Source organism: Caloenas nicobarica, chromosome Z, assembly GCF_036013445.1.
Source record: "Caloenas nicobarica isolate bCalNic1 chromosome Z, bCalNic1.hap1, whole genome shotgun sequence".
Taxonomy (NCBI): domain Eukaryota; kingdom Metazoa; phylum Chordata; class Aves; order Columbiformes; family Columbidae; genus Caloenas; species Caloenas nicobarica.
In genome coordinates, this window is record NC_088284.1 from 50,275,218 (window position 1) to 50,347,306 (window position 72,089).

The 72,089-nt window shown below is 39.0% G+C and overlaps 1 protein-coding gene across 7 annotated transcripts; it reads right to left on the reverse strand.

Moving 5' to 3' along the window:
* Nucleotides 1–2,701: 2,701 nt before the first annotated feature.
* Nucleotides 2,702–55,762, reverse strand: SPIN1 (spindlin 1). Of its 7 annotated transcripts, XM_065657228.1 has the most exons (7): nt 55,676–55,722; nt 31,549–31,610; nt 26,679–26,904; nt 15,624–15,672; nt 9,953–10,206; nt 8,957–9,190; nt 2,702–6,372 (listed from the first exon to the last, which is right to left on the reverse strand). In XM_065657228.1, exons 3-7 carry the CDS (start codon nt 26,728–26,730, stop codon nt 6,173–6,175), a joined length of 789 nt encoding a protein of 262 aa, XP_065513300.1. In that variant the 5' UTR covers nt 26,731–26,904; nt 31,549–31,610; nt 55,676–55,722; the 3' UTR covers nt 2,702–6,172. The 7 variants fall into 7 exon arrangements, with proteins under 7 accessions (XP_065513300.1, XP_065513297.1, XP_065513296.1 ...); XM_065657225.1 differs by lacking the exon at nt 31,549–31,610 and having other exon boundaries at nt 55,676–55,762; XM_065657224.1 differs by lacking the exons at nt 31,549–31,610; nt 55,676–55,722 and adding an exon at nt 55,184–55,481.
* Between the last annotated feature and the right edge of the window lie 16,327 nt (nt 55,763–72,089).

A 72,089-nucleotide genomic window follows, 5' to 3' on the forward strand; every position in this document is an offset into this window, starting at 1 on the left:
CAATACACTGAGCCTCACTAACAATAGAAGGTAATTTTGTGTCAGGCAGAATGAATATCCTTTTAAGGCAGAAAACTAAGAATGAGTGAACAAAGCCCAAGATTAATGAAGATTCCCAGCAAGACAGTTTCAACTTTAATGAAATGTGCAATTATGTATCAAAGATCTTTGACACTTTTGAGCACAACCTTTGAATCACTTAAGATTTCTTCTCTAATGCTTCTCTTACTAGCATTTATTTTGTTCTTACAGCCTAAAAGGTTAATTTGTTTTTTAATCCATTAAACTGAGGAAAGTTTAAGTTAGACATCTCCTTCTGTAAGTTAAAAGTGGCTAGGAGTTAGCAGACAGTGTTGTAACTTCAAATTAATTAGAATTTTATGGAAAGTGTAACAACCACTGTTCCCAGTGCACGACTCCAGTGATAAAAGAAGTCTTCCCACAGCCCAGTTCAAGGGTGAGTATACACCATGTGTAGCCAAGTTAGTGCAGCAGGACTAACAATCATCAGACCGAAATCTAGTTAAGCGAAATGTGAAAGGATCTTACCTTTCTCATATTTAAAAGACTGGCTGCCCTGTCACTGAGCAATCTTCCATACAAACCTAAGAAAAACCCAACAACCCAGCCCTCTGCCCTCCCAAAATAGTGGCTGTTTACATGAAATCACTTCAATTTAACTTGAATGTGCATTTAAAGTGGTATAAAGTTATGTTGGTTATTTTAAGATATTAACAAGATTACACCCCTCAAATGTCAGGTCTGCATGGAACATTCTTAAGCATTAACAAAAGAAGTTTGTGCAAATCGAAGTAAATGTGCAGATGTCCATGTTCATTACCAAAAGCTAGCTTTGAACAGGTCAGTCTAGTGCAGAGACCTGAGGAACACTATGGCACCAAAATGCATCAAATTTTTCAAAAACGACTTGGAAAAGTCAGATTCCATTGAACACAAGTAAATTTAAGGACTAATTGCAAAGAGGTGAGGTGGGTGGAACCAGTGCCAAAGCATGGAGGTTTTTTAACTGTCAGGCAACAAAATCATTTACACAAATTGTGCACAGGTTATGCAAATAAATGATTTCAGAGAAATAATGTGCAGAAATCTGTAATTAACATCTAAGCAAAACAGGTTAGTGTTAAGTAGACACCTCTCTATTTACACTGCTGAGATCCCCACTGCTTTCCATTGTGCATACACCGATTGTATTGTGCATATGCAGCTCTGCACTCTGAATTTTGAAAAGGAATCAAGCAATTCACAGGGCAGTAATCTACTAAAAAGAGGAAGAGCAAAGCCTGGGAAAAAAAAAAAAAAAAAAAAGGTTAGTAGCCTCATAACTTTGCCAGGCTGTCAATGCTGAAATGAATTAAAGTGGTAAGGTATTAATATCGGTAAAGAGTTAAGTGGTGTAACACGCCAAGAAAATACTTGTTGTTTCTTTGACCTGTTCTTACTTTTAGACTTTAATGATGTTAAATTGCAGCAGCTCAACCTCCTCCAAAATACCTTTACTAAAGCTCACCCTTCCTGAAAAATAGTGGAGTCCACTGAAATCATCAGCAGCTCAACTGCTTACAGCATGAATATTTTGAAAGAAAAAACTCACAGAGCAGAGAGAGCAAACCTGTTAAGGAACCTGACAGATGTGAAATCAGAGTACAGTAGTATTAAAGCTGTAGCTCTGGGTAGGACTCCTACCCCCACCCTCCTAGACCTGTAGGACATAATTGTCTTCAAAGCATGGGCATTTGAGATGTTTGTAAATGGGCTCCTTAAATAAGCAGCTTTCAGGGGCAGTTTCATTACTGCAGTAATAGAGAACAAAAATATCTTTGTTTTTACAAGGCTCCTTCCTCTATGAAAAAGAGATACTACAAAACTGAGGTTGTTTTATCAGCTGTAATACAGAATAGGTTTGGGCATTAGTCATAAAATGTTAGTGTTATCTATTTTTAACTATAATTCAATGTAGCCAGCTCATATAGATTAACGTCTGCTGTTTGGATGTGATGCTCTTGCTAAAGCAAAGTCTTAGACTTTCCCTAATCAGCAGATGTACACGAGATAAATCTTCACTGGGACCAGTCTCTCAGGCAACCAGATACAATAAACAGGATACTGAACTAAGGGAACTGAAGAGGCTTGGGTATTCATCCCAACTGCATGCTGGCATGCTCCAAGATCTTCAGTACACATCTAACGAGCTTGGTGCCAAAAACCATATTTTGGGGTATCCATACAATACTTTCCCCTTTACTGTGAGAAAAGAGGTAGGAATAAAAAACTGGTCAATACTGGAAGCCCGCCACAGTTATTTAACAACATAAAATAATTAAGCCTTCATGCATTAATCAGAACAACTTAGATAACTTAAAAAGCTCTGCAGCATGGTGATGTTGTCTTCTCTGCTCACCGTCTCTCGTTTGGATCGGCTTTGCTTTTTATCATCAGTAAAATGTGCTTGACTGAATTTTTAGTTCTATTCATTCAAAGCAGACAAATGTTATCACCTGAACATTGCCAAATGCTTCTACTGTTCACCACTGCTGAAACTGGTTCTTCACAATCTGAAATCACATCTCCACATTTTGCTCATGAGAACAAAGTTTACAGTCGTAAGTTGCACATAAAGGGTTTATTTTAAATGTTTTAAGGATAGAGTTACATCATAATTATAAAAATTACTTACAGAATTAAGTAACAGATTTAAAGTGTTTATACTTCTAAATGCAGAGAACAGGGAACTGTCTACATTGTTCAAAATAAAATAAAAATAATGAAATCAAGCTCTAAAGATGAAGTCATTACCTAATTTTAAAATGTGAACACGAAGACCTTTGAACTATACACATACCAAGAACCATCCAAATTGCACTAATGATGTAAAATACAAAAGCACAGCATTTTCAAGGAACCAGAAACTGTTTTTACCATAATTCTTTTCCCTGAAGCAACGTCAATTCTATCTGAAGATAAAGCCTGTTTTTAAATGATTCATTTAAAGAAGGCTTCTACCTGTTGCAGTAAAAAAAAAAAAAAAAAAAAGGCTTTCCCCATAGTCTTCGCCAACATAGTTTAGGGTTTGGCACTCAAAAAGAAAGAATAAAAAGGTAGTGTTTTGCTAATCAACTGTGGTTTTTATTTTTCTATTTAACAGAACACATGGTCCCTTCAAATGCTGTATGACACATACAACTGGAAAATTACCTTCCGTTGGCACTAAGCTCGTCTCACCGGTGCATTTATTCCTACTAACAACCATTAAAACAGCACAATAAGCAAATTCACAAAAAACTGAACACAAAATAAAACCAGAACAAAACAAAAACCTAAACATTTTAACATGCAACTTTAGTTTGTTACATTGAACGTTCTAACTCTCTAAGCATGCAAAAAAGGATGGTCTGCATTTAAGGGTTTTTTTTTTCCTTTTCAAGTTTTACATGGCAGCCTGACATCACACACACGCACACACACAATATACAACAACACTACAGCAGGTAAATGTGAAAGGCGAGTAACTTTTATACAAAGATCCATGGCTTGTGCCATCACAAGTCCTATGTGATTTTGGAAAGTAATGTTGAACCCCTATAACAAGGAACCAACATTTAGTTACCAGGGTAACGCAAGCACTGCATGCAGATCTGAAACATGAGCCTAAAACAAAGCCCAAAGCAGATGGGCAGGGAGTGGAATTAGTCTCAAGCCTCAAAAAGGTGGTTTAAGCTATTAAAAAAAAATAAAAGGAAAGAGGAAGAAAAGATGAAAGAAATATCCACACAAGAGACAATGGGGACATCTAAAAACAACCATAAAATTTACAGTTTATAGATTATACTCTAATTGGCAGAATATGTGGTGTATTCAAGAGGCTTGCAGAAAACCCACAAATGCAAGCCTAATGCTAAAAATGTTCCAGTAGACCTAAACCTCAGATATTTCAAAACAAATGCTGTATTCCTCAGATATATAGCCCAAAGTTCAGTGTACTAGGTTATTCACGTATCCTGTGTATAATCAATACACTCACTCATTCTTGTGCCACAAATATCAACTTGGGCTCATGGAGCCAGGCTCAGCTTTGAGATTTACATGCAGGACTCTTAAGAGTCAATAGAAAACACATAACAGATCTGCAGGATGAAAACACTGTGTTGCAAATCTGCTCACTTCGTTCAAAACACAAGGAACATTTACGACTCGGGTACTTAGTGCTTAAGGACTGCATTGAGAAGCTATTCACTGAAAGACAATAGCCTGCCTTTGGTTGCCCATGATGAAATACTGGACATAATGCAATATAGTAGCAAAGACAAAGAATTAAGGTATCATATTTATATGGAGAGTATTTATTACCATTCAACAGCATAATGAGGCACAAGCCTTAAGGCTAAAATATGAAATCAGGCAAAAAAAATGGACAGAAAGGGGCTTAAACCACTGAGTCTTCAATATCAAGAATACCCACAATAGAGGTCATCCTGATCTCTGATTAACAGCACCTCTCCTGCATCCTTCCACTAATGGCATATGGCTGGATATCAGAGTATTTGTTCCTTCCATCAACAGTGTTGACTGTCTTCACATCCTGTGTTTCTGTGAAGCAGTTCTTTGACACTTGCAGAGCTCTGCCTTCATGTAACATGACAATTTTGTCGCTGTGCTGATTGTTGTTGCAATTCTGACACTTTTTAAAGCTGCCACACTTAAAAAATCCTAATCTTCATTTACAGCTATCTTGCAAGATTAAAACCGTGAAAGAATTTTGCTGTTGTGGGCTGCTATTTACATCCACAATCTAATGCAGATGACTGAACCACTGAGACTGCCTATAGCTTCCATTAGATAGTACATCACTGGCATGCAGAACTCTAGTGTTCATATAATGAAATTCACATTAACAGCATACCTCAAAGCAAGTACAATGTACACCACAAAAGGCAACAACAGGTTTAAGCTGCAGATTTGTCTGGACACTCCTTATGTGGAAAAGCCAGAAAAAAGAAGAAGTGAGAAAGATGCCTTCTTGAACCAAAATGGTTAAAAACAAAACAAACATACAAAGAAAGAAATGCAACAGATTGAGCAGAAGGCAACAAATGCTGCTCCTTCTCTAAAGTAACTCTTCCATGTAAAAGGATCCCCAACCCCCACCCCCCTGGTATGATATTGTATTTACCATGTAAAATATTAACTACTGTTAGGCTTCTAAGTCCATACATGAACATTCAAGTCGCTAGGTTTTGATATTATATGAGAGACTACTGATTGCCAATGCGTAGTCTGAAGTCTTCTGAAGTAGCATATATACTCTTAAAATTTGTGGCACCAAGCACTTGGGTTTTGCTAAGAAGTGTGAATAACAAAAAACAAAGAAAGAAGTACATTTAGGGTCGAAGGCAGCCTTGTTGCATGTATTTTACTGGTTCCTACAACTTGTGAATATGGGCCATTAACTTGCATTTTCTAATTAAATGGTTATACAGATTAAATATATTTTTATAGCTTAAAACCTTTTCACTGAAAGATGTGTAAATCAAACATTTGATATCGTACTGCCCTGTGACTACTAAAAATGCACAAGCGTTTCCATGTACTGCAAGTTCTTAAGCTAAATTTGAAATAAAGTGTAGAAACACAGCAGATTGATGTTACTTGGGTTAGGCACTCCCATTTGCTGCACAAGCGGTTTAAACCTTTCAGAAAAGTCACCTCTGTCCCAACCCTGAAAACAAGGACTGCCAGTAGCCAAGAAATTAAATTTAATGTTACAAAAGAAGGCATATCAAAATATCAAACTACACTTGCATGTGGCAGTTGAACAGGTGAGTGCAAGGTTGAAGAAAAAGTTAAAATCTATGAAAAAATTTAGATTAATGATTACAATACTAGATCAACTTTACACAGCTTGAATTTGCAGCTGTTCTTTGCTTTTAACTCCCTCCTGCCCAAATATATTGACTTCCTTCAAGAAAAGGAGTTCTCTTACACAAAACGTGTCACATTTGTTTATATTATTTGGAACAAAACAGTTTTGCTGGCAGAGATTGTGGGTTCGCAGGGACATTTAAGCTTTCATTTAACTGGAAAGCAGTCAAGTCTTTGTGTCTACAAATTTTACATTTAATAGTTCCACAAATTTGGCAAAAGTTCACAATGATGTCTAGGATGTCTTCACCAAATCGTAGACATAAATATGGAAATCATCATCAAACTTGATGAAATAGACAGATGGTTTGGCTTCGACTTGATGAATGACCATGCCAGTCCTTTTTGAGCCATCTTCTTTGGCATATTCCACTTGTTTGCCTACCAGGCTGTCCACAACTTCACCTGGTTCCCGTTCTGCAGGAGGTGAATCATCTGTAACACAGAAACAGTGTACTTTGGTAGCCATTAACAGAATTTTTCAATATGGAAGACAACTGCAGAGTCTTCTTTAAAACTCAAATGAAACAACTACAAGTCTTAAATACAAAGTATGTAGAAAACTAGTTTTGTTCAGACAAGCACTCAACACTTCCAGAAAAAGTTTCAAGTTATACTGTCTTCAGTTTCATTAATACAAAAATAGTACTTTGATTGGTAAGAAGTTTTACAGAAAATTTCTGGGGATAATTGAAGTCACCAGCAGAAAAAGGCAATAGCTTTCCTCAGCAAAAAGGCAGCAAACTAAATCTCCCTCTCCTACGCATATTATTTAGTGTATACATGCCACTGCAACAAAACCATCTCTTCTAAGATGATAGTAGTGTAAAATACTACTGAAAATGGGGGTTTGGCTCCATATTGGAATAATAGTGTTGGTAAAGTCTAACCATATTATTTGCTTATCTACCAAAACCTAGCCAGAAGCATCCTTGTATTTCAGATGATGCCTATGATCATTTCCGATACAAAAAGGTGTGATTCGTAACAAGCCAATTGCCAAGGGGTTGGTTACAAGTCAATCACAAAACAAATGTGATAGAGGGTAAAAGCACTGTAGTGGAGCACTGGAAGCTAACCACACCTTTCTCAGCTTGACTTCTTTTATACTAGTTTTAGATAAACTTTTGTTTCATATTCTAGTGAGGAATTTCCTTTGTAATGGTCACGTCTGATGTGGCTTTTATTCTAGAAAGGCTAAGCTTTCAAATTCATGTCTTTGTTTCAAGTTTGTGTTAAGAACCTCTTACACATTTCACCTATCTTCAGTTCTGCGAGTTATGAAAGAACTGCCAAAAGAGAAAAAATCCAACAGGGAGTTAATAGATTGGCTCATACTTACACTTAACACTCTTCCACAAACTTAAAACGTTTGGCTTTCAATTTTTGTTTCAGCTCCTCTATAAATACATTGTCATGCATAGCTATTATCCTCTAATATAAGTTATGTAAAGAGCCTCCCTTGGCCAAGATACAAATTAAACACATTCTCACATAGAAGCCATTATGTAGTGTTGAAAAAGTTTTAGTATCAGATCCAGCAATACACTTTCCCCTCACCAAAAAAGCATAAAAGAAATTATCTAAATTTGGTTTCCTCACATATGTGAAATCTGTCTTTGAAAAAAGAGAGTTCCCTAGAAATTTTACTTTATTTTCATAAAATACTACTTCTAACATCCAATCATTGACTTAAGGACATAATTAAAAAGATCTGGAAAGCATTCAGATTCAGGGAAGGCAGCAAATAATTCAAAGTGTTTTGGAAAGAGGTAAGCAGTAAGATAGTCTCATGGTGAGCACTGAGGGAAAAAAAAGTGCATTAAAACAAACTAATTCTTAAATGGAAAGGATATAAGCTCTCTCCCTACTGCCACTCCCAAGGTGGAAGAAAGCAAAGCAGACTCATAATACATTCCAAGTCCTTTTTAATAGTTAAGACAATGAACACATTATTTGAAGGTTCAAATCTGGAAGAGCTTGCTTTATTCCCTCAGGAAGAGGAAGGTCACTTTTTTCCATTAACATTTGTGGCTCACTCTTTACAAGCAGCAGCTTTTTGTTAGACTTGTGAGGAAGGGGGAAATATCTCACAGATGATTACTAAAGACATTATGCAAATAAGTGCCATTTGTTTATTTAGCCAGCAGTCTGTTATCAGTGCTATATCTGAAGGAACAGTCTCAAACTCAACAAATTAGTTGTAACTAATACTTATGTAAGGCATGATGTAGCCAATCACTAGAGTTATCTAGTATTCATTTTCTTTCAAGGCCTGATTTCCTCTGTCAGAGAAATGTGTTTCAGGTACACAGGAGAAATAAAAACAAAGTATTCTTTACAAGCTTTTTCTCCTCTTTTTTTTGTACTGGCTATCCAAATCTCTTGACCAATATTGATTCAGTGAAAATCCTTCTACATTAACAGGAAATGCCCCAATGACTTTTACATCTGGAAGGGAGGGAAAAAATATCCCTCCTAATCTACTAGAACATTTTCTTGCTAGTGTGTTGAAATATGTGAGAGAAAATGAATTTTCAAAAGATTAGGATTTCTTTCCTCCAAGAATCTACTCAACAGTTTTTCACACTGAAGATATATACCCCAACAAAATTAATCTGACTATATTAGTAAGCCTCAAAACATTATTCCCACAAGACTGCTTCAGAAACACAAATCGTGAGCCACCTCAATGAGCTGTAATACTTCTCTAAGAAAACAACAGTGGAAAACTTCTTTATTGTCAGTTTCCATTAAAAAAATCCAAGCATAAACTCTTCCACAGTAGTATATACACATTTTCAGCAGAATTAGGAATAATTATGGAAAATACTTTTACTGCACATGTCACTGCTAATAAAAGTAAAATATTTCAGCAGTTAAAGCAGATGTTCTTTGTTGTGCTATAACCTTTGTTACTTGTGATACTTAAAAAAACACCCAAGGAAGTAACAAAGATGATCTTTGTTTGTCAACCCTCCTGTCCATAAACAGTTAATATAAAAAGCTGCCTACTTACTCGAATCAGGCATAATGCGAAGGTCACCTTCTTTATAATCGTCTAAGAGTTGGTACATGTACAAGACAGGGTCTTTCTCATACGTAATATAAAACCATGTGTTCATAATAGGAGCTCGAGCCAAAACCATCCCCCTCCATTCATCTTTTGAGCCATCTTCTGTCTCAAACATGTGTTCCACAGCTTTACCAATCATTGTGTCTGCCAGGTGGGCATCACTAATTCGAGATGAAGCTGAAATGACAGCATTTCATAGGTTCATTCAAAAGCATAGATACATGTCTCAGTAAAAAGTAATCTTTACCCTGATTCATAGACAAATTTTATTGGATGTTAGCGAATTCATATACAAAACAAACACTGTCCATTCCAGAGAGTCCAATACTGAAAAACTGCAGAACTTTAAAGAAGCAATAGCTTATTCTGTTTATAAACAAGTAATTACTTGGGTAAATATTGACCTTTACAGTTTGAAAAACCTGCAGCTTAACAATCCAGTGCTAATTCTGAAAAATCAAAAAGCCTTGTTACTAAACAAGCTATTTCACTTAGAAAACATATTTTGCCCCCATTATTAAGAGTATTTAGACAAAGTACATCAGGAAAAATGTATTGTTATTACTGTCAGACACACACAACAGAACAACACAGCCAAGATGGCTTACAGTTTAAATTTTAACAGAAATATCAATGTTAACATCACACATGTTTTCTGGGATAAGACTCTGAACAAGAACTACTGAATGTACTGCATATTAATTAAAAGACAGAAGACAGCACTGCATGTGCTGGTATCATCAAATCTTTGTGGAATCAAGAAAATTTAAATAGAGCATTTAGATTACCTGCCATGTGACAAAAATGAATATGGCTAATAACATTTAAATGTTTAGATGTTATCTTGGAAGAAGTCTGGAGAGATTAGTGGAGAACATTTAATAGTATATGTCAACTTATATGTATGTTAAGTTAGGAGAAAAAGCCCCAAACACTTACCAACTCTGTCTGGAAGAACTTCAAGTGCTGAAACTCTTTCATCTTTGTGCAGTTCTAGTCCATACACACAGTCAAATCCATCATACTTTATAAGATAGAGAGAGGGGTTTACAGGAACTTGATCAAGAACTGTGCCCTTCCATTGTGTTACAGGTCCACTCCCTTCTTTCCATCCATGCTGTATTCTGCAGCCTACAATATTTCTTCGTGGCTGAGAAATAGGTTTGCTTGGTCCCACATTGTTTCTATGCTTTCTGCACACAGATACAAACATAATATTAAACAAGTATATATATATATTCAAAATTCTACTCGAGACAAGAACTGTATGCTTCAGGATGGCAACATATTTTATAGCTTAGCGCACCTTATTCAAATCAGGGTATAAAGCACATTACACTGTATTGGAAAAAAGAAAAACACACTGAAGAGTGGTGAAACATTTTTCATGTGCTTTATAAGGTTAGTTTTCTTAATAGTCATTTCTAAAACTAGCTTGCTTAAGCCAAAAGAACTATTTTAGCCCTTGCTACACTGAATGTCGAAAGTAAAACTCACCTGATCAGGTCTCAGAGCACAAGGTTACCTAGCAGTATTATAACTTCACTACCTTGTTGCTCTCTGCAGAACAAATAAAATCCTGTCCCAGGAGGAAGAAGTCAGTGGAAACAGTGGCAGACTAAAAATCTTACAAGGTATTTGTTTTCCCTAACCTGTGTTTTCACCTGAAGAAAATTTAGCTTCCTTCTGCATTTAAAGATATTTTTGACTCCAAATATTTTTGAAGACACATGGTAGCAACAACACTTCTCTAGCATTCCTTTTTAATATAGTAAAAGAAAAATTATATGCAATGGTAATGGTAATAGAAGGCATACTCCTTAACGGGGAAAATACACTACATATACTTTATTGTCCTTCCTCTGTTTTCATGGATGTTGCATGGAAATTCCCTCTGCTGAATAACAGTTGTTTGTATCAACAGCCATGTTAGCTATTTGACAGTTTCAAATCATTGAAACAAGTTTGTTCTAACTAGTTCATAAAAACACTAATTGACAATTTTGAATACAAATGGAAGAAACTAACACTATCAAGACAGCATATTGGTGATAATAAATGTGTATTATATCTATTACAGCATGTTACAATGCACTTACTAATTCCTGAAAAAGATTATATAGAGGGGCATCTGATTAAAATTCTCATGAATGTCAACTAGTTGTAAAAAAAATTTTTGGGTTACTACTTGTAGCACACTTCATTTAAATGGCAATAAAATATGCACACCACTAGGATGCTTAAAAGCAACATCTAACAGAGAAAATTGCAGAAAATAATTTCTTCCTTAGATTAGAGATAGCGACCTTAGAGAAATATCTCTAGGAACGATGAATGCTCTCAGACAAGTCCCTATATGATCCAAAAAAGACTAATAACAATCATAACACTGAAATCCTGGAAGTAGTCTTGCAGATAATGTACTAACTACATGACACTGGAATGTGTAAGGCTGGAGTTGTAATCATAACTATTAAAAACAAGATATATGATTCCTTCAGCAGCTTGTCCCACCTACAGACTTTCATTCACCATAAAGATCTCAGCAGGGGGTTTTGTTAAATTTCACTTTTGTTATCATTTGACCTTTTCAGCAAGATCAAACTACAATTTTTGTATTCCTAACTTTGATAGCACAGATTATTGTAGGAACTCCAACCTCTTCTGGTTAAGAGCCATTCTGCCACAAAGTTGGTTTTGCATAATTTTATGCAGAAACAAGAACACACTTCCAAATTCTAGTTCTTGCTGAAGTGTATGTATTTATATATATTTAATTATAATAGTCTCAGTAACAGGTTACTATTACAAAATGAGATCAGAGATCTGGTTCTTGGCACAGTAAGTTTATTTTGCATGCAATTCATTTATTCAGTTCTAATGAATCGTAGTTCCATTCTAAAGTAGAATAAAACCAACTGAAGATAAAAAAGTTAAAATGGATAAAACAGTGTCAGTTTTAAACAGTTTGTCTACGCTTCTGATGATCTCATCATTGAAAAAGGTAAAAATAAAACTTTTCATGTTGAACCTCACAATTTTACTTTCTGCCTATAAAGCATAATCTACTTTAGTGTTTAAATAGGAATAATTAAGTGAAAAGCTTCACACATTTCAAAAACTGTGACGGAAAAATACTAAAAAACTTAGTTCAAACTGGTAACTACCTCTAAAATGACTCAGAGAGCAAAAAGCATTACAAATTTCATTACAAGTCAAGTACCAGCCAGGTGTACTTGCAGTTCAAATTTTTGTTTGAAGGTTGTACTACTGAACAGCCTTTCACTCTCATTTGCAGTGATTCACACTGTAAGAAATGAGATTTTAAAACCAGTAAATTACCAAGGAAAACCCAATTGTTCATGCATCTGAACATATCATTAAGAAAGCAAGCACAGATCTCAATAACGGCACAGATCAATAAATACTAGCTATGAATATATTTTCATGTAAGACAACCAAGTAACCAAATCAAACCTCTTGTCTCCTCAACAGTGTGTTATTTCCATGATACACCAAGTAATACAAATGTACATTAGCTTCTACAATCCTGTATTCAGATGGCCCAACACAATTTCTTCCTTCTGTTTCATTAGAACTATCTTTAAAACTCCACAAAGATTTGCTCTTGAAGACTGGATAATAATTTTCCTAGACATGTAAAACCTGGAGCCAGGAATACCAGAAAACAGCAAGTGCTGGAAATAGCTCTTGACACATCAGACACATCCTCGTTGTTAATAAATGCCTTTCAGTCCCCCAAAGTTTCAGATTTTCTTCCTTGTCTTGAAGGCAGAAGCTGGTAACTAAAACCTAGTTATGTGAAAAAGTTCCATAATCACAACGAGATACTTCAGAAACTTTCTAGAGATTACATAGGCAGAAGGAAAACTTCCCAGATTTTAAAGCTGTATTTCTATGGTCCTCACACACACCTTTGTTTGGCAGCTGCTACCAGGGAAAGCAATCTAGTGTAGAACAGAACTGGTCAGCAGAAAAACCAACCGCTACTTCATGTGGCTGTGCTTAAAAGACAAATTATAATTTACTGAAAAAAATAGCCTACTGAGTAAAGTTATCCATTTAAGTGTGTGTGTGTGTTGTGGGTTATTTTTGTTGTGGTGGTTTTTTTTTCCCCCACCTAATCTCAGAAAAACACCACAGAGTAGAACTACGGAAAAACCAAACCAAACCAAAAAAATCTGAAAAGAAAACCATACCCCTCACATGTGCAAAAAGGGCACAACTGTGAAAAACAGGAAGGAAAACTATAAAAGAGTACAAATGCAGTACAGCAGCAATGATCAGAACATTTTCATGTCTTTCATGGTGCCAAAAAGAAAAGTTATGGAAAATAGGACCCAAAACCTATTACAATTCTAATCTTATTACAGTCAACCATTATGAGCAGAATAGTGATGAGAGAACTGTTATTAACTATTTTTCACAACATTCAGGTTATGATGCACACTAGTTCAGCTATAAGTTTTTAAAAGTTCTTTCTGCAGTCCCTCAAAACCCATCTTACAGTTGTGAATTTCACCTTCAGATGCTGCAGGAACCAAGATAGCAAGTTAGCTTAAAGTGGGATCAGAAGTTCAAACTGGTTAGGTTCACTTGTAGTTGAACTGCAGGTATAACCTGCACCTCAAAGTCCTTGAATTGCCAGCTAAAAGAAATCTAGAGGGCACATGAAGAAAGCATTGTTTTATGCTTACACTATTTTCTTGTACTCTTTCCTTATGCATCATGGGTGGAAAGAATGAGATCTGGGAGATTACTGACTGATCTGATGCCAGTGAGGTCAGCTTCATATTGGTAGAGATTTACCAGAACTCACTGACAGCGCACTTGGAAGAACCGCCTTGTAAACATGAGAACCATTTCCAAAGGTCTCAGCAGTTCACTGCTATTTAGTAAAGAAGAGTTCAGAAGACTCATCCATACTGCTCATTCTATCACATTCTCAACTACTGAAGAACTGCCCTGTTTCATCCTCTTGGCTCCTTACTCTGCCACACAATTTCTGAAGCTATAATAGCTCAAAATCTCCTCAATGGCCTTTGAGTGCCAGTAGGCTGATTTATCTTTTTCTTTAAATGAGTAACTAAATAACTAAATCAGTGACAAAGTATGCATTAGTAACTCATAGTCTGTTGCAACAGCTCAGAATAGTATCAGCGTGTATTATTACATGGTCATTCATAACCTACTTGTTTCTGGTAAACTACTATGCTCTACTTCTCTGTCTCATTCTCAGACAAGTCAGTAAGCAACACACAAATCATCTTGGTTTGGTACAAAAAAACCCTTCACTAAATAAATAATTGACGCGGGCTAAATGAACATAAAACTAAGCTGGATGCTTCAGTTAAATGCCTCAAAATCATGTCATTTAGGATCAAAACTTCTTATGAAGCCATATAAAAGCCTTTATGCTAACAATTTACAGCCTATTTATATATTTAAGTAAGTGTATATCACCACAACAATAAAGACAAATCTAGCCACCCTCAAGTACAAAAGGCAACCCACCTCTGATAGTCTTCCCATCATACACTCCTTTCTCTGAGCGGTTGAAAGAGAACAAGAGAAATTAAGTTTTAACCAACTCTACCTGCCCCTAGACAAAAAAATGTTTTTCTTTGCCCTCTATGAAGATAGACAAGAATGGATAATGATGAGCTGGTGGAAGGGATTAGAGCAGCTTTACATCAGGTGTTGTCTCTGGGAAACAGTTAACACGGTTAGCAATGATTAACTATGTTAATTGTAGAAAATAAGCCTGCCAAACAAATTGCTTTCGATTGATGTACCTTTATATGTCTTTACACTTAAAATACAACCAGGAACATTTTAGCGAGTTGCCCACTTACCCAGCTTAGATTTCTCCCACCAGATTTCTCCCACCAGAGATGTAGCCAGATATGATATCTCACTGTTTGACAATAAGCCCTCTTGCTTGGAAAATTATCTCTATTTTCACACAACTACTCACCAATGCTCAGCTGCTACTATTTAAAAACGTTGTAGAGGGAAAAATACACGCCATGAATGTATAGGATAAGCAGGTATTCTTCACACACAAATAGCAGCCTTCTTACACAAGTATTTCAGAATATTCTTTGTTTTAGAAAGGTAAAAAATCCTTTTCAAAACTACAGCTATAGTGAATGCAAGATCAGGTATATAAGATAATATATATAAGATTATTTCCAGACTAATTTATCAGTAAGCATGCTTTGCATTTTTTTATTGGCCTGGTGACAATGCATGAACTCTGTGCCAGACAGCAAGGATCTTAGAGTACACATGGCTAATTTCTGGCTCTCAACTACTTCTGTTTGAATTTCAGAAAGAATTACAAAATCGTATTCAAGGATAATTTCACATTAACAGTCAAAACAATGTTTAAAACTCTATGTGTGGGGCACTCTTTCCTACCACCCTCCTGAAAGAAATAGAAGTCTGACTCTACACACATATACAGACTGAATATTATTCCACATGATTTCCAAGAACAAAGTGAGTGGAATAATACAAATAAACTTCTAGAACAGTACTTCTATTTACAGAGACCTATGCTTTAGTAAAAATATTGATGACTTACTTGTGGGAAGTTCTTTTCTTCATCATGCTGGCAGACACTCCTGCATGACCTACAACACAAATGATATATAGAATTATTGAAAAATAAAGCGTGTATACAATGCCAAAAAAGCCATCTTACACAAGTGTTCCTTCTGAATGTTAAAATTTGAAGAATCCAAACACTTCATGTTATGTCTGATCAGTGAACTGCTACAGTGGTAGAAGGCTCTGCAGAGACAGGCACAGGCTACAGGCTCACAAAGCTTGGGGATAAATAGAAGGAGCAACCAACCGTAACTATTAATAAGAAAGCTGAACTTAACAGGGACCTATGTGGTCTTTGTTCTAGGAAAATGGCATAACAGTTGAGATGATCAATCAGCTGCAACAGTTAAGTGAATCAACTGGCTGTGTACTATTCATCCTTGAATTAATCAAAAGACTGCAAGTCCATGTCTTCCTGAGTTAGCCAGACCATCACTGGGGAAGTATACACACATCTCAGCCTAATAGAATAAATAAAAACCAAACAATGAACAAAAAGAGCTTGAGAAGAGCAACAGGCTTGAGCTGGCTTCAACCCATGTATTCCTTCCCAGTAACTGGGGACACTCAGTGCTGTGATGGCAAGCACGTTATAAAGACCAACAAAAAGAATCACATTTGTATTGAGATGCAATTGTATATTGTGATTATTGTATTCTGTTAAGTACTGATGCTTTTATGGTTGCAACATTCTGCTAAATCAAAAACTAGTACAATGTCCAAAAAACTTTTAAAAAAAAGTATTAAAACATTAAACCCTCCTTGAATGCAACAGGTAAGAGAACCTGGTCACAAGAGTGGTGGACTCTCGACACTAACTGGCATCATGGCCATGATAATGACAGAGTGAGTGTTATTTACTAAGAATTCAATCATACCAGGAATTCTGATTTAGCACTTTAGCCACAAATAACAGCTTGAAGTGACTTGTACTGTAAGGAAGGGTAGTGAAAAGACTGTTTAGAGTCACTGTTGTGAGTACAAATAAAGGGTGGAAAAAAGCTAGGTGATAGTTTTGAAAAATAGCAATGTAGACATCCTAAGTGGGATTTTTAATAAAGGGAAGAACATTGCATTGATCCCAGTGATATTTTGGCACGAATATGAAAAATGGAAAACTTCTAGTAAGTTGGAGAGAGGAAAGGGGAAAGCAGGCTTGTGCTGGTTGTTAGAAAGCTGTTCATGAGCAGTAGTGAAGAAGTCACCAGAGGAGATATGCAAGAACAAGGTCAGAGAAAAAAAGTTACAAAGGTAATAGGATGTATAAAAGCTGATGTACACAGCTAGAATAATCAAAATAAGTTTTCAGAATGAAAACTACAGCCCCAGATCATATCCAATGTCCACATGTGCAGTGATCATTTACCAAGGTCAACTCAAACAGACCCTGTTAAAGTGATGGCTGCTATGTGTGCTGGAGATGATCAACGGTCAGGGCATGTTTGGCTTGATCCTAATTCTCCCACTCCTCTAATTGTACTGGTTTTGGCTAGGATAAAGTTTAATTCCTTCACAGTAGCTTGTATGTGGCTATATATTTGTGCTGAAAATGGCATAACACAGGAATGTTTTCATTACTGCTGAGCAGGGCTTACACAGCATCAAGGCCTCTTCTGCTTCTCAGACTGCTCCACCAGCAAGGAGCCCGAGGGTGTGCAAGTAAGGAGGGGGCAAAGCTGGGACAGCTGACCCCAACTGACCAAAGGGGTATTCCATACCATATGATGTCATGTACAGCAACAAAACTGGAGAGAGGCTGGCAAGGGCACTGGTGCTGGGGGACTGGCTGGGCATCAGTCAGTTAGTGGTGAGCGATTCTTCTCACTTGTATCACTTATCTTTCTGGGGTTTATTTCCCCTTTTTTTTTTCCCCTTCCCTCTTTTCTTTACAATTTATTATGATTATTACACCTTTTTAATTATTAAACTGGTTTTATCTCAAGCAATGAGGTTTTCTGACCCCACCCTACCTCAGGGGGGTGGAGGCAAGGGAGGCAGCGAGCAAGGGGCTGTATGGTGCTTCATGGCCAGCTGGCGTTAAACAATATAACTTTAAAGCAGTTTCTCCATCATAAAAATTGAGCAAATACCATAGGAATCCCTTTGTGGGAGGTTTTACCTTCTTAGAATTAGTTAATTTATCTCCAAACTAAAATTTTAGCTAAACCACGAGATATGGACCTAGAATGAAGGACTTGTTTATTGGGAAAAGGAGCAAATCAGGTTACCCTCACCCTGGAGGAGACTCAAGGTTTAGTACTGAGGCCTGGGGATTCTTCTACAAGCGCTGCACTGCAACAGGCAGACTTGCTGCGGGGCTTTGCTGCCTCCAGGGCCAGGCAGCTCCCTGCCAGCCACCAGGGAGGGATGGGGCAATGGAGATGGAGGTGTGATAATATTCAAGAGTTGCAGATTGCCATGCTGAAATCTGCCACCTCCAGGGAGCTACAGTGCAGAAAAGCTTGGTCAGCCATGCAGGTGCCTCACACCACCAAGAGGCCACTGTCACAATACCTACTGCTGTATTGCAACTGTGTTGCGATTTCTGTATATTGCTCTGCTAAATCAGAATGCCATGTAATGTCAAATATCTTCAGACAGTATTATAATCTTAACCCTTCCTTGTCTGCAATATCTAAAAGAACCTGATGAGAGTGCTAGACTGACACGTGTAACACTAGTGTTTTATGTATGTAGAAACATGCCCAGAATTTCAACTATGGATGCTTAAATTAACACCTACAGAGGAATATTTGAGTTTCTCTACAGGTCTAACAAACCAACTCCTCAAAATTTAACACTGTGTGCAGGTTCCAAGCATAGCTTTGGAATATATATGTCCAAAACTTTAATGACAGTAGTAGCATCACAGAAGACAGGCAAGCACCATTAACTTTCAAAGTGTTAATAAATATTTTATTATTTGCATTTTCATGTGAAAAATTAAAGAGAATATATACAAAGTTACAGAAATGACAATTAAAATAATACTACATCTTATGTTACAACACTCAAGCTTGTATCAAATCCTCAGGAATCTGTATTTCCAGCTGTAATGATAACTGAAATGTTTGTGTTTCAAAAATTAAGCCTTACACACCAATTACTACTGTAAAGATACTATTTGCAATTTTTGACTGTTATAAACTGCATGCTTATAAGAACGATTAACTGGAAATTAAAAAACAATATCAGAAAAGCTTGATTAGAAATCCAGAAGACTCTGGGACTTGATTACAACCATTAAACAAGCTTTCTGATCATACTGTCAGATACATTTCTGTATATGAGATGGCTGTTTTATTAGTGTATAATACAATAAAACAGATTTTATTAAAAATAAGTGTTTTGTTTTTAATAAAACACCACCATAAATCTGTCCATATAAAGTGGCAAACACGAACGCAGTCATTTTATATTTTATATTACTGACTGATGAGATGAAGTAAAATTTTGGCTAAATCAGCTGAAGTAGTTAAAAACACTACAGAAATAGCACCCACAAATTCTGCAGGATGGTTTGGCACAAGACTTGCTTGCTGTCCTCCGCTCAATAACTCTGAATCTGTGCATAAGAAGGGAACTCCAAAGCATTTAGTTTTCTAAAGTAAAGAATCGTAACTCCAGACATACACAGAAAAAAATATTTGCTACAGAAGTCATAATAAAGACAAAGGAGAAGCTATGAAGATCTCTGGGAACAGGTATTTGCCCTCTTCACTAATTCCTCACCTTGGGAACCTCGTATTTTTGATAGGATTCAACTTGTTTATGTAGTGAGCTCTAAACCAAAGCCAACTAAGATGACTAAGCATGGCTCAGTTTTTTTATGTCAGTACCTTAAGAGAGCTTCCACTTTAATACATGAAGTTATGGCATTTGGATGTTTAATATGAATACAACAAGCTTTCAAGAAGACATGATAGCAAGTATTTGAAGATCCTAGGACAAGCTTGTACCAACTACAACCCTATTCGCTAGTATTCACCTTTTTCACTGTCTGATTTCAAGTCAAGGAGATGCAAATTCCTTTTAAAGACATCTCAGGCTTCATTATTGAATTGTGTAGCACTTCACTTGGCTAGAAAGTTGCAGAAATTGTGGCAACAGTTCACTGAATTATTAACATTTCTGTCCCCTAAAGCATCTCTGAATAGGGTGATGGAACAGCACAGAATCCTTACATTTAGCATATTCTAATAACAAAGTCAAAATCAGAATGATTTGATAAATCTGCCTGCCTGAATCCTTCTTCAACCAGGAGAACTCCTTCAGCAAGTTTTTCCACTGCTACTGGAAAGCTGCAAGAGCTCCAGAAGTTACTCATAGGCATGAAGTTCAATAACATCCAGAGTTTAGAGTTGTATCTAAATGTCACAGTTTAACCCAAGCTAGTGATCTAACCACGACAGCTGCTTACCCACCCCAACCCTCCACACCTCAACAGGTGAGAGAATGAGAAGGGAAAAACTTGTGGATTGAGATTAACACAGTTTAACAAAATAATACTAATATACCATCACTACTACTATGCATAAAATGGAAATAGAATATAAAACATAAGATACTTAAAGCAATTCCTCACAAACTCCATCTGCACCGAGCAGCCAGTCCCAAGATGAGAGAGAACATATTAGTCCCAAACAGCTGATCCTTGGGAAGAGGGAAAAAGGCAGAAAGGCCCAGAGGCCACTGCAAAAGGGCAGGATGGCAAAGGGCCAAACTAAAGGAACCCCTGAGTGGAACTCAAATGAAATGAAGTAGAACTGGAACAGGTCTCCATCTCCACAACGGGAAAACCCAGCTCTCCTTTAACATAAAGTGTGATGCTAATGGCATGGAATACTCTTACTGATCAGCCTGGATGTCAGTCAAGGTCTGTCCCATCCATGCCTCCCTTCCTATCTGCCTTGCACCTCCAGACAGAGAGGCCAGAAAGACCTTGGCTCCCAGATAGCAACTAAGATAACAGTAATAAGCTCTTACATTCTCTTTGTTCCAACTCAAAACCATTGCAGTGTTACTTGAAGAAAAACACATTGGGACAGAGTTAATGTTATCTTCTTGTTCTCAAACTAAATCAAATCAATAACAATGCTAGCTGCGAAAAAGGAAGGTTTCTAACTGCATGAAGAAAATTAACTTGCTTTCAGCCAAACCAGCACACTAAACTTCAGAGAGGAGAAGGATGGCACAGAGAGAGCGGAGTCTTCAAAATTCAACAGTACCACTTTATTATTTACCACTCAGGACAGCATATTCCTTATTGCTAACAAGATACACTCAAATAGTATACCTATAACCCTCGCAATCTTCAGTGAAGATTTTGAAATCAGAACAATTAAAAGAAGTCAACTTAAGCAGTTCAGGCACATTTAGCAGTAAGATAGCTTGATGTAGCAGCTGCACTGTTAAACACACATGCACCCTCCCAAACACACCCCCAAATTTCACTGCCTGATGCCCCTTCACTCACTGAAAAACAAGAATTATGTCCAGTCAAATCGCAGTAACACACCAGAACTGCTTCAAAGTGCGTTTTCTCCCACTTGTTATCAATGGCATGTAAAACAAAAGAAACACTTTAAAAGTAACTGTTAAAACAATTACAGGTACTATTTATAAAAAATAATAAAAATCAAGCAAATGCATGTTTTATACTTTGGTCTTCAAACATTCAATTAGTTTCCCATCTATTACATAATGCGGTAACCCTCAAAATTGCATCAATAAGATGTACACACTTCTATCTTTTCACAGCAGCATGTGAAAGACCATCTCCCTAATATGAACTTACACTAAAGTCCAGCAATAGCATAAAAAGATAGTATGTTCCAAGAAGAAAAAAGCAGCAGTAATAAAAATATAAAATGTATGCTGAACAGACCCTGTCACACAGATGAATAGCTGTGGACCTCAAAGCACCTCTTTAATTATAATCTCTTGCTTGCAAAATACCATCTGACCCACACCAAGATAAAACATTTATTTCAAGCAGCTAATGCGAGATAGTCTTTGAACAGCTCCAACATTATTCCTTTGAAGTGGTGAAGCCCATCACAACCAATTCTCAACAAAAATATTTAGAAATGTTTTTGTTTTTATTTTCCCCACAGGAATTAAGAAATTAACTGGAAATACTAAAATTCTTCTCATGTGTGAGGATATCTTAAATCCTGTGTATTTTGCTTTTTTGTGAGATTGAAGGAATTAAAGCTACCACAAAATAAAACAGACATAAAAGTTATGTTTATGTGGCAAGAAATCAACTCTGCAGAAGACACTTCTTTCCCAATTAAGAATTGCCAATAGCATGTAGTTTCTTTACATATTTATTTGTAAATGCATGACTTTTTAATAAGTCATGCCTATGATGTCATATTGCTATGTCTTAATGACTTAAACATTTGAGAGAAGATAGTATTTTTTATTCGCATTTTTAACATACACATATATTGCTGATCTTCATGTAATCACTATGGAATCTTACACCAGTAACCTGGCTGAAATTCTCCTGAAACCTCCAGTACTATCTAAACGGCTTGGGATACAAGTCTAATTATCACTAATCATTCTCTGTCAAGTGCTTAATTCAAAGCAGAAAGGCATTTAAAAAATCCCAAGCAACTGAAGGGCAGTTATCCTCATGCAAATCTTTCAAGAGGAAAAAACATCTGTGTACAAAGTGTTTTGGGGTCAAGTACAGTTTGGTCACAACCAGAAATGTGACTTCAAAGATGTTTAATACTAATTAGAGAACCATAAAGGAGAGTTATTACATTTTATACAGCATGAATGCCATTGACTGAATGGGTTTAAATTAATGTTCTTTACCTCCTTTTAACTATGGAAAAACATGTTCTAACTAGAACACTCCATTAAATTCCCTATTTTAGATAACACTCAATATGCTCTGTAGAACTAAATTGCCCTGAGCATAAAAACAGAAAAAAAACCTGAACAAAAATGAAATGGATTAGTATTAATCTTCTTTGTAATAAGCAGTGAAGACTCAGACTTTGATGGGTTTGAGGAAGGAGAAAATATTTATGTTCCAGTCGCTTACATAGGAGCACAGAAACAAATTTTTTGTAACAGAATGTGAACACAAACTTCAGCTCCCAGTTAAGAGCAAGACAATTAAGCATTTAATTATCACATGGTCTACACATTTTGAGGCTCAATTAATTCTGGTCATAACAGATCCTTAAGATTCAACAGCAAAACTAGAAACCATGTTTCCAAATACTTCTGCTTTACTCTAAACAAAGACAGAAAAAGGATTAGACAAAACACACTAAAACAAACACTCTTTCAGGAAGTTGACTCCAAGGGAAGTATGCATGTCATTTCAGCTGGGAGGTTTAGGAGAATAGAATAGGGAGAAGGATGTGAGAAAGCCACTGGCAATGTTTTTATTGTTGTCACATCAGACAGTGCCTTCCATTCACCCCAGGAAAATTAGACTCTTCAAAACACACCATGATATCTTACTTCTCTGAATATCTCCTGCGTTTACAAAAATAAGCAAAAGCTGGATGGTTTAAAGTTATATTTCAGAATCTTCTGTGCGAACAGCAGTAATCCCACAGGAATTTTGCTGTATCTGGCAGCTATTTCAGAACTACTTTCAGCAATGTAAGAAATATGTTGACATGCTTATTCACACCTAGTATTGCCCAATCTCAATTAAAAGAGTTTGGAGAAAGAGAATTCTTTTAATCAAAGTAGACCAGAAGTACAGAGATAAAATTAATTCTGACTCTGCCAGAAGATTTCCCTGCCATCTTAAGCACATCACATCTAGGTCTGGAGTCTCTTTTCTTAGTTCATGAAGACAGTACTGAAACAATTTGCACTTGCTTTTAAATGGAAAAAAAACCCTACGAAAGCTGGTATATGATTCAATGTCTCCTAGTTATCATCTTTACTATGAAAGTACTTTGTTTTCAAACCATCCAGTAAAGGCAATACAATTGTTCCTGACCATTAAGCAGTTTGGTAGGATTCTGTACCTCTGGGAGATAACTGCTAGGAAGGACTCTCAAGGACCATGACTTTCACTTACATAGCATTAAATAGGTGATCACTAAACTCAAAAAGGCCAAATATAAATGTAAACACATGGGTAATCACAATTTATTTTACGGTCAACAATACTGCACGATGTTAATTAAAAAAAAAGCCATATTCCCTTATATTGGAGACAGGCCTACACCCATTTAAAGAGACAGGCACACTGCCATGCATGGGAATAGCTGGCTGATCTACTGAAACCATTCTGGAAAGCAAGTCTATACTTTGCACAAACCCACAAAGGCTGTAGCCATGTACTCTACTGTTGTGAAGAAATAAGAAGTCTAGCTTTCCTTCTTTTCTCCATCTCCCTTTATTTCTCAAGATTTATCCATATTTCCAGATAGTTTTTTGTAACTTGTACATGACCCAAGAGTCTCCTAGAATCCCATGATTTTACAGTTAACAGATCAAAGATAAAGTTCACAAACTATTTCCATGCTTTCGCCATCTTTTAATCAGGAGGAAAAAGAACAGAATATACTAATGCTGTATTATCTACTCCCAGATGATCAATCATGCTGTAAAGTACAGCAAATCCTGTTTAAAAGTTACTTGTTTGTATACAAGACTTTCTTTTACAGCTGTTCTAGTGAATCACAGAACGGACCTCCAAAGATCACCTAACTCAATCCCACTGCTGCGGGGAGACAACTTTCACTGGATGAGGTTGCTTGAAGTCCCACCAAGCCTGACCTTGAACATTTTAGTGACAGGGCAGCCATGCCTTCTTTGGGCAACCTCTTCCAATGCCTCATCACAATTTTTTAAAATTTTACATGTGGTCTAAATCTGCCCTCTTTTCTGTCTGAAACCCCTTGCCTTGTCACTAGAGACTTCGGTAAAAAGTCTCCATCTTTCTTATAACCCACCCCCCTTTATAAATTGAAGACTGCAATAAGGTGCCCCTAGAGCCTTCTCCAGGCTGAACATCACAACTCTCTGTCTTTCTTCTAGGAGAGGTATTCCAGCCTTCTGACCATTTTTGTGGTGTTGCCCTGGTCTCGCTCCAACGTGTCCATGTCCCTCTTATGTTGGGGACCCCAGAGCTGAACGCAGTATTCCAGGTGGGGTCTCATGAGAGCGAAGTAGAAGGGGTAAATTACCTCCCTTGACTGGCTAGTCACGCTACTTTTGATGCAACCCAGGATACAGTTGGCTTTCCGGGCTGCAAGTGCACATTGCTGGCTCTTGTCTGATTTTTCATTCACCAGTATCTCCCAGTCTGTATTGATATTGGGGACTACCCTAACCCAGGCGAAGGACCTTGCACTTGGTCTTGCTAAATTTCCACACAGGTACACTCCGCAAGCCTGCCAAGGTCTCTCTGGGTGGTATCCCTTCCCTCCTGTGAATCAACTGCACTTTTCAGCTTGGTGTCATCAGCAAACTTGCTGAAGATGCACTCAATCCCACTCTTTATGTTATTGATGAAGATACTAAATAGTACTGGTCCCAGTACAGATCCCTGAGGGACACCACTTGTCACTGGTTTTCAGCTGGCGATTGAACTATTGACTAACTCTTCAGATGAAGCCATCCAGCCAATTCCTTATCCATACAACAGCCAAACCCGTATTTCTCCAGTTACGTATGCAACAAATGTCATACTCACCCTGTTATTTTCATTACTATTTCAAATAAAGTAAATGCCAAGTTCAGTGATCACTTAACTAGGGTAAATCTTTAACATTCCCAAACAGGGAAAAAAAACCCCAGCAATCACAAACCTAACCCAAAACTTCACCACGACGACTTTAAAAAGACTATAAATGGTCACAAGAATCACTGACATATAATTAATCCGAACACACAGAAGACTGCCACAACTACTGGACTAAGTAATTCCACCCTCTAGGAAGTTAACTTTTAACATATAACTAAAGAAAAATATCTCTTCACCTGTTTGTAACCAAATTCTCCTTCTAAAAAGAAGGAGTAGAGTTGCCACTGTCACTTTACCTGGCTGCACTTTTGATAGCTTTCTCTCCTAGAGATACTTAAACAAAAACAACCAAACTACTAACTTGCTATATTTTTAGTTTATATCACATTGCAAGGCCTCTCCCTCTGATGAACTCAATTACTGCACTTGCTGTTTTTTTCAAAGGAAGAATTTGACCACTATTAGTGAAACTACTGCTGTGATAAACATTCTTTCTTGCTCAGTAGCTGCCTTTAAAAGTCCTACACCTGATCTTCCAATCTTCCTTGTAGACAGGACCAAGTGTCAACCTACAAAACGATTCTTTGTTGGCCACTTGATGCCTTATTTTTTTTTTTTTTTGCATCATTGCTGATAGTAATGCAGAGCACAAAAGACTGACTGAGATTCACTAGTCTTTCCAGATGCAAAACTTTGAATAACCCTAACTAGTCATAAGAGGATGAATGCTTACACAGTATTTTCCATTTTTCTGAATAAAAAATTGCTTTAAAATATTTTGACTAACTTATTTCAGTTTAGCGAGCACACACAGTAGCAGCAGTATTTGCATTTTTTGTATCATTTTCAAGAGATTCTCTTTTACAATTACTAACTGATCAGCTTCTATAAAACCATGAGTTTTACTCTAAGTTATAAATATATGGCAAATAATGTTCCCACACTTCAAGATGAACAAGAGAAATTCTCTCCTTAGTATGTCAACTTAATCCTACAAAAAACTGATTCTGTTCCTGTTTAGAATTTTTATGTAACTTACAGTTCTAGTAAAACTTTATTATAGACTATATTAAACACTTCTTACATGTGCATCTGTACTGCTAAATTAAATTTACATATGCCTTTTCAATTTATTAGCTCCATAAGTGAATGCTCTTTTAAGAAAGGAATGGTAGCATCTTTATAAAAACATTAACACACATATATAAAAATATATATAAAATCTACAGAGTAAGAACATTTTTTACCCACTAAAACTAAACAAAACCACCCAGAAAAACACCTCACCTGCATCAGCTCTGGACCGTTGACCTGGTGATTTTCCAAATGGGGTCTTCATTCATCTGTGTTTAAGTGAGCAGCAAAGCTGCTGATCTAGGGTGAAAATCCAGTTCTTCCCAACTCCCGGGGTATCTTCTTACTCTTGGAATAAGACAGCCACTTATTAATCCACCATTCAATCATGAATTTGTCCTTCCTCAAATGTACAAGATGCACTTTCAATTACAGTACTCTGAAAAACAAAATAGGTCAAGTATAAATAGTTTGATTTGAGACTTGGTTAAGATAAAAATATTTTGTTTCACTTTAATGCTTGTTTTCATACTCAACAAGAAGTTGTTTCATATTCCATTACTTTGAAAACATGCAGCGAACAGAGGGCATATAAGCAAGAATACAGCAAAACAAATACTAGAGCTGCCGCTTTTCCCTCATATTCATAGGCATGTTCCATATCACATCAAAGCCAACAAAACAGAGAAAGGAAAGCTTCTTAAAAACTACTGAGGGTAGTAAAGGGAAGAATGATAGTAGAATAACTTTGCTTCATGGAAGTTTAAAAAAAGAAGTCTGAAAAAATCCAAACAAGTAAAAGGTATCAAAACACTGATTCTGCTGCAATGACTACTCAAGCCACCGATTTGTTGAGTAACTCATTGGTTCATAGAAGATCTGCAGAAGTTTTTGGTGATTCACGACACCTAAACTCATCAGATTCCTAAAACATTCAGTCATCACATTCCTCTAGATGAGGGAGATTAAGTGACAACAACTTATTGAAGTTTTTTTTAGGATTTAATTACAGAAACTTGTGATCACCCAAAAATTTGAAGAATTACAGGTGAATTTATTTCAGACTAATATTTTCGGGTAGGAAACATCTGGATGAACCCATTAATTAGTGCTGCACACAGCTAAAATCAGTGAGGTCAGATGACCCTTTTAGTTTCATTTCCGTAAGAAATGTCATTGCTGTAATCGTGTTTTCTGTAATCTGTTAATCAGTGCTGGTCTACCCTCTTTTACTTCAGTTTTGGAGCCCGCTGCCAATTTTCATGCAGGGGTTAAAAACAGAAAAATTCCCCTAACTAGTGACCCAGCTGAGGAAAAAAAAGTGCCCCTTATGCTTCTGCCTCACTGAATAAGTGAATATACATGCCTTGATGTTTGGTAAAACTGTTACGCAGAAAAATGCATTTACGTCTAACGCCTGCCAATTCCATGCAATTGCATCCATTGACTTCTAGGAACATTAGAGCAACGCAAATGAATACTTCTAGGAAAAAACAGTAATACGGAGACATTCAGTAACTTGCAGTTTTTAGAAAGATCCATACTATGTTTGGAAGAGCCAACTTAGATAACCACAGTTAATAAATTCGTAAGAATTTGTGAAATTTGTTAAAAATTTGTTTATAGGAACTTAGCAGTTTTTCCACATTTCATCTCTTCCTGAAATCTACCAGTGTATACACAACAACACTGAATGACACCAGGGCAACAACAGTCAACTTTCAAAAGCACTTAATGCAATAGGAAACAATTAGCTTGTTTAACTACCTTACTAGAGAACACAGCATAAGATTGGGTTTTCTACTAAACTCAAAAATATTTTACTACAGATTAAAATACACTAGCACAGAAGGATCACTGATTGCAAAAACAAACTCTGAATTCAAAGCACTCCTGTGATATACTACCATATCAGGTCTCACAGGCACTGCATAAACATACAAGAAATCGAATTTTTTCCTCTATGGGAGATATTAGTAGTGAACCAACTGCAGTCTAGTATTATATTTTTCTACTAGAAAAGCCACCACCACCAACCCTCTCCAAATCCCATAAACCAAACAACCCCACTGCCACAAAACCACAAATTTTGAAAAGCCTCCAGATTTAGAAACTAACACTTTGTAGTAAGCCATTGACATGTCATTCAAGAAACTCTAAATATTTCTTAACACCTGTATGTACCATATAGTTTCCCTCTGCCCCATAATGAAAACGAAGTACTATACAGATGTTTTAATTTCACTGGTTGTTAAGTAGTTACATTTATAAAGATAACTAGAACACCACGAAAGTTGAGTTTTTCTACCAGGGAACTTTTATTTTTTTATGGTATGTCCCCAGTCATTACTGTGCCACGAATCTGAAGTCATACCTCCAAAAAGGAGAATTGCTTCCTAATCCTTTTAAAGTCACAATTTATTTGCTAGCACTTAATGAAATGTTTCACTGTGCTCTCTGAACCTAAGGACACCCGTCAAAACTGAAGTCAAAACCTGATTCAGCACTTCAAATTAATTTTATAGAAACTAAAGCAGTAACTATCACTAATTCAAATCCTCACTGAAGATTTTCACTGAAAGCAAATGAAAATTGTTTTCCTAACACTAGCATTCTGAACTCAACTTACATTTCAGTTTCACACTGACAGCTCTGGAGACACTAATGAGGTACACAACTTGATTTTCTGAAAATAAACAGATGCTCCAAGAACATCTTGACTTCTAAAGTATGTGTAACTAAACCTCACTTACTTGATTACAAATAAACCAAAGCCCATAAAACTTAGGATTCTTAAATACGATGAATGTCAAAACACCATGTTTAATGCCATCACGGAACTATCTTAAACTCTTAATACGGTAAATCATCAAGAAAAAAGTTAACTCACAAAATGCAAAAACTTCTATTACAAAATTTTGTTACAAGTCTTGAAGAATGTCATGTGCCACATAAAAGTAGAAAACAAGTTTTTAACATGCTTAATGTACTCAGTAGCAATGAGCTTTACTGTTAAGGAAGAGCAGAAACTCCTTGTTTGGGTGCATGTAAGATGACATACAAACCAACCCACTCTCCAGGGTAATTCTGTTGATAGCAGCAGATAGCAGCTTTTTTGGATCCAAACTGACACATCCAAAACAAGTTATACTAGTCTTTAAAGACTACCAGTAACTTTCAGAAGAGAAGCGTCACTGCCTACCAGTTAGGCACCAATTCCTCCAACGCATGACAGCATAGGTCACCAGCAGTGCAGCTGCATGTTTGACTTAAAAGACAGGAGTTCTTCTGACTTGTCATCAGCTTTTTTTCCAAACATTCCTAGATCACAGCACACTTATGAAAAACCAAAACAAACAAAACAAAAAACCAAAACCAAACAAAACCAAACCAAAACAAACTTGAAATTAGATGACTACTTTGTCTGATAGTGTTCCAATTATTGTGGAGTGTTTCACAGGTCAAGCGTTAGACTAAAAACGCAAGCCCTACAAATTGCCAGTAATGCCAGCTTTAATAAGAATAATATGATCATACTGTCAGAGTAGGGAGGAAGACAAAGCTGTGTTAAAAGTTTTTTGCAGTATAGATGCAAAAGGATGAAAAAACAGCATGCATACAGACTAGCCTTCTCTGTGAACAAGCTTAACCCCCTCTATAAACTCGGTTGTTTAGAAACATTAAAATGTTTTCAGACGAGCTTTTAACTAATGAAAATAAGCACAACCACCTAAAAATTCTGTAGCTTAACTTTCAGCTAACTATTATGCTTGTTTTTCCATCAAATCATATGGATTTCACTGCAACACACAGCACAATGCTGTTTGCTGCACTCTAGTGAAAGCTTCACCACTCTACTATCCATGGAAGAGGGATGTTAGTAGCACAAAAACACATTAGTGATAATTAAAGCTAATGGCACCAAAACCACAAAGTGCTTCACTCCTAAATAGCATATCTAAATTTTACTATCATGAACAGAGAGAAATCAGAATATTTGCTGATGCATTGTTACTGGGGTAAGAGTTTGGAAGGAGAGGGAGGGTAATAGCGTATGTTGCTCCTAAATAGCAGACTGCAATTTCAGATCATACGCCTTCTGATGTTAACGACAGGCTCGTGCCTTCTCAGGAGTCCTTTTCGTGCTGCCAGAGCTGCCCATCAGGCAGCCTTCTGGCACCACCTGCTGGACTCCAACATTTTCACTTTGATACCCAAAACATTCCTCTTGCACAAAACTTCTCCACTCTAAGTCTGCACTGGTAGTCGGTTCAGTGGAGCACCAGCCTGTCACAAGCTGCAAGACTGTTTTGTGGAAGGAGTCATTCTGAAATGAAATGCATCAGCTGAAGAGACTCCTTTGTAAGTTTTTTTCTGACTTCTATAACACAGCACATAACTGCTGGTACACGTTTCAGCTGAAGTAGTACTATGATTTCAGCACTAAGCTGGGTGAAATGTGTTATTTTCACTAAGTCTTACCATACGAACAGAAAAGATCATCCTATGCAAGTCTTCTGCATCCCCCTTCCCAAAGGCAAACTCTTAATGTTAAAATAGCTCCCACATAACAGGGGGAATAAAAATATATTCCTGGTTTTAGTTTGTGTTACTTTTTTTTGTTCTTCCCTAAGAAAACACTTTCCTGTGGTGTAAGAATTCAGCCATTCAAGTTCCAAATTTATTATGAAGTATCCTACAGGTTCATCCAGCATATTGGTTAAGAAGAACTTATCACTAGGATTTTGTGTGGGTAGTAACATCTGATGTCTGAGAAGAAATATCATTATGTAAACTCTGAACACAGAAGTGATTTACAGCTGACAACCATGAAGAGCAATACATTTCAACTATGGATTTATGAGCTGAAAGACACCAAATCAAGTATTACTATCACTTCCCTATGACAACCTCTGCAGTTTTTCCACTACCTATAGATGTGTTATTTGTTTGCAACTGTACAGAAACAATCAGCACTGGCACGCAACTGTGTGTGTGTATTTATATAAACACACACACAAATGCACATCTATTCAGTTGGATGAGAATTCAAGCAATCTCATGCAGTGGAAGATGTCCCTACCTGTGATGGGGTGGGGGGTTGGAGTAGATGATCTTTAAAGGTCCCTTTCAACACAAACCACTCTATGATATACATATAAAAAACCAAACAAACAAACAAAAGAAAAAAAATCACAAAATTAAGTTACCTTCACACTACAATGCTATAGTGATACAGCTGCAGATTATTAAGCAGAAGATTGAAAGAATCTGAAATTTGTACAAACCATCTCTTGTCAATAGTGTCTATTCAAGTGTCTTTCATTGAAAATGAGACAAGAAATACTCTAAAGTTTTTGCTAAAGAGGACAAAGCGTATGCGTACATGATGAATTCCAGGGATCAGACTATGATACGTTATGATGATTCTGGCACCAGATAAAAATGTTTTAACCTTTCAGCAAACTCATTTATTTTAACTGTGCTAACAACATATAATGCACGAGACAGCACACTGCAGTTTTTATTTATAATTATTTATTAAAACATTTTAGCATAAACAAATGGAAAGACTATTTACCATTAAAACAACGCCAAAAAAGGTTTGCTGATAAGAACTTCATATTGTAACATAATGCCAGGGAGGCTGACATAACTTATGAATGCTAAAAAAACCCTGAGAACGCTATAGTAGAAGAACAACTATCAACAGTAATATTATTTTGAAGAACTATCTCACTGGTTCAGAATTAGATAGGTAGCTTTACAACAGAGACTGATCTTTCAGAAGTCTCTCTCAGGCAACGGTGTGAATGTGTTTTATCTAAACAATCTTTGAGCACATGCTCTACCACAGCTCTGCTAAATTTAGAAACAGTATTTCAGCTGAAATATGGGGGGGGGGGGCGCGCTAATTAACTTTGTTAACTTGAAGCATTAGTATAGTTTTACAAGAACACATACAAATGTCATCTCTCAAAGACTCCATTCAAAATTCTTACACACAAAAAAAGAAGAAAACAACAGACAGGGAGAAACCCTGAAAGTATAATTTCCAATGTTTTCTATCCATGCTTGGTTTTTTTTTTTTTCTGTCTTGAATTGGCAAAATGTAGCTGTCACTGAGACAAAAGTACAGTTTGTTCTTTATTTCCACTGCATTTTCCTCATGATATACATCATTAAGGCAGCCTGTCTCACTTAATCTGATTTAGCACTTAAGAACTCCTTATTTTGCAAATAAACTCTGGCAGTGTGAAATTCAGCCACTTTCTAAAGGCAGCAGTAAGAACTTAATTAGTCACTATTGTAAAACAGTATTTTAAACACATTTATCTTTTTCAATTTCAGGGATTTAATGACCACCCTCCCAGCATCAGAACACCATCCTGGAAGACTTAATTTTCAGAACTCCCACTCTGCAGTTCTAAATTGTAGTAAACGCAACAGCAAAGAGAGCAGGAGAGCACAGGATTCTCAGCCCCCATCTCAGAATGCATCTATTTCTGATTTTAAAAAAACTTTATAGGTTAAATGCTAAAAATGTTACTTCCTCCAAAACTTCATAATTTTTAGTCTTGTCTGTGTTACCCTTAAGCTTACATAAACAGTTACTTTGGAAGATGCAAGGTATACGATTGTGTTCTTGTTTGCATTACAGCACCCATCCATCGACACCCTGGAACACACACACACAAAAGTGTTTTCTACAGAAGAACAGAAACAGAAAAACACCAAACAAACTAAAAACCCAAACAAAACAAACAAAACACATACACACCCCCCAAAAAAACCCCCCAAACCAAAATCGAAACAAAACCCAAAACCCAGAGGAATCACATTTGACACTACCATCCTGGACAGCTTTCTTATTTTGTAGAATCTTTCATGTGGGTGATAGTATTTTCAGTGCATTTGAACACGACTCAATATTATAAGTGTGAACTAACACATCACAATAGAAATGTTATTTACCTTCAGGGTTATGAAGCCTCAGGTTGCAGTAGTCTAGTTTTTCTATTTACGCTTCAGTGGGGCAGGAAAAAACCCCTTAGAATAAATTGTCCAAAGATTCTTAGCAAATGAAAGCAGACATTGAAACCTGATCCATCAGAGAACTGAAAGTATCTTCTACAGTCTCTTTACTCTTACAAAAGTTCAGTAGGAATCTCAACATAACCTGTAAGAAGTCCCATTATTAACTCGTATAATCATAGAAATGTCCTGAGTTGGGAGGGACCCACAAGGATCATCGAGTCCAACTCCTGTCCCTGCACAGAACAACCCCACAGTTCACACCGTGTGTCTGAGGGCCTTGTCCAGTCTCTTCTTGAACACTGTCAGGCTTGTGGCTGTGACACCTCCCTGGGGAGCCTGTTCCAGTGCTCCACCACCCTCTGGGGGAAGAACCTTGTCCTAATGTCCAACCTAAACCTCCCCTGGCACATCTTCCTGCCATTGCCTCGGGTTCTGTCACTGGTCAGAGACACCAGCGCCTGTCCCACCTCCTCCCCTTGTGAGGAAGCTGGAGCTACCATGAGATCTTCCCTCAGTCTCCTACAGGCTGAACAGACCTACTGACTTCAGCCACTCCTCAGATGGCTTTCCCTCTAAACCCTTCACCAACTTCGTGTCCCTCTTCTGGACACTCTCCAGTAGCTTTATATCTTTTTCACCCTGTGGCACCCAGAACTGCACACAGAGCTCCAGGTGAGGCTGCACCAGTGCAGAGCAGAATGGGACAATCACCTCCCTCACCCGGCTGGCCATGCTGTGCTGGATGCACCCAGGACACGGGTGGCCCTCTTGGCTGCCAGGGCACACTGTTGGCAAGTTGAGCATGAGCCATCGACCAGAACCCCCAGATCCCTCTCTGCAGAGCTGTCCTCCAGCACCTCGTTCCCCAGTCTGTACGTACGGGCAGAGTTGCCATGTCCCAGGTGCAAAATCTGGCACTTGCCCTTGTTGAACTTCATGCAGTCTCCAACACATGTCCAAGTAGTTCAAGAAGTCACTGTGCAGGAAGCTTTAACGTTAATGAAACCCTGCTCTAGAAGTCTACTGAGCTGGGACCAATGCATATATAAGTCTTCCCATACAGAGTTTTCTTTTCTAGCATGAAATTAAGATCATACAATAAAGGACTAAGGACAGAATCGATCTGAAGCTTAAAAGTGCCTTAACTCTTAATGAGTTAAGTAAGCCACATCTATTTTCTTGCTGACTTCACAAATGGTCAGAGGACTACTTTTAGAAAGCACCATAACTAGACATTAAGAAGAAAGTCCTACACAGAATTAGCAGTTACACTACACAGACTGCCATCCAGTAGTTATGAAACTGAGCATCTCTGCCACTTAACATAGGAAAATTCATAAACGTTCTCAGAGGCTGGATATTATGCCTGTGTTACCAACACTTCATGCAACAGCAAAATATGATTGCCAAATAATTAAGAGTGACAATTTTGACACTGATCAAAATTGTTTCATAATTAATTTCATCAGTTTTGTAAGTCAACTTCATCACTTGCGTCATATCGGAATCACTTTAAACATTCAAAGTTGCCAAAAGCTATGATTTCCAATTCTTTTAAGAGACTAAGATTGGGAACGAGAATCCAAATACATATTTTTTTGATCAATAAAATCTGATGGAGAAGCTTGCTTCACAACATGTTGAAACTAGAGACAGTTTTGCCTTGATCTTATTTCACCAGATTCTGTGCTACCAAGATCACTGTAAGTCACAGCCCGTGATCAAACTACAGAACTCTAATATGAACTGTTGTAGGCCAAGCTGTTGAAATTTCAAGACAAAAATATAAACATCAGTTACATTGTTATCAGATTTCATGTTTCAGAGTAATTTAAAAAAATCTGCAAACTAAACACAAAGCAAAGCAGCAGCACATAATACAGTGCATCCTGAAAACAATCTAAACATTTGAACCTTATCTAAAAATTACATCTAAGAGAACGACAATTCAGAAATCAAACCCTGGAAATAAAAATGTTAAACTTTTTTTTTTCATATAGACACCGCTTGATAAATTTTAAAAAAAGGGTCCTAAATTATTTTAACCTTTTTAAAAAAATACTTTTATTCTACAGAACTCTAGGACATTTTTCTCTTATTTTGAAGCATGTAAGTCATTAGTAACTTTTTTTTTCTAGTAGGACCCTTGGAACTTGCTGCAACGCATTGTTATTTGATAGAGTTAAGCAAATATTAAAGTCATGCACTCATTAAATTTTCTTCACTCTAATCACATACGACTTTCTTTATAAACACACAATTAATTCTTTCCATGTTCTTTAGAGCTCTGCTCTTCTCACATTTCACAACATTTTAAGTACATGAATAATAACTGGTTTAGAGTTGAGCCTTAGCGAGTGCACAACAGAAGTGAAAATTGATGCTGCGTGTGTACAGTCAAGCACCTCTATTGAGGGTATCAGGTTAAGAAGTCTGTGCCAGGGTCAGCACCTCTGGCTCTGCGCACATATACTGCACATCAGTTACCCTTCCAGACTGGTTAGCTGATTTTACCTGCCAAAACCACCTGTCACTTTACCATAGTTTCTAAAGCTATATGCCACTCCAGAATACTGAATTAAAGCCAACCAAGAACTCTTTCACTTCTTTCTAAACTGCATTATCCTCTTCCTGACTTCAGCTTCCAGTCTTCTTCACATTTACTAAGTAATTTTACTATTGCTTTAGAAAAAAAAAAAATCCTACAGTCATCTGACAAGGACCACTTCAATCGGCTGCCCAATTTTTTATATGTAGCTCCTCATACCAATACTCTTGGGATCACTGCAGCATTTTTTCTGTCCTAGCCTGTTTGCAAGACAAGCTGCAGTACATGCTTCTCTGTGGTTTCTGGTTTTTCATTGAGGGCTACTTGTCACAAATAACTTTTAGCCATCACCTCTGAAAAATTCTGCATTTCAGTCAGTAACAAAACCATTAAAAAAAAAAAGCATAGAGGAGAACACAATACAAACAGAAGTCTCACTGGTTGTCTTCAGCAGGACAACAAATTGCACACTACCAAATTATGGTTGCAATTCTATCCAGCCCACACAATGCTGGGCAGTAAGAAAACATACTTGGGCACTTAGGGAGCTCTGCTGCCAAATGCCAGTGGGCCTCTGCTAAGCATGTATGAACAGGAATTGCTCAGTGCTTATTTCTTCAGAGTTGAAGTTTTTCATTAGCAGTTCACTAGTTTCTTTTAGTAAAAACACACTATGTCCTTACTCCTTAGTTTCACCTCTCTGATCTAAAGGTTAAAGTATTGGATCAAGAAGACTACAGTTTCTTTCTGTGGAAAAAATAAAACTACTTTTCCTAGGTATATAATCATGAAGACGATTAAGGAATTTTGATTGAAGTTTTAATAGAAGTTCACTTTAAAGAGCTCAAAGCACACATCCAGAATAAGAGATGCAAGTGTTAACTGCCAGTCTCGGGCAGCCAAAAGCAATTGCAAACAAGCCTTCCCAAATTTGAACATTAAGTAGATTTCAGCATAAACAGAACCATGGGCAGACTCACAGCACCACAGTCTCCCCATACCACAGGATCCTTACATGCCTTCTTCAGAAGAATTTCCTAACCACACTATCATTCCACAGTCCCAAATGCACGAAATGAAGCCATTTTTAATCTCTTAGGAAATAGATTCCCTAACAAATCCCTAAGCTTACACCAATGTATTTTAATGGATATTTGACAAGTCATAAATAATTTTCAGTTAAGTATTCAATAGCTTTAACCAGCCAACAGTAACACACAGGACACATAAAAGCAAGAAGACTGCAGTTTCTCATTTAAAAGAGAAAACATTTTTAAAATATTATTTAAAATATTGGTTAAGCTATCCAAACTACTGCCTTTGTACTTTAAATGACAGCAATATTTGCCATTGCGACACATAAAACTTAACAGCTCATACACTTCATCTTATATTACTAGCCACAACTTTAAGAACAAAAGAGGTGGCACAAGAGTTGGAAGTGTTTTTCAAATTTCCTCCCAGTTCAAAATAACTTAATTTCATCAAATTCTGCAAATCAACCTAAATTGGTTAATAACAATAAGCAAAGTCTTGCCTGCCAAACACCTTACTAGCTCTAACTTCACCAGCCTTTCTCCCTTGATGAGTGAATATGCAACTCAAAATAGTTTTCCTCACCGTTCAGCAGCAAACAGCTAATGAAATCAAGCACTGGATCTCAATCATGTGTATCCATGCATACACAACTACGTACAGCAAGAGAAAGAACTACACCAATTAATTCAAGTGACATCTTCACCTTACGGGTTTAAAAGGTGGAACAGCTCTAAATCCAGAAAGAACATTACCAGTGTGGTGGCTGCAGTTGCCCCATGGCCATCTGGCTACCAAGGCTGGTCAGGCATGTTGGGGAGAAGAATTCCCATTGTGCAAGTGCAGCAAGTGGGAACCTGGGACACCCCCTCTCTGTGCTCCTGGAGCTCCTGCCATGTGGGCAGAGACCCCCATTCCACCTGGGAAAGGTGGGAATGACCAGTCACTCCTGACAGCCCCACACACCTGCGGCTCCCTTCATATCTATACAATCTGAAAGTTTAGGACGTAGACAAATGGTGGAAAGCACCAGAGTATTACCTCATTAAGTGTGGCTAGAGTGCAAAAATATGAACTGAAGTCAGTCATCTTGCAACCCTGTGTGAGGCCTGCTGAGCTCTGTGGGGAGCAGTGGCTGCTGCTCCACATCCCCTGAGGCAAGACTGCCCTGGTCACCTCTCGACCAGCCGACGCCACGAAGCCCTGGGCAAAGATGGGTTTCTTGAGACTCAATGGAGACTCAATGGTCACCCATTGTGGCAGTTGCACATTCCCCTGAGATCTGGAGCCTTCAATAGGGCAGTTGATGGCTCTTTTAGCGCTTTTTGTGCCCCACTGTGCCTGTCCCCACGTACACACCTAGGGTGGTACCAAGCTGCTGACAGTCACATCCTCCCCTACCCTGGGGTCAGGGTGACTTCACCTCCACCGCTGGTGGGACAGGAGGGGTGGGACCCTTGGTCAATTGACAGGGTCCTTAATGGGACCCTGAGTCAATTGACAGGGTCATTAGCAGAGGAGGTGCCCAGAGCAGCTGCAAAGCTTCTGGACCATGTTGTAATACTCACAGCCAGATCTGACCAGACTATAAAAACAGGGTTCCCACCGAAGGCCCCCTTGAGTGGTCTTCTTGGAGCAGCGGGTCTGTGAACTGGAGCCCTCTTCTTAGACTGGGATGCCATCTAAAGAGACTTCCCAGGACCGAGAGCGCCTCACCTCCTCGTTTGGGTGAGTGGTTATTTACTCGATATATCCTTGAATGAGTCCATGCCTAACCAGGCAAGTTTTGACTCCTTGCCTAGTTCAGGCAAGTGATTATTTCTTGTGGGTACCCTGGAGCCAGAGGGCTCCGGTTTGCTTCTTGTGTGTGCATGCACGCTGTGGATCCTCATTATTCTTATTTTGCTGTACCCCAGTAATCTCCTCAACTGATATCCAAACCTGTATTTTACGTTGTCAGAGTGCTAACTAATTGTATAAACCCTGTTTCTAGTCAGTTGATTGGCTGCACTTTTCCAGCTAGAATAAAGTCTGTTTTGGAACTTGTTGTCCACCTAAAACTGACTTTGGGGTGCCTCCGTGACACGCGTTGAGAATGCTGACACATTACAAGTGAATACTTCGCTAATCTCAAAAAGGAAATTTTGGCCATCACTTATACCTCCACTTATGTTCAAGTATCAATGGATTAACACACACATGTGTGTGTTAGATTTGTATGCATGCGTTTTTACCCATATATCTGTGTGCATGTGTATGTGAGCTGGTTTATCTCCATAAGTTTAATGTGATGCTTGTCATTCTTGAATCTGTAATCAAGTAGCTGTTTTGGTTATAACAAATCCCACTGAACTGTTTTGAATCACTACTAATCAGTTGTCAACATTAAGTTTTGTTAGAAATCATCTATTAAACTTGTGAGGTACCTCAATAAATTTCAAATTGCTGTTAAATCAAATCTGTGTAGAACATCCATCCGCAACATACAGCTGAATACAAAACAAGACTATAACATGACAGATAAGCACTTTGCATACATTAAGTAAGTGACAGTCTTGAGGTATACAGCAACATTTCTAGAGAAATAGCAAAAAATTTCCTATTTTATTGTTAAAGACAGCAAAATAATTAAGGCTATCAGCCGGAGACCTACAGGAAATCCATTCCTCTTCTGTGTACACAGAGGACACAGTTTCCCTTTTAAAGGAGGCAATCACATAATGTTGTGCTACTATTCATTGCTTTGTTGATATACAAGTATATGACCACTAACTACACAGGAACTTCTTCCTTGTTTTCTGCAGCTAAAGAAGTTTTCAGAGCAGGAACGGTTGCCATTTATAGTTTTCTTATTTCAATAGTACCTTTGATCACAACTAGGACATGACTTTATCTACTCTACATGGTATGCAACCTGTGACAACAAAAACTACTGGCATTAGAAATGCTTCAGCAATTGTCAATATCCTTTCAGAGGCCAAATATTGCAGCTGTGAACAATGCACTGACCACTTGGATTAATTTTTCAGCAACTCGGCATCTCCCTCTCTCATGCTCTTTTAGGATCTAAGTACTGTAAAATCCATCTTGAGCTTCTCTACAAATCCAACTCTTTCTAGAGGGCCATCAGAAGCCCTTGTGGAAGGAGGGCTTGTAATTCTGAGGAAGAAATTAATAACTCCAAAACTGAGGGAGATAAAGATGTCTATGTCAAGAGTCTCAGACATGCTCCATCAGTGTACAGAATTATGTTTCTGCTAAATTAAAGTCAGAAACAAGGAAGTAGCTTGGCAGTCACTTTTTAAGATCACTATCAGCCCCTGAACAGTTCAGAAATCTTATCAGTCTAGTGCGTTGCTGGTTTGAAAAGGTGCAGATCTACAACTCTGACAGGGATACTTTTGGTGTCTCAGCTTTCTTGCATGTGCCAAGAAAACCACTTCTTGAAAAATCTTCAGTAGGAATTCAACTGGACAAATTTACGAAAGAAAACCTGGGCAGAATATTCATTTCACAAATGTTATAATGGGGTCTACCCAGGGAAATAGAATAACACATTAGGTGAGCATGTTCCATACATCAGAAGCACAAGTATTGCTCATGGTAGCTAGTTCCACTACCAATGCATTGCATTTTTTTAAATGAAAAATTATTGTAATTCAGCCTTAGGCATTTGAGTTTCACCTCCTTACAAAATAGTCATACATAAGGCTGGGTCTTGCTAACTTTTCTAGGTTTAAATGTCAATGCTGAAAGTTTCTCCAGATCACCTGTTTTAGCACCCAGCTTACACAATCATATTTTAAAACGCTCCATTTACATTACATTTAGCATCTGCCCACCTCCTCTGTTGAGGTCTCCTACTAACCCAGTGTAACACTTAAAACAGGAAAAGGCAAGAGTGTGACCTTTAATGTGACCTTGTTCATCTGAAAAGTATTACAAAAGGATGCTTTTCTGTATTGGTAGAGTTGGAGAATGAACTAATGTCTCTGCTCTATGAGTCAGATTTGGTTGAAAAGAAGCCCCTCTGCTTTCTCTTCCCTTAATTCCCCGAGACACTGGCAATTACACTGCAACTTCACTGCTAAGTTGGTGAATTGTATTTCTTCTGTTACAAGCCTTAACACTTTATTCTCTTATATGTAGGTAGTTCAGTCATCTAAAAGAACATGATAATCCTGGCCCTAAAAGCAAGATGAATTTACCACACCATACAATTCTCTTCATATGACTTCGGTAAAGCATCATTCTGTTTTTTTCTGGAGAACAGAGGAAGAGCAACAGTTTTCCCTCAACAGCAGACAACATGATCTGTACAGCACCACACCTTTAAAAATGTTATGCAAAAACCCCCTAGTTCAATTTCAGTGTTCTTCTGTCCTTCTACTATGGAACCATCATATGAGAGTTTAGCCAAACTGCTTTAAAAACAATGGTAAAGTTCATCTTACTTAGTAATATTAAGATATTATTTCATTTCTTTTCACCCCACTGCTACAATTCTTCCTGTGACTTTACACAATATAGCAGGACTCAGAAGCACAATGACTTTTTCAAGCATCTACACAATTCTTCTTACAGGCAATGCTAAACTACTTACTGACTAAACCCTGTATGTTCCAACTTGTTGACTGATCATTTAATAAATACACAGCCCTCCATGCTTAAAGAAGTCATACAATATAATGCTTTTATAAAAAATTTTAAGAACTGATCTAGTATTTATTTAAAGCCAGGAGAACCTTTCCTGCATCTCTTTATCCAAAAGTAAATTTTAACTTCTAATTGTTCAGTCTATTGCAAATTATCTTGCATTTAACCACATGGTGAAGAAATGCACAGACATCAGGGTAACAAGTTGTCATAAGTCAGTGTAATTGCCTTAAGTTGTACATTTTCACATCATAGTAAATATGAGGCAGCTTAGCTTCTCCTTATTGATAGGTATCCATCCTCCTCTTCCCCTGAATCCAAAAAAACCCCACAAACATATGCACAAAAAATAACCACTGCCCACGATACAACAGCAGTATCTTATACAAGTCATGTACTTGCTACCATTTTATGATAAATGCAAGTGAACTTAAGTGTTACAATGCAAGTATTTTGTCCTTACTCATGTTTTTACGGATGGAGTTGACTGAAATAATTTATTACAATGGTAAGCAAGTTTGCTCATTTTGGTTTGGTAAAAGTTAGAAAGACAGGTCTCTAGAAACTAGACAGGGAAATGTATATTTGAAAAAGACATTTCTGTGTTCTCTGCTTATGTCTCCTCATAGGGGCTACTTGGGTCATCAGCCTTTGTTTGAAGGCAAAGTTTAATTGCTGTTGTATTAGTCTCAGAAACATTGTTCCAAAGTCAAACAGATCACCTGAACATTCTGGAAGAGAAAGCCCATGGCTAACATACCTAACGCTGCTGTTAGAAGGTAGTGGAGCGCGAAGTTACTGCACTTACCCAAGTCTGTTAGCTTGATTCATCACAGCAAATCAAACTCTTGGGTTCACAACTCTTTAGGAGGCTGGCTAATCTTTCTAAGTGGCAACAGCCAGTTCCCAACAATATGGGCTACTAACACTGCTACACACACCTGCCAACATTGAGTGAATGTAAGTTTCACATCACATTTTAAAGAGGGGCAGGGGGGCGGAATCTGCCATTTGACAGACCACTTTCAAGCTTTTTAGCTCACCAGTTGCATGTGGATCATGGACATGTCTTCTGAGACCTTAGAGCCCAGTACACTGAGAAGACACCACTGTAACACTAAATTCACAATAAGCATAATGAAAATATTCTCCTAAGACCCGCTTAAGAATTTGTGATGTCAGTTAGTTTTGCAAGAGCAAATATTTTTGTGGACATGTTTGAAACATTTTTTTCTGTCTAATGCAGCAGGCTTCTACAACTTTATTCAGAAAGGCCCACAGTAAATAACATATTTTGTTTCCTGTATTCAGAGATAATAGCTCATGCTTTAACAATCATTGAGTCTTATGGTTTATATCAAATTTCTGCAACTGTTTTGTAACTTACTTATGACATAGTCACTATTTGTCTTCAAGATGAGCAGTGGCGGGCCACCAATTTGGGGGAAATGGCCAGAAAATGACAAAAACAGTGTGGGGGGAAAAGAAAGAAAAGTAATTATACATCAATTCTTAAGACATGTTCTACAGCAACTATCTACCAGTTTTAAAAGCAGACAAAACACATAAGCATTTAAAATTCTTAGTCGGACAAGCTATTATTCACAGCAATGATTACAAAGTCAAAACATAATTGTTATTAATCTCAACTTAAGTAACCAATATCAGCACTTAAAAGCAAAGCAAACAAACAAACATGACAAAAAAGCAGGGCCACAAAATGCTTAGAGGGACCAGGTTAGAAAATGCAGTTACCCACATTAGCTCTGTATACAACCAAATCTGTGACAAGCTGTAATATGAGCCTGTTCATTCATGGATTTGAGACACATACATCTAAACTACTCCCATCGTCAACACCACAGTAACTATAATCATAACGAGACAGTGTTGAATAAATCAGAGGCATGAACTTGGGTATCTGTTAGACAGAAATGCTGCCTTTCTCCAATAAAAATGTAGTTCTCTTTCTTAAACCAGCTGGGAGTGCAGGGAAGAATTATATTGAAGTTACTGGCTAAATTAAGGCCTCCTCTAGTCACAAGAAAATGGACAAATAATTTTCTTAGGAATTACTGCAATGAAAGAGTAAATAATAACATCTTGCAAACAAAAACATACCATCACACTGATGCAAAGACCCTAAGACCATACTCAAACCAGAAAGATTTCCCCCTACAGATGTGATTTTAAGAAAAGCTTATAGACATGATCCTGTGGTTTAACCTGAGCTAGCAATCTAACCACAATACCTGCTTGCTCACTCCCTCACCTTCTACCATCAAATAGGGGAGAGAATCAAAATGGGAGAAACTCATGAATTGAGATAAACACAGTTTAACAAAAATACTACTAATATACTACTACTACTGCTACTACTAATATATATATAAAATAGAAAATAGAATATAAAAATTACTCAGCGCAATTCCCATGAATTCCATCTGTACCAAGCAGCCAGTGCCAGGAAGAAAGAGAGCACCCTGCTCCTGAACAGCTGATACCAGGGAGAGAGAAAAAGGCAGCGAGGCCCAGCGGCTACTGCAAAAATGGTAGAATGCAAAAGGCCAAACTAAACGAATTCCCAAATGGAACTCCAACGAAATGGAGCGGAACTGGACGTGTCTCCATTTCCTCAACTGGAAAACCTAACTCTCTTTAAATAGGAAGCACGGAATATTCTCATGGATCAGCCTCTATGTCAGTCAAGGTCTGTCCCATCCATGCTGCCTGTCCTAGCTGCCTTACACCTGTGGGCAGAGCGCCCACAAAAGTCCTTGGTTCCCAGACAACAACCGAGATAACAGTCAGGTTCTCACATTCTCCCTGTTCCAACTCAAAGACACTAGAAGATTACTTGAAGAAAAACATTAACTCTGTCCCAGGGTGTTATCTTCTTGTTCTCAAACTAAATGCAAACATGAAAAAGTGCTACCTATGAAAAATAATCGTTTCTAACCACATGAAGAAAATTAACTCACTTTCAGTCAAACCAGCACACGATTAGACAAAGTAAATAACTAGTCATTTTTATCCTATCTTTGCAATGATCAGAGGAAAAAAACCCAAACAAAAAAACAAACCACACAAAACACACACATAAAGATGACTCAGGAGAAATGATCCCTTGCCTTTAATCTGCATCTTGAAAAAGCTGAGCAACCAGTGATGAACTGCGTTTTCTTACCTATTTACTTTCAGCCATTGTAGCTTAAATTAAAGCAGTTCTCACACAAATGCATTCAAATACCTGTTTGCACTGGAAACGTGAGTCACTTAAGTGAAAGCTTTTGTTGTTAAGAATGGCAGGTCTTTTGCTATGGCTACCACCCAATGATGTGATCTTCGTTTTTACAGACCAATTGCAGAATATTCACTGCCTACAATGTTAAGACAAATCTCCACCTAAACAGACTATCAGCTTTAACTGGTGAAGAGCTGCAGCAGATGTCAAAGTTGTAATATGTAGTAACAGCAAGGCACTGAAAACAAAATTCGGCATTGTATTATGAACTCTAGCTACAGCTAAATATGCTGGTTTTGATAAATTTGGAGGGTCAGTGGAAGAACAGTACTCCAAAAAAACAAAAATTGCTACTTATAGAAGAATAGTATAGCTGAAAAGAAAATATATCAGAGATCTGTAATAGTAATAATTTAAATACTGTAGTCAATACTGGATTCATCAGCAAGGACAAGGGTAACTTAAACTGCTGATCATACTTTTTCTACAAAAGATAAGAATACAGAATGTTGTAACATTGTTGTAACATTACATGGTATTCTCTTTGCTTACATACAGGCCTCCCAGATTTTTGGTGAAAAACACCACACTTCCTGCAGATGTAGAGTCTAGACCAGGCAGAAGGGGTGGGACAACAGTGAGAGAAAAATCAAGCTGTGAAACTAGTGACTTGCCCTAAAAGCAGTAGAGACATCAGAACAGAACAATCCTCATACTGTTGGTGCTTTTTAAAACATGGAAGAAAAATGCACAAAGTATTACTTCTGAAACTGGTATGGTATTTGCATACTCATGCAACTAATCAGAAGATCTTGATGTATATTTCAGAGGATGAAGAACTGTTTCAAATACTCTGAAAAGTTATTTACTGGACCATGAAAAAATGCACTTTAAGGGAACACCTGCATGAATTTATGACAATTTTTGCTCAGAAAAAGCTGCCTTAAAACATTGAATTCCTTTTGCTCTGTAGTAGCTGAAAGGTGACAAAATGATGGCAAGGAGGAAGTCGAGACTTTAAGAATGATAACCACCTTGAAAACAATTGTTTCCTAGCATACCTTGCTTGTCGCACAGCGAACATGCTTTCCTTAGACTTTCATAAGTTCTGATCAAAACCCTGCTTTGAAATTAGTTCACTGTGCATGAAGCATGAATGGAAATGAAAAAAGTAAGTAAATTAATCAAGACAAGAATTCAGAGTGAGAACTTGCAGCAGCAGCAACAGGTAGAGGTACTTTTCTCTTTTTAGCTTCATAATCTAATTTTCTCTCCAGAAAGCTTTTGAAGTACTGAGGCCTGAACAGTAGGCCTTGAACTAAAGTTGACCTCTAGATGAACCACACAACCCAACAATATATCTAGAATACATAGTATTAATGGCATACGCCATGTATTATTGATCTAATTTAGTATGAATATATATACTGATGCCAATCTATAAAAGCTCTGCTGTAACGCCTATTGTGTAATGATAACCAGCGGACCAACTTGTCTTTATTTAGAGGCATGTTGTAAGGCTGTGAAACTAGATGTCTGGCCTTTTTAAGAAATATGTGGTTAAAGCCAAAAGAGAAACTCCCACGTGTTGCTCCTTGAGCCCTGGCCAGGCTTTGGGTAGAATCCAACAGGGAGGGTGACACCACACGTTTCTGCACTTCAAGTTTTGAAATATCTTTATTCAACTGTATAGAAGCTGGACCCTCTTGCAGTGACTTTGGAAATCTCACCTACAAGTGGACACACTACACAGGACCTCCCAATAGCCAGGACAGGTGCTCCAAACCTTTGCTGCAACCAGGGCTCCCCAGCAACTGTGGATCTGGATGATGGTAAACTATTAGAGCAATTGGTGAGGTATCTTCTTAGTTAACCTTAGTAATGCTTAGGTGCATTACCCTACTTATTGTATTCACTGCTCAAAAGTAGAGTGTAATAAGCTTATTGTTTTAACTAAATGTATCTTTTTTTTTTTCCTGTAATACCTTGAAATAAGACAGTAAAGTAAGTGCACCCTTTTGTTGGTGTCTGTGTGTTTTCTGTTGACCCCATCAACTAACGTAACAGCTTTTTATCTGACCTGAACTAGATTCACCAATGTAAACATTTGACTTAATTTCCTGGGATTTTACATCAATCCAGGTATTGGTAATAATAACCACCACCCCACCCCCCGCAACACATTCCTTTTTCCTTTTGGAAAGGCACATACTTATTTGCAGAGAGAACTAAATTGTACTGTAGTTCTTTAAAAAACATTGAGTCTACTCAACTGAGGAGCAGAGAAGGGGAGAAAGAGAAATTCAAAAAGGGAAAAAGTAAGGTATCTTCCAGCGAAAACAGGATCTCAGGAGGTCCTTCCCCATAAAAGCAGGTGAGGCTTTCTAGAAGTCTGTCCTACAGATAGCACACACAAGAACACACAACCACGCCCATGCCTTTTAGGCTGTTCCTTGCTTTATATTTAACCTTATGCCACCCCTGCCCAAACACAGTCTCTTAGACATGTGGTTAGAGGCCTAAATATGACTGAAAAACGAGGATGTTTATTCACAGCAATATTTCACCCCTCCACAACTTTGCTCCTTCAATTAATATTATACATATGGGGAAAAACAAAAAATCCACCTCAAATGAATCCATATAAATTCTGTTATTCAAGTATCTAGCCTAAAACTACATGTAATGCAATGCTTTCTTCACCTCTGGCTCCCCAACAAGGTCACAGCAATATATAATCTCCTAAAAATGTACTTTTAATCCATTATTAATACAGCCACATGTCCCTCATGACATGAAATAACAAATTTATCTCATGTGCTTCCATACAAGCCACAGGGATACACACAGGTGTAACTGAGGGTAGGAGCAAACCTCCCCCCGCCCCGCCCAGTTTTAACACTTAGGGAAAGCATGTGAACCAGAAGCCAGTCTGCTTGCCCTCTCTGCCTTACGGCTGTCACCCAACAATAAAGTATGCTTTTATTGACAAAATAGAGGTGCAGAAGATGGAGAGGTGTAATTCACCCAAGGTGCGCTCCTGCAGTCTAAGGACTGCAAGATATTTCTATCCTTATTCACTCCTAGAGAAGCCTTTTCTTCCTCCATTTAGAAGTACAGAGATGACCCTGCGGACCACCACTGTGAACACTACCCCTCCCTACCAACATGGTGTCAACGAGTATCCAACAATCTTGTTTCCGAGTATATCAAACACCTGAATATTCCGTAACCCTAAAAGCACTTAACAGTCAGATTTCTATGAAGTCACATGAAAGGCAGAATTTACTGTTCAGCTTTTTTTTTTTTTTAATATACTTTTTGTCAGAGCATGGATTTTGACCAACCATATCTCACAAAACTGCAGTTCCACTAGTGGCAAAACAATCATTAAGGAATTTGTGTGTCATCTTTCACCATTAAGGAAAATATCTTCTGAAGGGCATTAATGAACAAAAAGGTCATTGTCCATTTAATAAAGCTCTCTGCAACTCTAAAGTTTTGACAAGGAAGTAATAAATTAATTTAACATATTTGCTCCCATTCTGATTTCACTTTTGGTGTTCAGATCATTACGGAAAACACACATGGTTACAAAACAGGACAGGCAAACAACTGACCAGAATCATACAGACATAGCCAACTGTCTTCCAAGTATAATTACACAAGTTACACAACCTACAACCTCCAAGCATCACTTTTATTTATTTTTATCATTCCTAGAAAATTTAATAAAGACAGTCTAACTTGCAAACATTTACAGTTCAAGTTGAAGACGAGAGGTAAGTTCCAGACATGCAAAAGAACAGACAACACCTGCTAGTATACAATGGGTACTTACCTTTGCATACCAGCAGCCTAAGCACTGTACTGAATTTTAGCAGACATTATGTTTGTCAGGCATTTAGAGAAGGTTACTAAGAAAACTTAACAGAAATGTTACCAGGGAACTATTCTAGAACATGCCTTCTCCTGTGCTATTCAGCTCACAAAACTGACACTAAATCCAGAAAGCTGGAAAGTTCCATATTTAAAAATCTCAACAGCAAACATAAAATTATTCATTGGACTTCAGCTACCTTTGCTCAGCATACTAGGGAAGAAGTCTATGCACGGAACATAAATACTACATTAGGAAAATGAGTTTTGCAACCAAAATATTTTATTTTAATAAGTACCAGACCAGAAGTCTGACATCTAATAAATCTTGCAGTTCTTACCCACTTAGGGTAGAGATTACAATCTAGCAAAGATCATTTTTACATTTAAATTGGATTAATACAAGTTCAGAAGAAAAAGTGTTTTTTCGAATGATGGTCAAATTAAAGCCTACATAGGTGAAATCTTACAGACCTCAGCATGATGGCATAGACCAGCTAGAACAACTTACTCTGCAAACATTACTGGAAAAAAGTCAAGTCTATTACTTTTTCATTTTATGTACGACTAGCCACATCTGGGTAGAGTTGTAAGAAGCAGCATCAGTGGTGGACATTAAACCGCCAAGCAAAGTTATACTTTACAATCCAGTTAGCACAGTAATCTTTAAAACAGAATAGACTTACAAACATTACCTGTATTAATTAATTGTTCTGCTCTAACAGGAATCTAGAAGAGAAAACAAAGCAACACAATGGACAGGGTAAAAGAAATGCCTCTGAGGTACACATTTAGAGGGAACCATCATCTTAATAGGCTACTCCCAAAGTCACAGTTACTTTGCCAAGATTGGGATCTCAGGATTCAAGACTACCTCTGAACCACCACGAAGCTGTCCAACAAAAGGATGAAGATCCACCTTAAAGAAAGCAACACATTTTATTGGAGCACTTCAACTCTAGAGCACTTCCAAACTTGCAGATAAAAGCAGTCTTAGACTTTACCAGACAGGCTCTCCAACACTGACAGTAAAACTAACAACTGTGGAAACCAGCATTAAGAATAAATAGCTAGGTTACCACACACCACTCAAGACAGACAGCTGTAGTAACTGAAGCCAGGTCCCTTCAGCTGAGGTAGCTGGCACTGTTAGAAGGGGACCAGCAGCTATGACACAAAGAATTGGATCTGCCTACAGCTGGGCCAGAAGAGAAGTGAAAGTGAAGAGGTCACTTCAAAGATGGCAAGTGGACTCAACAGCTGGTCACCATGATGGAAGTGTTCTCCCTGTGCAAGGCCACCGTAACTCAGCAATGTGAGAACAACTGGAAAACACAAAGAAACTGATACAATTCCATTTTGTTCAAACTACTATATGGAACTGAAGGTCTGAAGTTCAGCCATTCTGTATAAGTATTTACTAAAACACTGAAATCTGCAGAACTACTCTTAAACAAGTATCCACTGTACCAGTACTTGTAGGTGCAAACCTCAAATACCATTTGAAAATTCAACAACATTTAAAAAAATAAAATCAAGCAAACAAAACAAACCACAAACAAATCAAGAGGTAATCAGCTCTTAAAAGTCTGTAAGCTTTAAAGTCTTATCAAAGACTACAAAAATCTATTTGTAAGCACTTATAGCATACAGTATACTGCAAGCAGATCTCAAAAAAAAAAACAACCACCACCAAACCGTCAGAAGATATTTCAACATCTCAACCACTCTGCAATAGCTGCAAAGATTAGAATATGAGTAGATAATAGTTACAGCTAGTAGTTAACACAGGTAATAACAACAATTTCTATGTATTTCAGAACAGTTTCTATACATTTCAGCATCCTGTGGAACCATTTCAATAAAGTTTCCAAATAAGCAAGTCAAACAAGACCTCATATAACACACAAAAAGCATTACAGGAAGGAAACACAAAAACGTAGCCTGGATTTGTAGAACCATTCTCCATAATCTGATAGTCAAATCAATTTACCTCCTGAAATCCTCATGCCATCAGCAACTTCACATTTTGCACTACAACAGAAAGTTAACTGCAACCACCACATAGTGAAAGCATAAGTTTGAATTAAATTATTTCACCATTGTTTGAAATGTATCAGTGATTAGGCCTCTGTCACTAGAATCAACTGTTCATAAATAAAAATGAATTAACTACACTGTTTCAAGGATATCAACACTTATCCACATCACAGAGATGTGGATGGAAGTACTCTGCACATTTATACGAGGAAGGTCACATTCTCCATTCTGTTAAGTCGCCTGGTATGCTGACATCTTGGTATTATCTATGGAGCAAGTGGGATGTACCTTGATATGCAGAAACGACTCATCAAGAAAACCAGTGTAAAGAAGGAGCAGCAATTGCCTTCCAATCACAAAACCACGGAACTCGATAGTAAGAGAGGGAAAACAAGAAAAACAACCAACCAAAAGATTCTTTCACACCTTGTATGAGAAACAAGCTATTTAACCACACAACAGGAAATAACTTTCCATAATGGTGATTCTCTCTCTTGGCTCAGCTTCAGAGAATAGCTTTCGAAAGATAGTTTTTAAACCACTTTGTTTTTGTAGATGACTAAAACCGATTCAACATTCTCATGCCATTTCACCAAGAAGTCAAATTTGATCTTTCTAATACTTAGGGAAAGGCAAGGAAAACCAAAAGGAAAGCATGAAAAGTTTACAGCAACAGCCTTAATTCTAAAAAGAAAAATGGAACCTGAATGAAAATCTCTCATTTGTCAAACATTAAGCAAACTATGCATTACACGAAAAAAAATCCCACACCACTTTAAAACAGGTATTGCATCAGATAGATGTTTACAGATCAGAACATGTCAAAGAGTGCAGCTTGGCAAGAGATAGCAAGGAAAGATAAAAGGTAAGAAGTCAATGGAAGAATACTACTCAGATGGAGAAAAAAATATACCAAAAGTATTGAAGTATAAGACGAATTAGTAGTGTTTATTACCTTTAGAACTTTATATTTTAATTGGTAATTTCATAAATATTTAGAACTATCCTGAGTCATGATTTACTTCAAAGTTCATTGAAAAGTATTTCTTGTTAAAAGAAATTGGTTCATTTGTAACATCTTGCAGCAAGCTGCTCACTGAGACTGCCTTTCTTGCAGTCTTTTTCCTCAGTCTCACTTCCCAATACAAAAAAATAAAGAGTTTTGGAAAATAAGATCTTGCTGGTACTTGGTTTTTAATTTGGTTAAACACAGCCTAGCATTGCTTAAAACGACAAAGTTACTGGTGTGTCTTCACTTAGTGGTACCAAATACACACGAATTTGGCAAGTTCTTTAACTAGATCAACTCCTTATGGTATAGGAAGAGCCACAACATTGATTTTTGACCAACTCATCAACACAACCAAGACAGAAAGAAAAATCTGCTAGGTGTCAAAAGAAAAGAACAAAATTGCAAGCTATAGCAAAGATACTATAAACAAGAAACTTCACAAAGCTAAGCAAGCAGAGCTGAATTTTACAGAATAATATTCATTTATAGCAATGAAAGTACAGTGTAAAAGAGTTAAAGAAACATTACCATTTTTAAGTGACCCATTATTTAAACAGGTGTGTTGTGGATAGCCTTTTTTTAAATTTAGCTCTTCAGTCTAAGAATCAGCTTAAGTATCCAAAGGCCTATTCTGAGGGAGGAGCTGCATAGCTCAGTACATTTCACACTTTTAGTAAGAAAGCAACAATTTCAATTTGATGGCTGTCATAATGAATGACTAATTAGCTACAACTGGTAAACTGTTCTAGTGGCTTTACCACCATTGCCTTCAGGTTGTTAAATGAAAAAAAAAAAGTGACTGCTTCATGAATGTACCGATAGATCAAGTTACAGACTTTAGCTCGGACTTTTCCATCTAGAAGCAGTACAGTTGGCTCAAGAGCCACGACGCACATACACATTCCAAAACCATCTTGTAACTTGGATGACTCTACTCAAGTTTTACATTGTTGTAAACTCATTATTACAAATTATTTTCTCCTCACCAGCTATTCAACAGTTGTTAATGGGGATGGAAGAAACAGCAGAAAATAAGTATTAATATATGATATTTAATTCTAGCACTGAAGCGGCATATTTATTTCTAGCTCAGTAAAAGCTGTAACATTATGCCATACCAGTGCTTCTCCACTAGAAGCTTCCAAAGCAAAGCAGACAAAGACGACAGAGCTAGAACATCCGTTTACTTTAAGGCAGTGCTCAGATATTAACAGAAGCCATGGCCATCCATGGGTATATGACTGAATAGAGACCATATCTTTAAATATAATCTTTGAAAAATGAAACATTCACTATGAATTACAGTAACATGCCTAGAAAGCAATGGAAAGCATCATGTCTTAGCACGTTCAGCATTCATCCTTAAGTTACAAGATAGATATAAATCTGTTCCATGGCAGCTTGCTTTAGATATGCCAAACAAACTACCTTCAAACATTATTTTGGTTTTATGTCATAAGCAAGCAAAAAAAATAAACCATATTCATGGAAGCCAGAAGGGGGTGCTCTGAATAACTGAGGTGGGGGGCACTGAACTGAGCATTTGCCTTGTGTTAGGAGAGGTCAGAAGCATGCTGTCTTGTTTCAGCAAAAAAGAAATGCTTTCGTTTGTGCTATTGCCATCACAATGGCAAATTAATCTGTGACAGAAAACTAGCAACACAAAGACCTGGCAAGTGTGAATTCCAGTTTTGTATCCCATGATTTGTGAGCTGGTTTAGGATACTGAGAAGGAGACACAGGGAATGCAGAGAAATCCCCAAAGCCTTACAGTTTTTACCTACACAACGCCTATTCTGACATAACTAGTTCAGGTATTTCTAATGTGACTGCACTGAGTTGATACCTTACACCAAACTACATCCTGAAATGAAATGGACCTAGATCATTCCACAAGTGTAATACAGTATTTCGTCTCTGCCAGCACTTTGGTGCATCAGCCTCCCCCCACCCAAAAAGGGAAAAAGATACGCACATTCCAATCAAGCCTCTCTCGGCTGGTCTCACCCAGTCCCCCCCCTCCTTCCCTTCCTTCCTCCCTCGCCCCAGGCCTTGCCAGGTTCCCAAGTCCCCTTTGATTTTAGGTTTCATTTTGTTGTTAACAGCAAAACGAAAGGAGAAAGCTTCCAAAGCGAGGATCCTTACCCTTGAAATCCCGCCATGCGCGCAATAAGGAGGGTGAATTATTTTTCCTCTTTTTTTTTGGATGGGAGATGAGGGGGGAGGAGGAAGAAACAAAAGCCTAAAAGGAGGAGAGGCTAAGCGGCGGAGACAGAGGGAGAAGGCGGAGACCCTGGTGAAGGAGCAGGGCGAGCGTCAGCCATGTTGTGTGTGTGTTGGTCCAGTATTTACAAACCTGCAGCTGCAGCAGCGCTTGGAGTCTGGGAGAGAGGGGAAGGAAGGGAGGGAGAGAGAAAGGCGAGGAGGGAGGAGAGGCAGGCACACAGAGGGAAGGGAGGGAGGAGCGGAAAGCGGCAGACAAAGGATCCCAGCGCAGCCCGAGCGGAGCGCGCACACACGCACACGCGCGGTGCCTCACACCGCGGCAGCGCTGCCCGCAGCCCCGCTATGCCAGCCCGGGGCGGCGGCTCCCCCTCCGGCTGCCGCGGCGCGGCCCGGACCCGCCGCCGCACTCACGCCCCCTTCAGCCCGCTTTCCCCCGGCGGGGGGGAGGGAGGGCCGGGGCACGCTTCCCCCCGCCTCCCCCGTGCGCTGCCGAGAGGGAGGCTTATCTGCCGGCAGCCCCTCGGCGGGCCCCAGTCCATGTACAATAGCTCCGCAGAGGGGAAGTGGGGGGGATGGCCGCGGCCCCGACGCCTCCCCTCCGGCAGGGAACGGAGAGTGGATGCTGAGCGGGGCCTGTGCCAGGAGAGGGCGGCAGCCCCTCCGGAGCCCGGACGGGCGGGGGTTGCCAGGCAGCCGGGGCGTTGTGGGGGAGAGCACAGACGGCAACGCGAGCCCGGGGGGCCCCGCTGCCGCCCGCCTCCCGCGGCTTCCGGGCGCGCCGCGGGGGCGGGACGGGCGCGGACCACGGCGGAGGAGGGGGCGCAGGGTCTGGACGCCGCGGGTGACTACATAATGTCAGCCCCGGGGGAGGGGAAGGGAGGCGAGGCTGGGCTGGGAGCGGTGGCTCCGGCTCCCCCCACAGCGACTCCCTTCGGCTCTGCCCGGTACTGGGCCGGGCCAGGCCAAGGGCGGCGCGACAGGCTGCGCTCTCCCTCCCATCCCCCCCCGCTTCCCCTCCCCCGCCTTCCCCGCTCGCTCACCTGCCGGCGGGACGGGTGCCCGGGGGTGCCAGGCGGGCGGCCCGGGGGTGCCAGCGCTGCAGCCGCTGCCGCAGCCCCCTGCCTTGCCAGGCCGCTCAGCTCCTCCGCGGCGGCAGCGGGGACGGCCGCTCCCCTTGTCTCGTTTGCCCCCCTCCGCCGCCGCCACCACTGCCTCCTGCTCGCCTCTGCCACATTTGGAGCCCCCTCTCCCTACGCGAGCTCCGCCGCCAGGATAGAGGCCTCCTCACCTTCCTGCCAAATAGTGAACCACCCGCATCGAGCCGTTCAAAACACAGGGTCGGGCCCCGCCCTCCTCCCCCGCCCTGCCCCCCCGCTTCCCGCCGCGCAGGCGCACTGCAGCTCCCAAACTGCGACAGGAGCGGAGGACGCGCTCCTCCGCCCCGCCCGCCGTCACCGACCCCAGCGCGCCTGCGCGCCCAAGGCCGCTACCGGCCGCCGCTCCGCAGCGGTTTCGCCCTGCCCGCTACCCACCGTAACGGCGGAGCTGCGGGCCGCGCCCGGAGCCCTCCGGCGGGCGGCCGGCTGCCGGGCTGCTTCCGAGCACGGCCTACCCGGCCCCGCCCCACCCCCGCCCGCCCGCTCTCCGCAGCGCCCAGCGCCGCCTCACGGGCGGGCCGCAGCGGCCCGTGGCGGCGGAGCCGCTCACCAGCAGCAGCTCCTCCCCAGGCAGGCCTGGAGGCCGCGGCCTACCTGGCGCCCAGGGCTATGGCTGGCAGCCTCACGGGTTTCAGGGTGCCTAGCGTTTTCCAGCGTGTTTTTGCCGTATCCCTGGCCATCTTCCAACCCTCAGTGCTCGAGTGGTCTGGGGAGGTGCTGGCGGTTGTGTTTGCACGGAGAAGCCCAAAAGTGTTCAGGTACCTGAAGGCTGATTGGCATTTCACCTGACTAGGCGAAGTGTTTGTAAGTAATAGAGGCTCTTGGGTGTGCTGCGTATAGCGTGATCTCAGAAAAGCAGAAGACTGCATTTTGCACTCAGTTGTCTTCTCGTCGCAAGAGAGGCAGTGTTACTGGGATGGAGAAGGAGTAGCTCCTTCAAGACTGGGATTGCTTTAAAAGGATTCCTTTAAAAACATTCCCATTTGGGAAACAAGAAATGGGGTGGGGGAACACTCTGGAAGTCCCAACTGAATGTGAGCACTGGTTACAAGTTCCTTACGCCGTCTTGATGGACTGCCCTGGGTGCTCAGGGGTTTTGGCTGCCAGTAGACTGAATACTTGAGAGGGCCCTTGATGGAGAGCCTCCAAGTAGTCAAGACTGTTGTTCAGCAACAGCTAGACCACAGTGTCATCTACTGAATCATAAGTGTTAAATACTGGCGTATCTAGAAAAGAAGCAGCAAGCTGCTTAACTGTCATGGAGAGCATTTTCTAATTAATGAAATGTGCGTGATCTAGATGGATTTGAACACCAGGAGGAAATTCAGTAAGATGTACCAGAAATTTTCAGATGAAGCTCTGTGTAAATCCTTAATCATGGGAGAGAAAATCATCAGTAGATGTTCTGATGAAAATCTGATATAGTGTCATCAAAGCCTAGTCTATCAGTTTGGTACATCATTCGAGAATTGACTTTCAAGAGCCGTTTGTAGCTTCAGACTGACAACAAAATGGAAGCATCACTAAGTAAGATGATGTTCTTCTCTGAAAAATAATTCATTTAACAATGAAAACAGGTGAACATCTTGGGGCCTGGTCTGCCTTTACAAATCAAATGGGTACTTTTTTCGAAGTAGAGCTTGGGAAGTGTATTATGACATGATAAGACTTTTTCTGTTACAACAATATAAGACTCACTTCATTCATTAAGGGAGCCCTAAAGGATTGTTATGTCCAGGGCTTTTGCATGTGGCTAAGAGCCTCGTGTACACTTGGAGTACAAGAATTGAAACTGATTTGGGGGAAGGATAATAGGATTTAAAGGTTAAGTACACATCTGGGATTTCTTAGTTTGACAGTAGCAAATACACAGGTTAGGATCCAAATTCCCAGTTCACCCTCGTGGATCATATACTTCATAAATTCAGAGTCTTTGAGAGAAGATGAAATACAGGAACATAAATGTACAGACATAGATATTTTGCTTAAAATTGTTACTGGCAAAATGGGAGAACAAAGAATTGCATTTTGTTAGCACTTTGTTAATTTCACAACTCTAAATTTCATCAGATTTTGTTACTGTATCCCCAGTAATTCCACTGACAAAGGAATCCCCCAGAATCTGAGAGATTATCCATTTACAATTTAAACAAATTTAGACATGACTAGCTAAAGAGAGAGGAGCATTAGGAAAAGAGAGGGAAAGAGAGTGAGAAAGCTTGAAAATGGAAGTTTTGTTTTATCAAAGGAGTAAAGTGAGGAGCATTGTACCTGCCTTTTATATTTTGTAGTTAGTGGAGGCAACAGCCATACTGTCTGTTTTGACCTTTCTCACTTTTTTTTTTCTTTCTCTCTCCTGTTGTATGCAGACTCCATCATTATTTTAAAAACTTGCATTGACTCTTATGAAGTCCTGTAAGACTTACGTATATTAACAAAAAGAGGCTCTTAAAAGCTCTGTTTGTGGCAGTACCAGCAGAGAATAAAAGATTGCTGTTAATCCTGGGCTGAGTTAGAGAAGTTGTAGACGGCATCTTCTCTAGGGAGCAAAAGAGAAGTTCTAGAGAGCTTTGGAAAACCCTCCCAGAGCAAGATCATCAAGTGTTAACAACTCTTTCAAGAGCTATCTACTCTTCATAGTTCTCCGTGGTTACTAGGAGTTGTCCACAGCAGGAGACTGCATTTTCATGCCTGGAAGGAGAATTGCATGATGATGCATTTGCATCCCGTGCCCATCACAGGTGTGGTGATCCCTGAGCTGGCATGGGAAAGTGCCCACTTGATTGAGAAGCCTTTGAGACTGGCTGCCTGGCAAGCCCATTTGTTCTTTCTTCTGAATGGCTAACAGCTCCTGCCTGACTTGCCCTTGGGCATGGCAGGGCAAACCGAACTGTTGAAGCCTTGCAGCTTTGGATCTGACCTTCTGCTTCAGCCACACTGTGAGTCAGTGGATTGCCTGAGCACGAGCTTGGAGTTCTGCATTATACTGCCCCCAAATTATGGTCATTCAGGTTATCTGAGGAAGTGTAGGTGGTGTGTTTGTACAGAGAAAGGTGTGCAGCTACCTGACAGCCACCTAGCAATTCATGTGACTAGGCAGAGTGTTTGTACATAATAGAGGCCATCAGAGATGACAAAAGCAAAACAAAAGACTGCATTCTGCGCTAAATTGTCTTCTTTATGGAAGAGAGCCTGGATTATGTCTTGGGGTGGAGGAGGAGTAGCTCCTTCAAAAGAATCCCTTTGAAATTGTGTCCTTGTCATCTATGGAACAGGGAAACAAAAAAGAGGGTTGGGGAACATTTAAAAAATCCCAGCTGAACAAAAGCATTGGTTGCAAGTTCTTTACACAGTCTTGATGGACTTGGTGGACTGTTTTCTGTGCTTATAGTTTTTAGCTTCCGTTAGGCTGGCAAGCCTTCCATTAGAGCTTTGCAAGTATAGCATGACATGAAATGGCTTTTTCTGTTACAACATCATAAGACAAACTTTAATATATGAAGACAGCCCTGAAATGCTCTTCAGTTGGCGTCTTGTACTTCAATATTCAATAAGAGGTTGATGGGAGGCCATCATATTCTGAAATAAAAATGCAACTTGACGTAATTTATAAGATCCTGCAACTTTTGAAAACTGCTCATATAAGCATATGAGACAGAAACATAATTTCCTTATAAATCAAGAATTGTGAGAGAAAGGTCACCCTACAATTTTCTAATGAAGTCAAAACACTGCTAATATTAAAAAAAATAAAAGGTGTAAAAAGACAGGAAAGCTATTATCTACACTGTGATTACTTTAGATGTACCAAATATCTTGTCTAGGAATGTTTCAGAGGATTGAACTGGACTCTCCCATGAATACAATCAAGATGTAACATGCATTTGTTTCTGTGGACAGCTATTCCTTTCTTCATCTTTCTAGGAAAGCGTTTGCTCCAGCAGGCTCTAGGAGCAAACAGAAGTAAGCATCCCACTATAGGCAACCATATTAGTTGATGAGAAAAGGTAAGTCTTCCATTATGTACTACCACTTTTCAACATGACGGTGGGGACCAGCACCTTCTTCTGCTCTGAGTTGCATAAAAGTAAGGCCTTGGGTTCAGCTCAACTGGTAATGTAGCATGAGATACAGAGAAAAATAAGAACCAGCGCAATTAATTATAGAGGCATTTTTAAAGATACAGTGCTAGTATAGTTAATCCGCATGTGTTAAAATAACTGTAATTATTTTGTTACTGATAACATATAGTTTCAAAGGCACAGCACAAGCTTTTGAAGATGCAGTATCTAAATTGTAAGAGTTTGCAATTAGTTGCGAATTTCATGCAGAATCTATTATTAACAATTACATATAAGGAGTTACATTCTCCCTAAATCATTGACTTCAAAATCATCATAATCCTGTGATAAACAAAGTTCAGTAAATACACAAAATCAGACAATGCTCACACAGGCCTGAATCAGTTCTGATTTTCATTAAATATATGTTCCCAGCATTGCATAAAATATGGTGCTACCGTGTTGCTTAAGATTCAGTGAAAGAATTGTGAATTGGCCACGCTTCTCTAAACTGACAGGAGCATAAAACAACTGGTTAATTGATGCTTAGTTTGTAATTTTTAATTGTTTGATTAATGTGGCTCAGTGGTGAGCATGGGATGGAAGAAGGGGATGAAACGTTACTTAAAGGACAGAATGGAGACCACTTGTCTCATTTTAAAACTTCTTTGTTATGCTCAATATAACATGATATACCTGTTATCTTACAGAAAAGGAGGACATATGCTGGTAGTAAAACGATTGTAATGTCTTGAGTATCAACCTGAAAAGATGCATACAAAAATACACACCACACACACACACATGCAGGGTTAATGGATAAAGGTGTGACTGGTTTTGGGTAAGGGTACCGCTTAAGTGACTTGACTTAATAGATTTGAAGGCCACTGAGTACATCAGGATGGGTAAACCTGAACAGCATTTCATTGGGTCCAGACTACATCGCAACAAAATGAGACCTGATGGGATCCTCCTGCGTACCTTGGATTCTTTTGCAGTGCAAAATCTGTGTAGTTGGGCAGGAGGAAGCCTGCTATGTTTTTGTATCTCCTGTGGTCTGGACAACAAGTTAACCAGAATTGTAGAATGGCCTACAAAGTGCATCTGCTGTGTATTTAATCACTGGGAACAAATTTACGGATGCCATACACGATGCCTTTTCAGTCTTCTCAAGTGACTTGCCTAGGAAGTACTCATACTCTGCTCCAGGGATCTTTAATGAAAAGATAACTTCTTCACCGAAGTGGTTGTCACTGCATTCTTCCATACCTTGGTGTTCAGAATTACTGATTTTGTCTGTGAAATGCCTGGCAGCCTGAAGGCAGGGCCAAAAGAGCCTACGGCCAGTTCTCTGCCTTCTCATGTTCTGTGTACAGAGAACCAATTTCGTGAGTCTGTATTAGTTAGTAGGACTGGTAACTCACTGTGTCCCTGATGGTTCTTAGATGGAGAGCTGTGGGTCTCTCTCTGTTTCTCTCTTATCAACAGCAAAACCAGCAAAGGACCTAACCTTTAGGTATTATTGGATGTTTAAAAGTTTGATTTTCAAATTACCAAGTTGACTATTGGTTTAGATACAGCACGACTTGAAGGTTTTCAGTATAGGCCAAACCAGATGAAAATTCTTTGTTTTTAAAATCTTTCTTGACTAAATTTGCATCTACATTACTGTGACTTCGATAGTGCAGGGTAAGACATGCCCTTGTTTTACATGATGATGTGATTTTTTTAGAGCTTTCTATCAACAGTAATCAAGGATCTGGTCTGCTTGAATCTGTAACTGTTTGTATTGCTGATTAAATGGGATGAGTAAAAAAAAAAAAAAAGGAAGTGGAAACAATGCAGCCAATGACTTGTGTGCTTAAGCAAGATAATTGTTGATAGATATAATACAAGATTACTATGGCTCTACTATTTTATTGTACACCCACTCCACCCCCATCTGCTGTTTCTTGTAACTTAGTGTTACGAGGAAATTAGGCCAGGTGGTAATAAACAGAAGCTATTTATGTTTATCTTGAAAATTATAGACTTTTCTGTATAAAGAAGGTGAGTTGAAGAGCACAATCATAGAAGCACCTTTGGAAGAATAGTAATTAGCAGACCATTTCCATGAATAAATGGGTATTCACATGGGTTTGCTACCTTGATAACCAGGAATACTACTTAAAGTGATTCAGAAGGTAAAGTAAAAGAAGAGCTATTCTGTTTGCAGTATTATTACAATAAGAAGATTGATATAAACCCAAGAACCATCCAATGTAAAGTGTATTAGGAGATGCATGACAAGTTTTAACAGGGAATTTACTGATTGGGAGCAAAAAGTGGGTGCAATAGTCTTCCAGTCTACCCATCACCACATTTGAAAGCTCTTATTAAGCAAAGAGCGTGAAAGTTTGCACCTTTCACCTTTTTGTTTATACATCCAGGGTATGCAGGAGTTAAAATACGTAATATAGCTGACATAATTAAACTAAGATCACACTATTAAGTAGTTACAGTGTTGCAGAAAGCAAGTTTGTGATAGTGCAAGAGAAATAGTTCAGAATCACTGAATATTACAAAATAGATATGATGGTGTTAGAGGAAGGAAGAAGGTGGGAAAATGATGGTGGAGGCTTGGAATGAACAGTAAAGAAAATGATGGAGATCTGAGTACCTACAGAAATCTTTAGTCCTCTTTTGAGTCACAGATGGATTGACACATATGATAAATCTATTTAAGTGGTATCACGGTTAAAAGTGGCACTAAGAATATAAGCTACTATGTATTTCTAAAGATGATACATAGTAATGTGTTTTACACATGGCTGTTAAAATAGAACCTAGAAATGTCAAAGGTAAGAGAGAGCCCTAGGAAGATAAGAACTGCCTAGCATGGCAGCAGTATATAGCATGATTTTCCTAGTTTGACAGCTAATATTTCACCAGAGATATTCTTTTACTTCAGCTTAATCTCACTAGCTGAATATTTACATTTCTTCAGACAGTATGGCTTGTACAGTATGCTTCATGAGTAAGAGTGGAGGGATGTATCCCTGCCTTGCAAACCTGCTGTCGTCTGAGAAACTGAGAACTTGCCTCAGCATGGTATGTGTGAGTTGTGAAACATGAGGATGCATCTTTCTTTTGCACTGCTACTCTACCAGCCATTTCAACCCAGGTGGCCAAAATACCTCTATTCTGAAAACACACTTGTAAGTCATTTTATGTGTATGTTCTGCTATCAACAGGACTATTGATGATACGGCATTTGCAGGATATGGGGCTGTAATTTTATGTGAACCAGTACTATTTGCTTGATCCAAGAAATGTGTTGTCTTTGGACATTTTTCCTGAAAGCAAGTTCAGGCACTGATTCCCGCCGCCCACGCTAATTAGTGCCTCCTTCTGCTTTTCTCTAATATTAGCTAGGTCTCCAATTGGGAGTTCAAGCAGTCATTCTGTGAGGGGTAAGTCTTGTCTTCAATGAAAAGGTTTTATTCTTCTATGCAGTAAGAGGTGTTCTTCCATGACTCACAATGCAGACATTATTTTTTAGGGATTTGAAATTAACACCTCAAATGTTTTTTACTTGCAACAACAGAGGAAAATAGTAGTTTTGTGGGTCTAGGAAATTTGGGTCAAGAAAAAAGGAAGTCCTGTCTGATTAGGAACAGCTGAAATTTTATTGCTGTTTCACACAGACGTTTGTTACAAAGAAGACCTGAGAGGTTGATATTCTCCTTGTGTGAAACAAAATAGTAGTAAGTTGTCACAGCTGTAATATTGAAAACGACAGGGGTTTTTGTTCACCTCACACAACTGTAACTCTGTGGAAATCAACAGTCTCATGGTTGTATTTGGGTGATTCCCAAGAAATGTCAGAACACAAATATCCCTGATACTACTGTCTTAAAAAAAGTGTGTAGATAAAAGTCCACCCCAGGCAAAGAGCATACAGAAGATCTCCACAGCCCTTAAGCAGCCCAAAGAATAAACAGAGAGAAAAAGAAAACAATGACAAAAAGAAGCAATGGATTTCTTAAAACTTAACCTACTACAAAGGCTTGATGACAAAAGTAATTTCGTAGAAGAAAGTTTTTGTTATTTCCTTTTATATTCCTTTACAGTGCTATTTTACAGCAAGGAGGTGATACTAGAGTCTGAGGAAGCAGAGCATGCAAGTCTGATTTCAGTTTTCCAAGATGCATGAAGCAGCACATATTAGTAAAACTACCACCACCAAAAGGGCTGAATTTTTTAACGAACTACTTTAATTGCCTCTTAGGAGGGCAACATTTAAAGGGAGTTAAGCATGACTACAAAAGCAAATTGCTTTTATAGTGGCTGCAAGTCATTAAGATATTTAGCATGCATGATCTCCTTCAGGATATATGGCAAAGGAGTATGAAAATGCCCCTTGTGCTTACTCTGCATCTTGCCAGTCCCTTGCATGAGCTGTTTTGGCATATAGAGAGTAACCAAAAGCTCTTTATCTTGCCTCTAAGCTCTATCTCCACCTGTAATCCAGATGATAAGACTCCAACTTGTGGAGAAGGTTGTCGAGTTATGGGAGTTATGAATAAAAACCATCTCTAAGAGACCACTTTTACTGTACTTGTAGCTTTTACAGAATCCTAAACTTCGTGAGTGGCATAGGGTTTGTTCCACATAGAATTTGCTGAACAAGTTTGAAGCCAGAGCACTGGAACAGGCTGCCTAGAGAGATTGTGGAGTCTCCTTCTCTGGAAACATTCAAGACCCGCCTGCACACGTTCCTGTGTGATCTGCTGTAGGTGAACCTGCTTTAGCAGGTGGGTTGAACTAGATGATCTCCAAAGGCCCCTTCCAACCGCAGCCATTCTGAGATTCTGTGACTAACCATTTCCCCTCGGATTATTGGGGTTTCATTTTGCTCCCCGTCCCTGTCTTCCAGCTCAGGGGGCTGGGCACCTGGAGCACAACTGGTCTTACTATTAAATACCGAGGCAAAGAAGGCATTTAGTACCTCAGCCATTCCCTTGTCTTCTGTCACTATGTTTCCTTCCATATCTACCAGAGGGTGGAGATTCTCCTTAGCCCTCTTTTTGTTGCTGATGTATTTATAGAAGCGTTTTTGGTTCCCTTTTACAGCAGTAGGCAGGCACAGCTCTAATGGAGCTTTGGCCCTTCTGATTTTCTGTCTGCATAACTTCACAGCATCCTTGTAGTCCTCCTGAGTTGCGTGCCCCTTCTTCCAAAGGTTATCAGTTCTCCTTTTATTCCCGAGTTCCAGCTGAAGCTCTCTGGTGTTGATTTTTTAAATTTTTTTTTACATTCAAGCTGGCTACTGACTCTTGTTTTCAGAAAATCTCAGCTCATTTCTCCATTTTATTTTTTTCCTCTTCCAGTGTCTTCTGGTCCTTCCAGCTAGCCTAAGTAGAAACAAACTATAGCTATACAGTCTCAAGTTTTGCCGAACTCAGCACGTTAGAAATAGATCTCTTGTACTACCTAGCATGAACTGATTCATCTAAGAGTATAATCTTTGCATCAGAGCTGTGTAGTTTACCTGCGTATCAATATATGTATATAATAAATATACTAATACCTGTGAAATAAGCTGAGGTGATTTGTTAGGTAGTTTAACCATCCTAGAATGCACAGTCATAGCAAGAGAGAACTTTGACTTGTGAAGAACAAAGTAAATGACCAAGCTGATCTCCTTCTATGACAAGGTGACCCCCTTAGTAGACTAGGGAAAGGCTGTGGATGTTGTGTGCTTATACTTCAGTAAAGCCTTTGACACTGTTTCCCACAGCATTCTCCTGGAGAAGTTGGCTGCTCATGGCTTGGACAGGCATACTTTTCACTGGGTAAAGAACTGGCTGGATGCCTAGGCCCGAAGAGTTGTGGTGAATGGAGTCAAATCCAGTTGGCGGCCAGTCACGAGTGGTGTTCCCCAGGGCTCAGTATTGAGGCCAGTTCTGTTTAATCTCTTTATCAATGATCTGGATGAGGGATTGAGTGTACCCTCAGTAAGTTTGCATATGACACCAAGTTGGGTGGGAGTGTTGATCTGCTCGAGGGTAGGAAGGCCATACAGAGGGATCTGGACCGGCTGGATCATTGGGCTGAGGCCAACTGTATAAGGTTCAATATGGCCAAGTACTGGCTCCTGCACTTGGGTGACAACAACCTCAGGCAGCGCTACAGGCTCGAGGAAGAGTGGCTGGAAAGCTGCCTGATGGAAAAGGCCCCTGGGGGTGTTGGTTGACAGCCAGCTGAACATGAGCCAGCAGCATCCCCCTGTACTCAGTGCTGGTGAGGCCCCACTTCGAATCCTGGGTTTCAGTTTGGGGCCCCTCACTACAGGAAAGACATTGGGGCGCTGGAGAGAGTGCAAAGGGCAATGAAGCTGGTGAGGGGCCTGGAGCACAAGTCTGATGAGGACCGGCTGAGGGAGCTGGGGCCGTTTAGCCTGGAGAAAAGGAGGCTGAGGGGAGACCTTATCACTGTCTACAACTACCTGAAAGGAGGTTGTAGCATGGAGGGTGTTGGTCTCTTCTCCCAAGTAACAAGTTATCACTTGTTGAGTGAGACAAAGTGTTTCTAACTGTGCCGGGGGAGACTCCGATTGGATATTAGGAAAGATTTCTTCACAGAAGGGGTTGTGAAGCACTGAATCAGGCTGCCCAGGGAAGTGGTTGAGTCACCAGCCATCCCTGGAGGTGTTTAAAAGACATGTAGATGTGCTGCTAAGGGACATGGTTTACTGGTGGACTTGGCAGTGCTGGGTTAATGGCTAGACTCAATGATCTTAAGGGTCTTTTCTAACCTAAATTATTCCGTGGTTCTAAATTATAGATGAGAAATCGTATCTTTGGAGACAGCTTTAAAAGCAAAATCCTGAAACACATGTCTAGCTCCTAAACTTACATTTATTTATGTATATTTGTAATTTATACTATGTAGTTAATAGGATACTTTATGAGTTAACAGTAGTATCTGATCCCTTCCCATCAACAGCAGATCAAAGCTTCATCTTGCAAACATTTTCTGAAAAGTAGGTGTTGACACAAGACAGCATCATTAATTCTGTTGTAAGAGCACTCATTGCAGAAAGATCCTCATCACCTCATTGTTGCACACATAAAACTGACACACAAATGTCTGGCAAGGTTTAGTGCATTTTCACTCCAATAACAAGAAGGTATGCTATGCTATATATATATAAGACATATATATTTCTATGACTGGCATCCTGTACCTCTACTTCCTTTTCAAACTAATGCAACTTTTCTGTCAACATGTCTTTTAGGAATGTAATGTCTTTTAGGAATCTAATAACTTTCAGTTTGCAAAACTGAAAGTTTTAACGTAGTCAACAAATTTGTATGTTGCAGAAAAGTAATCTTCACAATCCTGGAACAGAGAACTACTCTTATAAATGGATTAATGGGAAATAATTGGGTAACTCCACAACTGGTTTGGTGCCTCTTTTTCAAAGTAAAATAGCTGTAGAGTCTTGCACTGCTATTGAATCTTGGACCGTTAATTTTGTGAATCAGCCATCAAGATGGGAGCAATTCTAAGGAACAATCTATAATATAGGCAGGTCTGACAAATCTGGTTTATGTGGAAAAGTGTGGTCTCAATACTGCTGCTTGCATTCCATTCTCGGATACAGCAATTTTCTGATGATAGCATGTGTTGTGGTTTATCCCGAGCTAGCAATACAACCATGGTACCCGCTCACTCACCCTCCCCCCTGCCCCCCCAAAATAGGGGAGAGAATCAAAAGGGAAGGGAGAAACTTGGATTGAGATAAACACAGTTTAATAAAATACTAATACACTACTAGTAAATATGTATATAAAATAGAAATAGAATATAAAAGATACTTAAGGCAATTCCTCACGAACTCCATCCACACCAAGCAGCCAGTCCCAGGAAGCAGCTCCTGGTCCCAAACAGCAGATCCTGAAGAGAGAAAAAAGGAAAGAAGACAGAAAGGCCAAATTAAACATCCTGAACTGAACTCCGCTAGCTCTGACAAAAAGAGTGAAGGAGAATGCACGCAAGAGAGAACGAGTACCCGAGAGTGAGAGTGGAAGATCCCGACTCTCCTTAAATATGAAGCATGACGCTAATGGGATGGAATACTCTTACTGATCAGTCTGGATGTCAGTCAAGCTCTGCTCCATCCATGCTCCCCTTCTTCACTGCCTCATACCTGTGGGTAGAGTGCTCATAATGTCCTTGGCTCTCAGACCAGAGCAATTAAAAACATTAACTCTGTGCTGGGGTGTGATCTCTTGTTCTCAAACTAAGTCCAAATAATGACCGTGCTAGCTATAAAAAGAAAGATTTCTAACTGCATGAAGAAAATTAACTCACTTTCAGTCAAACCAGCTCAACATGATAAAGAAACCTATAAAGAAAAGTCATAATTTCAGTAACTTACTCTTTAAAAATGCAGTGAAGAGGACTGGAGAGGTGTTTGGATTCAGCTTATACTCCATTTTCTCAGGCAGAGCCCAAAGGCCTGGGAAGTGCTTGCACAATAGCCAGAGTTCAGGACTAGTGAAAACACAGAAACTCCTACACTCAGAGTGTGCAGGAGCTATCTGTAAGTTCAGCAGAGGTGATATGTCTACAGGCTACCACTTTGGTAGGCAGTCAAAAATTAATCTGAGCTTCAAAGGAAGTAAAAAAAGGGTGGGAAGTATCCTATCAACTTCTTTCTTTCTCTGGGGACACTTCATGAGTGGTTCAAATTAAGCTGAAGCTGTGCTGTTGCCAACTGGTCCTACCTTCTTTTGACTTTTTGATATGCATTCCTACTGATTACCCTGTGTTGTGACAATGAAGTTGTGTGGTGAGTTGGAGCTACTTTTCCATTGAAAATGTATCGGTACAAAATACAAAATGAGATGTTTTTATTTGGATCAGCATACTGGGAATGGGGTCATAAGAAGAAAAGAGAATGTTTGGACTACTCCTTTTGACATCAGCTCTGTACTTGGTTCATTTAACTTCAAAACTGCACAAAGTGAAGAATGAAAAAATACATTTTTGGTCAACATTTTGGATAAATATACCTTCATCACTGTGTCTTTTATTACACTATGCTGAATTTAAAGGAAAGAACAAATGTTTGCATCCCAGAGCAAATGTTTGTAAGACCATGTAGTGCTGCAAAAAACGTTAAGTATCTTGACCTAATTATGATCAGTTCATTCCAGGTAAGAGGCCTAGGAGGAGAATTCAAGATGGTCACAGAACTAGACATACTTTTTTCTTGAATTGGACTAGTCTTGTTTATCTGTAAGGAATAGATTGTTAATTAGCTTTTAGACATTTAACATAACTGTGAAGGTTGATGTGCACAATTTGCAAATATTTACTCCAAGTTATAGTCATCTCTACTTAGGTGCAATTACATCTGTTTTGAAGGGCAACCTCCTTATGGGGGTCACCATCACTTCTCTTTTTAGTGTCATAAGCAATAAGATCAAAAATTATATCTAAAATATTGCTGCTTCAGTCAAGATTCTAGGAAGTTATATATTTCTGAAAACAAAAATACCTGGTCTTGATGTTTTCTACTGTTGCACTTGAAAAAACATCATGTAAATGAAAAGTACACAAATATCAATTAACTTGATTAAATATCAGTTTTAATTGATTAAATATCAGTTTACTTGCATATTTAACTTACCAAACATGTCACTACTGCATCGTCTAATCTAATCTAAATACTATTACTGCTGTGCAATTATATTTAGGTCAACTCATACGTATTTCCACAACAAAAAATAAAGAACCTAAACACATAATTACCTGGGAACAGATTTTACAATCATATCAGGAATCCATCAGAATGGTAGGATTTGCATTTACTGCAGAACTTCTGTTTATATTTTGTGAGTTCAAATTAATTCACTGTTCAAAAAGAAAGATTCAGAAACTTCCAAACAAATCCTGTTCTACTGAGTTTCTGTCCTCCAAATGTGAAAACTCTCAAGGACTGCTACTAATGTATAATTATTTAATGACCCCAAAATAAAGAGTAATTCAGGTGATATGATAATCTATGTATCAAATCTCTGTCTCCTTTATCCTAAGTTGCTTCTCCTAAGAGTATTGTGTTGTATTCAGCATGGTACATTATTTTTTTAATTCAACACTAGTGCTAAGAGTTACAAGTACTATCTCTCTTCCAAGCAGTACGGAAAAAGGATAAATGGAATTGAATGGTAAGACATTATGGTGGGTTGACCTTGGCTAGCTGCCAGATGCTCACCTAGCTGATCTCTCACTTCTCTTCCTCAACAAGACAGCAAGAGAAAATAAGATGGAAAAACTTGTGGGCTGAGATAAAAGCAGTTTAATTAGAAAAGCAAAAGCTGCACATGGAAATGAAGCAAAAATATGAATTTATTCACTCTTTCCCATCACCAGGCAGATGTCCATCCACTCCCTGGGAAGCAAGGCCTCAGCACATGCAGCAGCTGCTTCGTAACATCAGCACCATAACCACAAATGTTACCCCGTCCTCCTCCTTTTCCCCAGCTTTTCTTGCTGAACACAACATCACATGGTACAGGATATCCCTTTGGTCAGTTGGGTGCAGCTGTCCTGGCTCTGTCCCCTCCCAAATTCTTGCCCAGCTTCAGCCTACTGGCCTTTGATGGTAGTGGGGGTTGTTGGAGAGCACTGCTCAGCAATAGCCAAAACACTGGTGTGTTCTTAGTATCAACACTGTTCTAGCCACAAATGCAAAGCACAGGACTATACAGGCTGCTATCTGGAAAGTCAACTCCAACCTAGTACATGAGTACTCTTGTCCTATATTTTGAGTATCTACTTAGGCCAGGTTTGATTTGGAATCTATTATTGTTATTCAGTATATGTAATTTCATCTTGTATATTTGAGAAATCATGTGTTTTAGAATACTCCATAAATACAGTTTTATCACAGATGTGCAAAGTATCAAGTCCTTTGGTTTTACAGCTAACAGTGACATCAAAGGCAGGATGAACAGCCCAGCTTTATCAAATAAATTACATTCAGAAGCAGATATAACCAAGAATTCTCAACTTCTAGTCCCTTTTCCAACTGAAGGACCAACTTTTTTTCTAAAAATAGACTACTTACCACATGACTTTTCTTTATTCTGCATAGGATATGTTTATGTGAGCAGGATACTTATATAATGTGTATCTGGTGTTGAGAAATTAACTTTGCGGCGTAGTTTTCATATATTTAAAGAACTGACAGGAAAAAATGATATAAGAATGATATGCTTTGTAACATCAGCCAATAAGATGTCTGTGAAGTCCTAACTGATTCTGTGAGCATAATATTCTGTTATTCGGGGTAAAACTTGTCAATTTCTTTCTCCATTGCTATGGCAGCCTTCCTGTCCTACATTAATGCTAATACATTCACCTTTCCATGAAAATGAAAGCCACATCTGAAGATAAATTTGCAAAATCCAGCTATTCATATTGTTCACTCTGTGCCTCGTACTGCTTTTCTTGCCACAGTCAAGCATGTCAGTCAAAGTTCTGTTTCATTCCATTTCTACCACCTAAGAAACAAGATAGGAAATTCAACAGAAATAAGGACCATAGCTAATGTGGCTAGGAGGGTGGACAGGTTGGTTCTGTCTTAATGCTAAAGTAGATCTGCGAATGTAAATTCCAGCTGAAATGGTCTTGCCACAGGGCCAGAAAGCCAAAGTACACTTTCTTAACTTCCTAGGGTATAAGAAGACTGAAGCAGAAGATTCTGCCTCTAGTTGGAGGTAATGTGTCTGCAGAATTAAGCACGGCCTTTTTTTATTTTACACTGCTGGAGTAGAGTGCTTCCATTGACTCCTGCAGTATCAGGATTGAATTTCTGTGATATAAACGTGAATGGCAGGGGCTCAAGGGGCTTTCTACCTTATCTGCAGAAGGTGAGAACTTATATAATTTTCCTGGGAAAGTGATAAGGAACAAAATGGAACATATTTGTTTGTGAAGACCAAACACTTGAGCACATCAGGCTTCTGGGGGTAAGAGAAAGACACCAGTTTATGCAGATGAAGTGTATCTTGTCTCCCAATGTCAGTCACAGATATACTTGTTTCATTGGAGCTGTATTTATGGGCGTAAGTCTAGACCTAAAAAATGGCCTGGTGGCCAGTCACCAGTGTGTTCCCCAGGGCTGTTTTAGGACCAGTGCTCTTTCATGTTTTTATAAATGATCTGGATCCAGAAGTCAAATGTACATTAAGTAAATTTACTGATTATACTAAATTAGAAGGAACTGTGGACTCTCTCAAGAGCACAGAGGCCTTACAGAGAGATCTGGCTAGACTAGACAGCTGGGCAATCACCAACAGTATGAAGTTTAACAAGAGCAAGTGTTGGATTCTCCACCTGGGATGAAATAATCCTGCTTGTACATACAGACTGAGGGACAAGAGCCTGGAGGGCAGCCCTGTGGAAAGAGGTCTGGGGTTTGAGTTGACAGCAAGTTGAACATGAGCCAACAGTGTGCCCTGGCAGCCAAGAGGGCCAGCTGCATCCTGGGGTGCATCAAGCACAGCATTGCCAGCCGGGTGAGGTTGGTGATTGTCCCGCTCTGCTCTGCACTGATGCGGCCTCACCTTGAGTACTGGGTGCAGTTGTGGCCATCTCAGTATAAGAAGGACATCAGTCCATTGCAGTGTGTTCAGAGGAGGGTGACCAAGATGGTGAATTGTTTCAAG

Coding starts and splice junctions, on each gene's coding strand:
- SPIN1 (XM_065657225.1), bottom strand. CDS start 26,730: ATGAAGACCCCATTTGGAAAATCACCAGGTCAACGGTCCAGAGCTGAT. Junction 15,673..26,678: donor ACGGTCCAGAGCTGATGCAG/GTGAGGTGTTTT, acceptor TTTGTGTTGTAG/GTCATGCAGGAGTGTCTGCC. Junction 9,191..9,952: donor AGTTCTTCCAGACAGAGTTG/GTAAGTGTTTGG, acceptor CTGTCATTTCAG/CTTCATCTCGAATTAGTGAT.